Raw genomic sequence first — 72,089 nt, 5'->3', positions numbered from 1 at the left:
TTTAGTGCTCGCAAATGTTTACATAGATATATGTTAAATCAAGTGTTTTATGTTCAGTTAAACATTTATGTAAAGGTATGTTAAAAATTTCGATGTACCGCAAATAACTCACGATTTAATGATACTTCGGTACAGAAAGTAATTAAGTTATAACATGTGAGGAAAGGCTAAATTCGGGTGCAACCGCACATTTTATACTCTCGCAATTTATTGCTATAGTTTTATTAAGATATCACACAATTTGACACATAGATATATTCGGCCAAAATAATAACGAAAGTCATCATACAAGGTTTATGAGGGCTGAGGTAATTACTGAACCAATTTCACTAATTTTCACCACCAACATACATTATATTCAAGATCACTTCATTTAGCTCAGGTATTTCACACATTAACCGATATATGGGTGATTCTACGATAAGAGGTTTCAATTGCATAGACAATACGGCCAAAGAAAAACTTTGGACTTTTTCATAAAACCTCTATATTATGATTTTTGTCCCTTTTATTTATCTTCTCACGTAAGAGCAAGTCACTTAATACATATTTTATTATTACGACCAGGGTAAATACCAGACAGACTGCCTATCTCGCAATGTTGCGATCGACCGCAACACGAGCGGGATGGGAAAGATACCGAGAGCTGAAGAGGGAAACGAGACGCATTTGCAGACAAAAAAAGAAAGAGAATGAGAGCTTGACAAGCTTGACAAGCTTGCCGACAGGGGTAATGCTCGAAAATTTTACGAAAAGATCCGGCGACGAACTGAAGGTTTCAAGACCGGAGACCACTTTTGTAGGACCCCCAGAGGTGATCTAGTTATTGATGACCAGAGTATACTGAGTTTGTGGAGGGAACACTTCTCCAGCCTGCTGAATGGCAGTGAAAGTACAACACCAGGAGATGGCGAACCCGATTCCCCAATCGACGACGATGGAGCAGATATTCCATTGCTCGACCGTGAAGACATTCGAATAGCAATTACCCGCTTGAAGAACAATAAGGCGGCGGGGGCCGATGTATTACCGGCCGAGCTATTCAAATACGGCGGCGAAGAGCTGATAAGGTGCATGCATCAGCTTCTTTGCAGAATATGGTCGGAAGAAAACATGTCTGACGATTGGAATCTCAGTGTACTCTGCCCAATCCATAAAAAGGGAGACCCCACAATCTGCGCCAATTACCGTGGTATAAGCCTCCTCAACATCGCGTATAAGGTTCTGTCGAGCGTACTGTGTGAAAGGCTTTAGACCTGGAAAATCAACAACAGACCAGATATTCACCATGCGAAAAAATTTGGGGAAGACCCATGAAAATAGGGTCGACACACACCATCGCTTTGTCGACTTTAAAGCTGCTTTCGACAGGTATCCCCGCAAAACTACGGCTGTGTAAGCTGACGTTGAGCAACACCAAAAGCTCTTTCAGATAAGGTGACTCACTCTCGTGTGATTTCCTTAACCTGATGCTGGAGAAAATAATACGAGCTGCAGAGCTAAATAGAGAAGGTACAATCTTCTATAAGTTACTGGCGTACGCCGATGATATCGATATCATTGGAAACAACACCCGAGCCGTTAGTTCTGCTTTTTCCAGACTGGTTAAGGAAGCGAAGCGTATGGGTATGGTGGTGAATGAGGACAAGGCGAAATATCTCCTGTCGTCAAACAAACAGTCAGCGCATTCGCGTCTTGGCTCCCACGTCACTGTTGACAGTCATAACTTTGAAGTTGTAGATAATTTCGTCTACCTGGGAATCAGCATTAACAGCAATAACAATGTCAGTCTGGAAATCCAACGCAGAATCACTCTTGCCAACAGGTGCTACTATGGACTAAGTAGGCAATTGAAAAGTAAAGTCCTCTCTCGACGAACAAAAACCAAACTCTACAAGTCTCTCATCATTCCCGTCCTACTTTACGGTGAGAAGCGTGGACGATGTCAACATCCGATGAGACGGCACTAGGAGTTTTCGAGAGAAAGGTTTTGCGGAAGATTTATGGCCCCTTAAACATTGGTAACGGCGAATACCGCAGACGATGGAACGACATAGACATAGTGAAAGTATTCGATGCAGTACCCGCTGGTGGAAGCCGAGGAAGAGGGAGACCTCCGCTCCGATGGAAGGACCAAGTGGAGAGGGACCTGGCTTCGCTTGGTATAACCAATTGGCGCCAAACTGCCAGAAGGAGGGATACGTGCCGCGCTGTTTTGGACTCGGCTATAACCGCGTAAGCGGTGTCTACGCCAGTCAAGAAGAAGAAGAATATATCCTTTGCCCTTCCAAAAAAAGATTTGACATGGGGAGAGTCTGGCCAACCTGATCTATATATATATATATAGATATATATATATATATATCTATAGATATAGATCTATATATCTATATCCATATATATTTGACGTATGCAGCGTTTATGCGATTATAGGCGAATCTATTTGAGCGCGCTAGTCATCTCTCCTTTTTGCTGTTTGGCGCCAATTGGAGATACCAATATAAACTAGATTACTTTTTACCTAAATAAATCATAAATCTTCCACAAAACCTTTTTCTCTAAAACTCCTAGTGCCGTCTCTTCGGATGTCGACATCGTCCATGCTTCTGTACCATAAAGCAGAACGGGGATGATAAGGGACTTGTAGAGTTTGGTTTTGGTTCATCGAGAGAGGACTTTAACATTTAAATGTCCACTCAGTCCAAATTAGCATCTATTGGTAAGAGCGATTCTGCGTTGGATTGCGATGCTAATATTTTTGGTTTTGTTGATGCTGGTGATGGCTGGAAGTGGGCAAGGGGTCATCTTCAGAAGCTCACGCAAGAAAGTATCAAGACGCAAAGAGGCTCACGACTTCCGGTCCGGGTGTCATGATGAATAGTATCTCCCTTGGTCGCTAACTCTCTCCCCTGGCAGTTATTTTGCCAGGTTTAAGTGTGTTAATTTACTGAATTATTTTTTGGGTTAATTATTTATTTCACTTTAATTATCACAGTATTAGTAATTTAGGACAATTAAGACAAATAAATTAAATTTATAGTATACGTTATATGAATTGCCAGGGGAGAGACAAAATCAGTTTGGGAATCCAGTACACCACATGAACAAAACTACAGCGTTCAAACGGATTTCGCGATTAGTATTATTAACTTCAAGCTGATAATGTTTTAATTATGCAATAAATTGTAATGTTATTTAATACACTACATTAATATGATGGTGTTCATTAAAAAAATAGCAACATAAAGGACAAAAACAATACTTTAAGCTGATTTCCGCACAAGTTACCACTTATCGTAAAATCACCCATATACGGAGTAAAGCCCACCGCATTTTTGAAAAACCTATAATTGGGTATATGGGAGCTAGGAGAAGTTATGACCCGATTTCAATAATTTTTGGAACAAAGACATACTTTTAGAAGAAAAAAATTCCTCTGAATTATATTCAAATATCTAAGGGATTTACCGATATTTTCGGTGAAAAATTATCTTAGTCACTGAATTCTGCATGTTCTATATCAGGGCCTTGAAAAGTTATAGTCCGATTTCGGCAATCTTATCACAAGTAGTACCACAGATCATATACAGTATTTGTGTAAAGTTTTTTTTCTGCTATCTTAATCGGTTCCTTATTTATATATTATAAAGTGAAGGAATGAGATGGAATTCAAAATTTAGTTATGTGGGAAGTAGTCGTGGTTGTGAACCGATTTCGCCCATTTTTATCCGTGTTATTAGTGTGTCAAGCAAATATTATATACCGAATTTCATTGAAATTGGTCGAGTAGTTCCTGAGATATGGCGACGCCACGCCCATTTTCCATTTTGTAAAAAAATCTGAGTGTAACTTCTTTCTGCTATTTCTCCTGTAATATTTAGTGATTCTGATGTTTTCCTTTAGTGAGTTAGCGCACTTTTGAGAGGTGGATGTGGTTATTATCCGATTTCAACTATTTTCACCCTGGTGAGGTACGTAAGGACTGCATAAAGTTTGGTTTATATAACTTTATTGGTTTGCGAGAAACAAAAAACCTATTCTCTACTCTACTCTACTCTACTCTCTACTCTGCTCTCTACTCTACTCTCTACTCTCTACTCTCTACTCTAGTAAGTAGTAAGTCTTCTTGGAATTACAGAGCATTCTTTACTATCATATTGTAGGATATTAATTATTAGATTAAAAATATATATTCATTCAATTCTTCTGCGAAATTCTTTAAGTGCGCTACATAATTTAAGATTTCCTTTAATGTCAAACAAAAAATTTTAAACCGTCTGAACATAGCGACTGCTTCATTGTAAATATTCGCAGAAGGACGCTGCGGCGTAGCACCTTGTTTGCATGCTCACTCTGCTCACTGCCTCACTCACCGCCAATTGCGCAACGCCCCTGTCACCAGCGCACCGACATACGCACACCTGCTGCCAAGGCCCCACGCCCGTGGCAGTTTTCCATTTGCATATCGCATCTTCTGGCAGTGCTTACGTTACTTTCTTTGTTTCATTTCGATTGCAGCTGCGCCTCGTTTCTCAGCGTCACCATGCTGGACGCCTCTCCGCCATTGACTACTTAAACGGGGTCACTTGAAGAAACTCATTTCGCAAGTACTTGAACTGCAACGATTGGCTCATTGGCGTCGCTGATGACCATTGCGATAGCGAAACGCGGCGCGGCCAGCTGGGTAGGCTCAACGTCGTTACATTGTCGCAGTCACTTTGGAGAATTCAATATGCAGAAAGGGGTAATAAAGAAACAGGTGGACAGGAATTAGGGAAAAGTTGAAACAACATTAAATTAGCTTAAAGTTTTAAACGGTAAACTTGAGAGAGTTATTGCGCCTCTATTTTGTATTAGCTTCGCGCGCTTCGTTGGTTCTAAGACTTCTAACTGAGTAAATTACTTATTTCTTCCTTCCTTTATACTATTATAATATAATTAAATAATTACTTTCACAATATGTTGCAAAGAGAGTAGGTTTGTATAACGGTTGTTTGTAAGTCAGATAGTTTTATGAGTTAGATATAGGGTATATATGTATATCAGAAAGATCAGGATGCGGAGACGAGTTTTCCGTCTGACCTTGCAACGGATAAATTCAGTAAAATTTAAGATATCTTGATAAAACTTAGAACACATTTTCCTTTGTAAATTGCTATTGCAAATGAAATTGGAGTTTTGCCACGCCCATTAAATGGCGTTATCTGTAAAGCTATGAAGTGTTATAACTAAGCCACAAATGAAGCTATAAAAATTTTATAAAATTTTAAATTTTGTACAGGGGATTACAATAGCGAAGGGAATATTTTGATGTAAGTTCTTTTAAGCAAATCTCACATACTACTAAAGCTATATAAACAAAACTTTCTGCAGTGATTTCCATGAATAATTTTTTGCAAATGACCATGAATATGGGTGAAATCGGGTAATAGCTACGTCCACCTTACATACAAAACATATGTTGAAAATTACTAAAGTGCGTTAAGTCACTAATGATTCATTCATTGACTTTTGGGCTTTCCAAAGAGAATTTCCTTTGTTTAACTTTTTTTTGTTTTTTTTTTTTTGTAATTTGTTCAATATTTTGTAAATTTTTTTTTAATTTACAGGACACTGTTTTTAGCTTTCGTACAACGTATGTAGCTGAGTAGAAGGGAAGCGATTTAACTGCCATTCACGTCTAGCTCGCCTTTTTTCATTTACAAGCTTTTCTATTTCATTATTAGTGATTTTTGTGCGGATAATCGGTTTATTATTTATGTTTGCTGTTGCTATGACAGCTGCATTTGATATTACATCATTAAATTCTCTTATACCTTCATCAATATCTCTTTCTGTATCTATTTTTGCATCAATATTAATGTGGCTACTCACATATTTTTTGTATTTTAACCAGTTCGTTTTGTGAGAAGTTAGACCCACCTTTGGCTCAACGAATATGGGTTCTTCACACAACTTTATTAGTACAGGTGAATGATCAGAAGATAAGTCTGTACATGTATCAGCTGTCACAAGTGATCTATCTATATTTTTGGTTACAGCGAAATCAATTAAATCTAGGCTTACCAGGAGATATTATATCAAGGTTATTGTGGTTCATAATGGTTTGGTACAACTGGCGTCCTTTCGGATTATTAAGACGTGACCCCCAGTACATGTGTTTTGCATTATAATCTCCACCTGCTAGAAATCTATGACCAAGCTTTCCAAAAAAGTCTCTAAATTCGCTATCTGTAATTTTAAAACGAGATAGGCAGTATATAGCCGTTAGATTTAAATCACAACCCCGATTTTTTAACGATATTGTTGTAGAGTATAGAGGTTTAACCGATTTCTAATCAATACTGCCGTTCCGCCATGTGCTTTTCCATCCGGGTGATTTGTAACATACAGTCTAAATCCCGGTATTTTAAAATTGTTTTTGTTTGTCAGATGAGTCTCTGATATTAACATTACATCTATATTTTTTTCAGACAGAAATCTAATAATCTCTAGTTTATGTTGGTTAACACCGTTAGCGTTTGTGATTTTATTAAATCTTGGATCATGTTTTGCATTGTAGACATGAATTGTGTCATACATTGCGTAAGATTTATGATCATAGTTTCAATACCACTATTTGGAGGATTTTGCGAAGCACTTTTTCCACTCCGATTGAGACACCTCTAAAACATGGTTTTTGAATGCTTCAACATCATCTTCTGGCATCGAAAATCGTTGACCACGCATTATTTTCTTGATGTGTGGGACTAAAAAGAAATCATTGGGTGCCAAGTCAGGGCTGTACGGCGGATGACCCATCAATTCGACGTTTTGGCCGGTCAAAAAGGCGCTGGTTTAAGCCGATGTGGGAGAGCTCGCATTGCTGTTTTGTTTCGGGCTCATACGCATAGATCCATGATTCGTCACCTGTGTTTTTTCAGCATTTCTTTACACCAATCCACACGAGCCTTTTTTTGAGCGATTGTCAAATTGTGCGGGATCCAAAGAGAACAAACTTTTTTTACGGCCAGGTGTTCATGCAATATCGAATGTATGCTGGTGGGAGAAATGCATAGGCATGCCTCTATCTGAAGGTATGTTACATGACGGTCTTGCATTATCAGTTCACGTACGGCATCGATGTTTTCTGGCACAACGGCTGTTTTTGGGCGACCTTCACGGAATTCGTCTTTGAGCGAGCGTCGGCCACGATTGAATTCGTTGTACCAGTTTTTCACAGTGCTATAGGATAGTGCTTCATAGCCATACAAAGATTTTAGTTCATCGATGCACTCTTGTCGCGATAATCAACGTCGAAAGTTGTGAAAAATTATCGCACGAAAATGTTCACGAGTTAATTCCACGAATTTTGTAAATAAAACAATTCACGATTAAATGACAAATGACAAATGTCAAACTTTCCAATGGAAATGTCAGATTGCACCTGGCAACACTTAGTGTTGCCTAGGCCAGCAATATATATAGCAGCCCTCGTATTATAAAGAGGAAAACTACTGAACCGATTTGAAAAATTCTTTTACCATTGGAAAGCTATATTATCCCTGAGTGACATAGGTTATATTTAGTTTAAAAAAAGGGTTCCTTACCAAAACTCCGATAATGTAAAAAAAATACCAAAAAACTTTCTTTTATCACGAATGCTGCGAAAACGATTGAAGATATAACAAAGTGATGTACTACAATTTTGTAGAACTTATCATTATCTACAAAAAACGTCACGACATCATATCTTTAACTATTAAAGTTTTGTCACAATAACCTTAGTATTAATCCTTATCGAAATAAATGATTTATTATTTAAGATCGCTTCAAAACCTTTATATAACTTTTTGAATTATTAGATTCTGACATTCCATTCAAAAGATATCACGAGTTTTAAATTTTGAAATTTTTCGGCGGCTAACTATGCGTTGTAGAGTTGTAAGCGTCACTCATGCTCGGTGGTTCGGTAGGGGGGTTAAGATCACTCGCGCGGTCGATTCCCTACTGTGCGGAATTAAAAAAACAATTGTAATAATATAATACTATAATATAAAAAATGCTGTTCGTTTGTGCCGCAAAAAAACGAGAACGGCCAAATTGATCTGGCTAATTTTAGTCTTGAAATATTCGTGGAAGGTCAGAAAAAGTTTAGAAAGTGAGTAAATATGGAAAAATTGCGAGGAAGATAATAATAAGATCATTTTATTCGAGTTGAGAAGAAAAATTTTAAAGAGAAAACAAAAAAATAATATTTTGAAGGTTATCATTGTTGCTTTGTTAAAATATTTTTGTTATTGTTCAATTGAATAAGGTTGTATCGATAAACCAAAACAATTTGTAACAAATAACGAAAGGCTAAGTTCGGGTCCAACCGAACATTTTATACTCTCGCAATTTATTGATGTAATTTTATTAAGATAACACACAATTTGACCTATATATTCGGCATAAAGTCCAATAGAAAATCATCATATATAGTATATGAGGGTTGATGTAATTCCAGAACCACTTTCACTCATTTTCACCACCAAGGTTAACGGGAATAGGGGCAACTTGGCACCTGTTAGTAGGCAAACAAACGGCACATTCGGCCTTGAAATTATTGAAATTGCAAATGAACGAAACACCAGTCGGCTAAATCGCCAAAAATAGCGCTATAACGAAAAAAATAGCGCTATCCAAATATTCAAGAAGTCGTTGGAGGTACTGCACAGGACTTTAAAAGATCTTGATTGTCGATGAACGTTTTTGGTGGAGCCAGGATTCTGTTAGTAGGTGATTTACGCCAGACTCTTCCAATTATTCCTGGATCAACTGTTACTGACGGGCTAATCGCATGCCTAAATCATTTAATTTGTGGCGACACATAAAGAATCGCCAATTAACAACTAACATATGAGTGTTTTTGCAACAATATCAAATTGCGATTGTAGAAGCAATTGGCAGTTGACACCTCGATGGATTAATAGCATTTCCAACAGATTTCTGTCACTTCATTGACTCGAAAGAGAAGTTTTCCTGACATGAAACCTTAATATGATAACCATAAATGACTTATTGAATGACCTATATTGGTGGTAAAAAAAGGATATCGATGATCTTAATGCGACAATTTAGAATTTTGGTCCAGGAGAGTTGACACAGCTACAAACAAGGATGACGTAGTCAATTATCCCAAACTATTTAAAATTGCCTGTACTTTGCAATTAAAAGTAGTGTGAGTTGTAATCATGCTGCGTAACATAAATCAACCTCCAGTAATCAATATCGTCGCCGAAGCCAAGATTGGACCAACTTAATTTAATGTATACCTTAGCCACAAAAACGTGTGGCCGGGTCTGCTAGTGCATTATAAAACAGTTAATATTATATGGTGAAAAATCTATATTAAGTGATTGTATATAGTATTGGATGGGATCATGTGTAGAAGTTCACGTATGTGAGGAAAGTTTTTGATTACCATTCACTTGGAAGTGGCCAGAAACGATTCTTCTCCACATGATTCAAGCAGCTCACGACTTCCGGTTTTAGACCAAGTATCCTCTGGGTAGCCAACAAACAGCCGCATGGAGGCGAGCTAAAGTGAGAATACGACCCCGCTTCGGCGGTTGTACATAGGGTTTGGGACCCCCCACATAAAAGTGATGTACCAATGAAAAAGCGACGAAAGCCTCGGATGAGAAACCACCTTTTTGATGACGACCCCTACAAACGTTTTAAAGATCATGATTTAAGGGCATGCACCTGGAATGTCCGGGCCCTTAATTGGGAAGGGTCTCAGTCTAGCTGGTTGATGTCCTCATACGACTAAAGGCTGACGTCACCGCCATCCAAGAAGTACGATGGACGGGACAAGGATGGAAGAAGATGTCCTTGTGACATCTATTACAGCGGCGCTATAAAGGAACGCAAACTTGGAGTTGGCTTTGTGGTGGGAGAGAGACTCCGTTGCCGAGTCCTGGCATTCACCCTGGTGGATGAACGTCTAGCCACAATCCGCATCAAAGCGAGGTTCTTCAACATATCACTTATTTGCGCCCACGTCTGCGCCCGATGTGACCAAAGATACTTTCTATGAGCGCCTAGAACGCACCTACGAGCGCTGCCCCGCCTCGATGAAATTCAAAAAAATAAATTCAGAAAATTCAGCCTCCATGACGAAACATCGCCAAATGGGCTGAGGCTTATCGACTTCGCTGGGTCCCGAAATATGGTAGTCTGTATTGACAGATTCCAACACAAGAAAATTCATCAAGCATCATGGCTGAATCCTGATCGAAACACGCGTAACCAAATCGATCATGTTGTGATAGATGGAAGACATGTAGACGTGCGTACGCTCTGAGGACCAGATATAAACTCGGATCATTATTTGGTAGCAGCACCCGCCTCTGTGCAGCGAAGAACGCTCGTCAACAAACCAAAGGAAGGTTCGACGTCGAAAAGCTGCAATCATCAGCATCTCGCTATAAGGGAGCTGTGGAGCGGCATCTCAGACTCATTGCATACCGCTGCAGCCGAAACAATTGGTCTCCGGAACGCCAATAAACCAGTTGGTTCGATGAGAATTGTCGTGCCGCAGTGGTGAGAAAACAGAATGCCTTTCTCGCAACGTTGCGATCGTAATGCATGAGTGCGAAATTGCTTAAAAATATAGCCGACATGGGTTATGCTCGAAAATTTTACCATTGGAATCTCAGTGTGCTCTGTCCAATGCATAAAAAGGGAGACCCCACAATCTGTGTCAATTACAGTTGTAAAAGCTTCCTAAATATCGCCTATAAGGTTCTATCGAGCATACTGTGTGAAAGACTAAACGTTAAAAAACTAATTGGATCTTATCAGTGTGGCTTTAGATCTGGAAAATCCACAACTGACCAGATATTCGCCATGCGCCAAATCTTGGAGAAGACCCGCTATCGTGTGACTTCTTTAACATTATGCTGGAAAAAATAATACGAGCTGCAGAGCTAAATTGAGAGAGTACGATCTTCTATGAGAGTGTACAGCTGGAGGCGTATGCCGATGATATTGAAATCGTCGGAAGTAACAACCGCGAAGTTATTTTTGATTTCTTCCGCCTAGATGAATGAGGACAAGAGGAAATATCTCCTGTCATCAAACAAACAGTCAAACTTGTAATCCATGCAGAATCATTCTTATCAGCAGGCGCTACTTTGGACTGAGTAGGCAATTTAAAAGTAGAGTCCTCTCTCGACGAACCAAAATAAAACTCTACGAGTCACTTATTATTCCCATCCTGCTTGATGGTGCAGAAGCGTGGACGATATCAACTTCCGATGACGATGACACTAGGAGTTTTCGAGAGGAAAATTTTACGCAAGATTTATAGTCCTCAGATCATTGGCAACAGTGAATACCACAGACGATGGAACAATGAGCTGTACGAGTTATATGACGACATTGATATAGTTCAGCACATAATTTCCAAATGGCGCCAAACCGCAAAACGGAGGAATGAATGGCGCGCTCTGGTGGATTCGACTATAACCGGCTAAACGGTTTCTACGACAATTTCATACATACTATAAATTTTTTTGGATATAGTGTACTTTGGTGGTGAACATGAGTGGAACCGGTTCAGGAATTACCTCAGCCCTCATCAAATATGTCAAATTGTATGTTATTGTATGTTAACTTAGCCGGAATGGGTCAAAATATGTATTCATTTAATAAAATTGAAATTAAACAAGTTCTTGTGCATAGACTTTTGGTGGCTTGCAGATCCAATATACCCAATATAGTGAAAAAATGGGTATAGAATTTGGACTGGGCCCCAGACCCCTATTACAAAAAGTTCCATCAATACCTGCAAATATTTCTATGTATTGGAGTTTTAAAATTGGGAGATATTTCTGTTAAACCGGACTTAGCGCATCCTTACTTATTATAGTGACAGCTGGAACTGAGTAGGGTACAAATATATGTATACATGTGCAATACTCCTTCATCAACCTTTTAGCTTCGAGTTTAATTTTTGAGAAACGAATAAATAATAACAAGTCCACAAACACCAATACTGCAGCAAGCATTTTGTGTGTCAGGATACCACCTGACATTCGTAGACTCTCAAGGATGGGTGAACACCTGATATCGCAATTATACTATTTTCATCAAAACAATTTTGATTGAGTTGTAATTGCAATTAATTTTTTTGTGATAAAAATTTTGCTTTATTTCCTTTTTGCTTTGGTCAGAATGACTATTGCACGCGTTCATGAAGACAAGCCAAAGCGTGGCTCCTCTCGGCGTTAACTGCAGCGGTCATATTGGTTTGACGAAGCTACAATCAAAGACCACTCATGGCAGCTTGCAGATTACAGTAATCATTCGCACATACGCCCGCAGCTGCACATGAACTAACGGTACTATGCTGAAAATATGCGCACACAAACGCCGAAGCCATGGCTATTTTAGTCAAATGCGAGTGGCGACGCCGCATGCATTCTGAGCAACCCATTGACTTCATACACACACGCACACGCACCAACTCATGGCATTCGTCTGTGTGTGCGTGTGTTAATCACAAACGTGCGGCATGTGATTTGTCGTTGCCGCTCAACCGCATTATCCTGTCAGCAACGAGCGGTCAAATGAAATATGAATGCGCCAGTCATTTATTCAGTCGGACAGTCACTCAGTCATTCAGTTTATTGGGCCTATGCGCTTTGTACAGCGGCAACAACAACAACAGCGCGGCATCTCCACCCATTTGGTGTTGCCTCGCCGGACGGTGGCTACGGGTTTGACGAGACCGGCAGTCAACAATGGTGGGCACGAAGCATAAGGTACTTGAAAACAGCAGAGATGTGTGTGTCATGCCGCATGTGGCGTGTGCGGCGTGTTGTTGTACACCATCATAATGCTGTTGATTGCAGCGAAACGGGATAATTATGGGCTGTTGGAAACTTCCGGAATTTATTAAGAGCTCCAACCGCAGCAAATGTGTGTACATCGGTTAGCTGAGAATGAATCGGCGGTCTATTGGTTGCTATTGTTGTTATTGTTGCTGTTATAGTTGCCCCATTGTGGGCATTATTGCCATGTGTTTGACTGTGATGACGGTTGCGAATTAACGGTATGCGCATGCGAGAGCATCGTGGGTGACCGCAGGCAAATGATCAAATTCGTTTGTAGGGAAAGCGTCTACTTTTACGGCTAGCGTTTAGAAAATATGCATGCTTAGAAAAAATTGTGAAGATTAAATCAATCTTATTCGATAAGGGATACTACGAAAAAATCATCCAACAGATCTTTAAAGGTAAACTAGAAAGATCAAGTAAGCAAGGGCTAAGTTCGGATGTAACCGACAATTTTATACTCTCGCAATTTATTTATGTAATTCTATTATGTTAAAACACAATTTTATCTACAGTTCTCACTAATTTTCGTCACAAAGCTACATCATTTCCAAGAATATACGTTCACTTAATTTTACAATGATATCTCACATATTACCGATACAGGAAATTTAAAAATCCTACCTCATGTACGGATTTTAAAATTTCAATATTTACATATTGTAAAGTGAACGAATCAGATGGACTTTGGTAGAAGAAAAGTTGGCGTAGTTGTTAACCGATATCGTTTATATTCAAACTGTAATATTTGAGTGCTAAAAAATGTTATGAACGGAGTTTCGTTCAAATCTGTCAAGTACTTCCTGAGATATGGTTTTGGCCATATCGTTCCATTGTCTGCGGTAATCGCCGTTGCCAAGGGTCTTTCGCAAAACCTTTCTCTTCAAAACTCCTAGTGCCCTCTCATCGGATGTTGACATCGTCCACGCTTCTGCATCATAAAGTAGAACGGGAATGATGAGGGACTTGTAGAGTTTGATTTTAGTTCGTCGAGAGAGGACTTTACTTGGAAATTGAATACTCAGTCCAAAGTAGCACCTGTTGACAAGAGTGATTCTGCGGTGGATTTCGAGGCGGAAATTGTTGGTGTTGTTAACGCTGGTTACCAATTTGACGTAAGTATCTACGACTTCAAAGTTATGACTGTCAACATTAACGTGGGTGTCAAGACGCAAGTGCGCTGACTGTTTGTTTGATGACAGTCTTGTCCTTATTCACCACCAGACCCATTCGTCTGTCGCCTCCCTTATCCAGTCGGGAAAAAGCAGAACTAACGGCGTTGTTGTTGCTTCCGATGATATCAATATCATCAGCTCCTTTTCGTGCTATCGAAAGTAGCTATAAAATCGATGAAATGGTGATGTGTATCGCTTCTTCTCTCTCGGGTCTTTTCCAAGATTTAGCGCATGGTGAATATCAGTTGTGGATTTTCCAAGTCTAAAGCGTTGGATAGTACGCCTTTCGACTACAATTAAAACCTTAAAAATATGGCAAGTAGCATTCCTGCTGGTATACAAGTTTTCACAGCCTTAAATTTAAACTTTCAATCATGCCACTTCCGGCCGTTTGTTCTACCAAAACCAATTTATTATTAATATGCAGCTGAACAAAGACAGTTGTATATACATATGTATAAGCACACACACACACACACACGCTTGTTTACACTTTAATTATGCCTTCGGTCTGGCACATTAATCTAATTGTCCATTGTTGCTGCATTACTGCAGTCGGAAATGCAAATATCAAATCATTACAGCCCCGCAGGACTAACATTCCATGTGTGACATTGCATCGGCACAAGGGTGTGTGTGCACAATACTTTCGGTGCAGCATTTAGATATTGTGTAAATTGAATTGAAATGCACAAAATTAATTTATCTGCATCAAGCATTGACATTTGCGCCTATGTGAGTGCCTATTTAACTAGATATATGTATGTATATGCGAGTGGTATTTATGTGTATCGGTAGTTATGAGTGTCTCATTTATGTCCGAAACCTCTGGGATTAATTAATGTCACTTAATTTCAGGCCGCGCGAGTGCAGAATTTATGCTGTTATGTGCTTATTATTGGTGTGATTAAGTCATAACAAAGTGTCAGTTTGCCATTTAATGTGGGTACAGCAACAACTTATAACTGTTTATTATTGCGAATACATGTGTGAGCGGGGAAAATAAATTATAAAAAAATGAAATTATGGGTGCAATGGAACTTTAATAATAGTTACAGATATGTATGTATATAATCATCTAATGGTGGTTTTAACACCTAAAACTAATCGGAATATATATAGATTTATATATATCAAAATGGCAAGGATATTGAGACGATCTAGATTTGAAATGATATTCCCGATCTTCCTCTAATTTTAGTTCAACGCCACTAATATTTAAGACCGGTTCAACATAATGGATTTCGAGACTCTGGTTATAAGCTTTAGTCAACCAGTGCAAAACCTTATGAAATTTCAATGAATATAATGAGATTCAGTGCCAGAAAAGATTTTTTCAAGTAATCGTTTAAAGTGCTTTGAAGCAAATACCATATTTTTATTAATAACTTAAATATTGTCCTTATAGTAACAATGCTTAGAAAAAGTTTAAAATTAAATTTTATCGAAGCCAAGCAAGGTCCAAAAAATAGCTGTTTCGACGGGATATGTGGGGCAGTGAAACGGACTTTGCTAATGTTTCACTGAAATAAAGTTGGTTGGTTTCCATCGAGATAATTATGGGCAGTTAGTCTGATGTGAGGATAAGCGTCGGACCATTGCATCAGGATATCACTACTAATGATTATATGAGGAAATATTATAAGTGTCCATAATTTTGACGATCTTCTTCCAGTGCGCAAGTATTTTGAAAAAGGAAGGAAATATATTAATTCATACCGGAAATGTTGATTTCTGGAAATTTTTGATTACTGTATTTCCGTCCAGTAGAGTAAAATTGATAAGTTTGATAAGCACTGAACTTACTCCGTAATTAATATTCCTACCCACATAGCTTCAATTTTGGAACGAAACCTATTATTATACTCTCGCAACCTGTTGCACAGAGTATCATAGTTTTGTTCACATAACGGTTGTTTGTGTCACCAAGAAATATAAGAGTTAGATATGGGGTTATATACACATAAATGATCAGGATGACGAGTAGATTTGAAATCCGGATGTCTGTCCGTCCGTCTGTCCGTCTGTCCGACTGTCCGTCTGTCCGTGCAAGCGATAACTTGAGTAAAAATTAAGATATCTTAATGAAACTTGGAACACATGTTCCTTGGCACCCTGAGGAGGTTGCTTTCGAAAATGGGCAAAATCGGCCCACTGCCACGCCCACAAAATGGAGGAAACCGAAAACCTATACAGTGTCATAACTAAGCCATAAATAAAGTTATGAAAATGAAATTTGGAACATAGGATCCCATTAGGGAGGGGCACATTTGGATGTAATTTTTTTGGAAAAGTGGGCGTGACCCCGCCCTCAAATAAGTTTTTTTGTATATAACTCGCAAACCAATAAAGCTATATAAGCCAAACTTTCTGCAGTCGTTTCTTTTAGCCATTTCCTTATACAGTCCAAAAATGAAAGAAATCGGATAATAACCACGCCCACCTCCCATACAAAAGTTAGGTTGAAAATTACGAAAAGTGGGTTAACTCCCTAACGAAAAACGCCAGAAACACCAAATTTTACATAAGAAATGGCAGAAGAAAGCTGCACTGAGATTTTTTTACAAAATGGAAAATGGGCGTGGCGTCGCCCACTTATGGGTCAAAAACCATATCTCAAGAACTATTCGACCGATTTCAATGAAATTCGGTATATAACACTTTCTTGACACCCTGATGACACGGGTGGAATATGGGCGAAATCGGTTCAGAACTACGTCTACTTCCCATATAACCCAATTTTGAATTCCATCTGATTCGTTCACTTTATAATGTATTCATAAGGAACCAATGAAGCTAGCGGAATAAAACTTTACACAAATACTGTATTTGAGCTGTGACATCACTTGTGGAAAAATTGTCAAAATCGGACCATGACTTTTTAAGGCCCCTGATATCAAACATGAAGAACTCAGTGCCTAAGGTTAATTTTTCACCGAAAATATAGGTAAATCCCTCAGATATTTTAATGTAATTCATTCCCTCTGAATTTTTTTCTTATAACAGTTTCTCTCTGTACCTGAAATGGTAAAAATCGGGTCATAACTTCCCCCAGATCTTATATACCTAATTATAAGTAATATTAAATTAAGTGATCGTATAGTCTTCGATACATTGTATCTTGGTGGTGAAAACGAGTGAAATCGGTTTAGGAATTACCTCAGTCCCCATATACTATTTATGATGATTTTCGTTATTCTATTGAACTTTATGCCGAATATATGGGTCGAATTGTATTGTCTTTATAAAATTACATCAATAAATTGCGAGAGTATAAAATGTTCGGTTACACCCGAACTTAGCCCTTCCTTACTTGTTAAAAATAGTTTCAAACACAAAAAACGCAACTGATTGAAAAGTCGAACTGTACATCGTATAATATATGATATATTATATATAATTTATTGAGAATGATATAGTTTTTAATAACAATTAAATCATTACTCTGCCCTCTGCCCTGGTCTTAGCAATGTACTGCCAAATTTAAATAAATAAAAATAAAAAAATGTATTGTGAGCTTTTTACTTAGCTGCCATGAGAGCTACGGTTAATATAACACATTTGATGCTTTATCCTGTTTGTACGAGGGCTGCTATATATATTTCCGGCCTAGGCAATACTAAGTGTTGCCAGGTGCAATCTGACATTTTCATTGGAAAGTTTGACATTTTTTAGCATAACATCACTCAGATCACCCTCGTACCACTTTAATATTGTTTATGGCATAAATCAATTCTTTATCATATACACTTTAGAAAGCTTTATATATCCGGTTCTGGTAAATGGTTGGACAAACGGCGAGCTTTACTATAGAAACAAGCTTTTGCAATTGTAAACAGTATTAACTTTGAAGCGTCCTTGGTTGCATAGAAATGAATACAAGCTTTTTGTGCTTTCTGCAATGGAGGTTAGGAATAACAAAAGCTCAGGATGTAAATAAGAACATCATACAGGAAGTATATTTAATTTATGGACCATATGCTTAAGCTTATGGAATTCTAAAATTATTTTACATTGTTGTATGATTAGATGGAAACAAATCTGCTAATACTAATATACACCAACACTATTCTTGAGGAAATAATATATTTCTAACGAAAAGATTCGCGTTATAAGCTTGATAATAAAGCGAAGGGGAAATAACACCACTTCACAGCCTATTCACAACTATTACCTAATTACTCACCAAACAAGCTGATTGTACATTTACATTGCTTATTGAGTGCTGTCTTTCAAATTGAGTATTTCAGAGGTGTTCAAAATAAAAAAATGTTGAAATTTTAAGCTACTGCCAGTTACTTAAAGTCGTAAGGATGACTTCTGTTCTATAAGCGAGTTAGTCGAAAATTTGACAACTCGGTTGATCTGCTTTCCAACGCAGACAATTTACACACTGTGTTAATTAAAATGCTTCTTTTGCGCTTCATTATCATAATAGTATACCTACACTGGACAACAAAAGAGTGAAAAAAAAATATTTTACGCGGGTCTCAAATTCTCAAATGCTCTCAACAACAATATCAATACAAAAACAAATGCTAGTTTTCGGTGTTTAAAAATCTGTGATTTTACAAAAAAATTAAAAATTTAAAAATATGTATTTATTATTCAATCAGCTGGTACTTTTCTGTGGCAATGAAATTGCCAACAAAAATAGCATTTAACTCGAGTTTGTAAATATATCATTAATCCCATTAGGTTCCTCCATAGAAAAGTATATTTCCTTTCCTCTTTGCTAAATTGAAATTATGTTAACCAGTGTTGTCACCAGCAAACTGACAAAATTCACAACGAAGCAGTAGTTTTCTTTCTTTTTTCAATGGATAGACAATTACTTTTCTCATTTATGCTAATGCATTTGACTTCGTACTTTCTTTGTTTGTGTATTTATACAAGTAAATGTATTTGTAATCTACACTTTCATTTATTTATGCGAGTGAAGGAATTTTCAATTAGCAAACATATTCACATAAATTTCACTCGTACTCTCTCTCACTCCTTCTCTATGTGTATAGCAATACTCAATGAGTGAGATTACAAGCGTAAATAATTACTCTGTTAGCAGGCAGATGCTGATAATAGAGAAAGCAAATTTTAGATGTCAAGATAATCACATAATTATAAAAGTTCAAAACTTACGGGTTGGAGGTTAGAATATATGAGTTTAACTTTCAAATTAATAACTGTGTTTTATGGAAAAAATTAATGAATTTAATTAAAGTTTTGTGCAATTTGGTATTTATAAAAGCGACAATAGGAAAAAACCTTTTGTTTTGTAAACAATAAACCAAGGTTTATTCCGGATAAACTTGTGGTAATAAAAATATTTCAAATGCTTTGAAGGGATGAGAGTGGTTCGCTGTACCCTTTTAAGTGGGTTAAATTACTATTACCACCACAAGTTGAGGATGTTGACCGAAGACAAGACTACCCAGTATGTTTATATATGGTGGTACTGCCTTTTGTTAGAGTCAAACAAAAATAACTAACATTATACTTTGGTTGGTCCAAATCAACACAGATATACCAGTGTTCTTGTTTAGACCAACCAAATAGCAGTCTCACACATGTTTCACAATATTTATGTGGAACCCAAAATTTATCTTGACTCTTCACATGATGTAGTCTTGATTCCTTGATTGATAATTATTGGATATGGAGGTTAAACGAAGATTTAGACCGATCTCATCACTATATATATACTCGAAAACATGTTTCCACTACATTACACTACACTACAGTATATTAAGGATTAACCGTTCACTACATATCGCTGAGTTTTCTTAGCAATTGAACGATAATTTAATTGGATAATTATTATATCAGGTATATGATGGCTCAAACAAGTATTGAACCGCTTTTATGTACCAGGTCACATTATTATCAGAAAAAGAAGCCATCCCAGATAAGATATCTTGGTGAGGTTAGAGCTGAGGTCCACATGTTCGCTAATGAGGCCTTGAAAAGATGTAGTTCGATGATTGCATACAAAGTTTTGTTCGGATATCTACTAGTTCTTGATGTAAGTATATATTGTAAAGTGAAAGAATCACATGCAGTTCAAAACAATGTTAAGAATACGTGACTGTTAGCCGATATCGCCCATTTTCAAATTTGAAGATAAGGATGTAACTTAACTACTGGTATGTACCAAATTTGTACGGATCTGAGATTTCAATGAAGTTTTCCGTCGTGCTGACCACTTTGAGATATGTAACTGAATATCGAACTCTATTTTATGGTGAAATAGTATAAAATCAACCGAATCCAGTATGAAAGTTTTAATTTGAGGAAGAAATCGATTTTAAATCGACAGATAAGCTCTGTTATGGATTGGTTTTTATGCAGAACATACTTATAGATTAATAAGATTTCAGATCTTTATGATGACCATATAGTTTAGTAAACTCTGGTAGCAACGATTCTCAAATAACGTCATTTAAAAGCAATTTAAAACTTTTGAAATGCTCCGTTTGTCGAATAACAATCAAAATCACAATATAAATGAGAGCAACACTTACAACTCACGTCGGTATGTACGGGATATATGATAATATGAGAATCATTTAAGTGCTCTAATGAATCTTAGCGCTGACTTACAGCTGATGAAAAGCATTGCTCACTACACACATCACCTTTTCTGCCACAAATGAGTGGAATTAAGTTGTAGAGCCTATCATTTAATTCCGTTATATGCCAGCAAACATATGTATATAAGGTTGGCGGCAGCAGCTGTGGTGGTTTTACCTGTGGCGTAGAGGAAAAAGTCCCCACACTGCCAACGCACCTTGTGTTGCGCCAACAAAAAAATGGCGAGAAAAAGTGTGATTATGTCGGCAACAGTTCAGCAACAACTCTAATGGCGTGTAATTAATGTGTTTTGGGCAGCAGATGTCGGTGTTTTTGTAAGTTTCCACTTTTTAAACGTTTTTGGGTCGAACTCAGTGTCGAGTTACTTTTCATCAACCTGTTGTTTTAGCACTGGCTGTTTTATTGTTGTTATGTTTTGTCGGCCGTATCGGCACAATTAAATTTTGTTATAAAATATGAGTGTAATAAAACTTAACAGAAATCATTTATGTATAAGCCTCGAGCAACAAACACCAGTGAGCTGATTGCAAGTAAATTATGCAGAAAGAAAGAGTTTGAGATAAAAACAACAAAAGCGAAGGTGAACCCAGGTAGTGATGAATATTTTGGTACCAGGTGCTTAATTGAAAAGTACTTTTGCTTGTATTGTGGGTATTTTTGTAAATCTAAAAGACTCATTTATCATATGTGGAGGCCATTAAATTGAAGCAATTAAAGCCGTGACTGGGCGCAGGCTGCTCACTTTCGTTAGTTTTGTGCTAATGATGCAATGTTTGTCGTAACGGTGAAAGCAGCTCGTTAATTTTAGGAAATAGGCAGCTCAAGTAACGGGTGATTTTTTTGAGGTTAGGATTTTCATGCATTAGTATTTGACAGATCACGTGGGATTTCAGACATGGTGTCAAAGAGAAAGATGCTCAGTATGCTTTGACATTTCATCATGAATAGACTTACTAACGAGCAACGCTTGCAAATCAGTGAATGGGCCCTAGAAAAGTTGGCAGAAAATCCGCTTTTTTATCGACAAATTTTGTTCAGCGATGAGGCTCATTTCTGGTTGAATGGCTACGTAAATAAGCAAAATTGCCGCATTTGGGGTGAAGAGCAACCAGAAGCCGTTCAAGAACTGCCCATGCATCCCGAAAAATGCACTGTTTGGTGTGGTTTGTACGCTGGTGGAATCATTGGACCGTATTTTTTCAAAGATGCTGTTGGACGCAACGTTACGGTGAATGGCGATCGCTATCGTTCGATGCTAACAAACTTTTTGTTGCCAAAAATGGAAGAACTGAACTTGGTTGACATGTGGTTTCAACAAGATGGCGCTACATGCCACACAGCTCGCGATTCTATGGCCATTTTGAGGGAAAACTTCGGAGAACAATTCATCTCAAGAAATGGACCCGTAAGTTGGCCACCAAGATCATGCGATTTAACGCCTTTAGACTATTTTTTGTGGGGCTACGTCAAGTCTAAAGTCTACAGAAATAAGCCAGCAACTATTCCAGCTTTGGAAGACAACATTTCCGAAGAAATTCGGGCTATTCCGGCCGAAATGCTCGAAAAAGTTGCCCAAAATTGGACTTTCCGAATGGACCACCTAAGACGCAGCCGCGGTCAACATTTAAATGAAATTATCTTCAAAAAGTAAATGTCATGAACCAATCTAACGTTTCAAATAAAGAACCGATGAGATTTTGCAAATTTTATGCGTTTTTTTTTTTTTAAAAAGTTATCAAGCTCTTAAAAAATCACCCTTTAGTATTTAGAGGGTGCTGAGGTTGTTCAAATATATTAATTTTGCTGCAGCCGTTAGAAATACCTTGTACTCGGAAATCAATCGGAGTATCACTTTTGCTAACAGGTGTTACCTTCTGTGAGCAATTGAACCTACTAAATTCTCGCAAAACCAAACTAACGGCCTATGTGTGATTTATAATACCCGCTCCACTGTATAGTGTGGAAATATAGATGATTACGAACAGCATTTTTATGAGCGTTCGAGTGAAGAGTTCTGCCAAAGATTTTTAGTTCCCTAATTTAAGCCATACGACTTTTTATGTATGTGTATATGTGTAGAGAGCGCATATCCCTCATCATCTTACATTTGAGCACAACTCAGTTATTACGCATAAACAGAAGTGAATAAAGTGAACACATAGAATAACAACATATTACAATCAAATGAGGTTATACATATATACTCGATGGTAATACATAAAAATTACGTTGCATGAATTATGGTATCTACACATATTCAAATACATAAAACTCCACATCACACACGAAAATCATGAGGAAAAAAAATCGCTCAAAAAGTTCATTAAAATTTCCACGCATTACACAACAGTTTCACCTTTCCGAGCAGACACACACGCTGTATGGCTCTAATGAAGTCGCAAATTCGGCTTAATAAATGGCTAAGCATTAAATTTCGCAAGCAAAAAAAAACATGTGGTCGAAAAAAATATTCGAAATGTTTGGAAATGGTTGGGAAATTCGAAAACATACGCCAGTAATTTGTTTGCACATTCATTATCCGCATCCAAATGCCAAAGAAATGCCAATAAAAGAAAACCAAATTTCACGCTTGTTTTACAAACTGCGCTAACAAATGTGCACATATGAGCACATAACATACACGTAACATACCCATAACATACATTCATATGTACACTTGTGACTGCATATGCTGATAAGTGCTTGTATTTAAGCTCAAAAGCATAAATATACAAAATATACTCATTCATACTCAGTGCCACAATACCGTTAACATGCACATACACACACTTCCTCATACATAGAAACATGTGAGTTGCATATGTTGAATGCGTGTAGTCCATAAATCTTGTTGGCAATTTCCAATGACACTTCGCCTCAACATTCATCAAATGAGCAAATTTATTGGAAAACAAAATCCTGCCACAATTGGAAATACACACACACACATACAAACATACAACAAATGAGTGCTTGCAAAAACAAAGCGAGCGAGTACAATGGTGGAATTCAATTTTTACATGCGGTGCGAGGAGTGGGCACGCATGTGCTTCTGGAATTTGTGAAGCAGAATTTAGTGTTCCAACGGTTAATTTGGCGGTGGTTACTAAATTTATTAGCAATTATTGTAGTAGCATGAGTGCCACGCATAGCAGAAAATTTGAAAAAGAAAGGCATTGAGATTCTGCATTTGAAAAAGAGATTGATGAGTCCACATATTTATAGCAACATATTATATGTTGGAATAAAAATACGGATCTTTCAGACTAAATGGAATCGAATCTCTTTCCAAATTATCAAGAATTGTGTCTGAAACGAAATTCCACCCAAAAGCCGACTTACCTCATCGATATTTAGAAAATAGTTGTGACTTGGAAACTTGTAGATAAAACTTTGAAATACAGACAACTCCTAAAGCTGGTTCTAATGTATCGACAGAGCGGCTTTGATTAATTCCTTCGATTCAAGCTGGTTATTCCAGAAGGCTGTATGTGTGGTGTCCCAGCACTAGTCTCTCGAGACAGTCAAGAACACAGTTGTGAATTTATGGCATGTTGAGAATGATGATCTCATTAGATATTTTACGATTTATTTCAAAAAAGAAAGACGTTACGTGTTCCAACGTGTCCACTAATAGGCTAAGTGCGCTCGCCAAGTTATCGGTTTCACAACCATCCAGTGATAACTCGCAAGAAGACATGTTAGATTAGGTTAGGTTTGATGGACGTTCCCCAAAAGGAAACTTAGGCTATTAAGGACAGTCCTTTGTAATGCCAAACCATTTACCTCTTCAATGAAATTTACTAATCGAAAAAGAGCCTAGAACCTACCACAAATCTGCAGAGGTATTTTACTTCTATATCCGCTAATTCGCGAAGATGCCAAAAAAAGTGAGTTCGAAGAAATTTTTGCCCAGATCTCGCAAAGGCGGAGCATTCCAAAAGGAAATGTTGGAAAGATTTTACTTTATCCTCCTCTATGCAGCTTCATCCGGTAAAGGAAGGATCTAGCGATAGAACAGGTGATAGTGACTGTCTAGCGCAGTCAGGCAGTTCAGCTGAGACCCATTCACCCAAAAGCAAATTGCTTATCGAAAATTGGCTTTCCTTCACCAGCCTGGAGTGCTGCTCTGCTATCAGAGTGGATCGTCACTTCTCTGAAAGATGCTGCGATTAGGAGGATATCTTAATATTAACTACCTCTGCTATCAGAAAGTTGGAATTGGATTATAGTTAGATATATAGTAAGTGAATTAAAGCATCTCCTCTCATTTATTGACAAAATATAAGTAAGGATTAAAGTTACAAAAGTTGAAGGAATGGAAATTATACTTAGTCTGTTTGAAAAAGTTAATGTAAATATGTTTTGGTATGACCGGCAATAATAGATCATGACGGATAATGAGTAAACGCCCATTTCATATGATGAGTGCCAATTTGTGGGCTTTGTAATTATAAACAAATAACGTCACAAAGACTCCAATTAATTCTTCATATTTCCTAAAAACAAAATGTACGCAATCGTCGAGACAGTCTGCACAAACCATATTTAAAACTTTTTCTTTGCGTAAGCTGTGTGCGACACACGTGTTTCCAATTCAACGAAAGGGTTTAATCGATGAACCGAAACTGATTCCTACGTCGTTTATTTTGAAAGCAACAACACACATTGCTAAAATCCCACAAACTAATGAAACCTACATACACACATATAAATATTTTCAACAACACGCTTGACACTCTCACACTTGCGTACGTAGAACTTTTGTCAAATGACACGTAAAAGCAAATTTAAAAGCCATTCGAACGCATTTCCATAAGTTTTTACCCAGCACCCTTAGTCACTTACACAACGTGACCCACACACCCACACAGCTTGTGCTTCGATGATTTCTAAACTGTTTATGAAATTCTGGCAAAACTTTTGTTTAGTGAGTTTGTCAGTGTTTTCACTTTCCCTCGGTCATCGGTGTAAATGGAATTTAAAAATCAACACTTTGTGGGCTAAAGTAATAGCTAACGGTATTTTAACTTATGCTTGGGTGTTTGTGCGGTTTTATTATTTTTTTTTTTTAAATATGTTTTTGTAGGGGGCAACATATTGTTGTGGTGCTTCTGAAGTGGAAAAATTATGAAAATTTTGAAGTTTTGCCATAAAAAAATATGAAAAGTTGTTTTTTCACTAAAGTTTTGATGCGTGCATGAATGTCCATTCGCAAGTAGACTGTGAACACGGGTTTAATTGCCGGAAAATATTTAAATATTAACACCATTTTGCAATACTCTGATTATAATTAGGGCGTAGGTTACTTTTTTCATTCCAGAGCTGGAAATGAACCTGGGTTATTGAGAAACGGCATTCAAAGCTAAAAATTTGTGCATAATAGCTCTTAAGCTGAAAATCCGCATTCAAAGGACCCAGAGATTGATACACGGCTCCGTACTTGGATTGTTCCTACTCTTTCTCACTTTATTGAAATCAAGCGCTTTTCAGAACATTGTCCGAAAGGTCATTGTTATAATGAAAGCTTATAAACTTGGTGGACATTAACTCTTTAATCTTAGAATATGTAATTAAAGGGTGATTTTTTAAGAGCTTGATAACTTTTTAAAAAAAAAAAACGCATAAAATTTGCAAAATCTCATCGGTTCTTTATTTGAAACGTTAGATTGGTTCATGACATTTACTTTTTGAAGATAATTTCATTTAAATGTTGACCGCGGCTGCGTCTTAGGTGGTCCATTCGGAAAGTCCAATTTTGGGCAACTTTTTCGAGCATTTCGGCCGGAATAGCCCGAATTTCTTCGGAAATGTTGTCTTCCAAAGCTGGAATAGTTGCTGGCTTATTTCTGTAGACTTTAGACTTGACGTAGCCCCACAAAAAATAGTCTAAAGGCGTTAAATCGCATGATCTTGGTGGCCAACTTACGGGTCCATTTCTTGAGATGAATTGTTCTCCGAAGTTTTCCCTCAAAATGGCCATAGAATCGCGAGCTGTGTGGCATGTAGCGCCATCTTGTTGAAACCACATGTCAACCAAGTTCAGTTCTTCCATTTTTGGCAACAAAAAGTTTGTTAGCATCGAACGATAGCGATCGCCATTCACCGTAACGTTGCGTCCAACAGCATCTTTGAAAAAATACGGTCCAATGATTCCACCAGCGTACAAACCACACCAAACAGTGCATTTTTCGGGATGCATGGGCAGTTCTTGAACGGCTTCTGGTTGCTCTTCACCCCAAATGCGGCAATTTTGCTTATTTACGTAGCCATTCAACCAGAAATGAGCCTCATCGCTGAACAAAATTTGTCGATAAAAAAGCGGATTTTCTGCCAACTTTTCTAGGGCCCATTCACTGAAAATTCGACGTTGTGGCAGATCGTTCGGCTTCAGTTCTTGCACGAGCTGTATTTTATACGGTTTTACACCAAGATCTTTGCGTAAAATCTTCCATGTGGTCGAATAACACAAACCCAATTGCTGCGAACGGCGACGAATCGACATTTCACGGTCTTCAGCCACACTCTCAGAAACAGACGCAATATTCTCTTCTGTACGCACTGTACGCATTCGTGTGGTTGGTTTAATGTCCAATAAAGTAAACTGAGTGCGAAACTTGGTCACAATCGCATTAATTGTTTGCTCACTTGGTCGATTATGTAGACCATAAATCGGACGTAAAGCGCGAAACACATTTCGAACCGAACACTGATTTTGGTAATAAAATTCAATGATTTGCAAGCGTTGCTCGTTAGTAAGTCTATTCATGATGAAATGTCAAAGCATACTGAGCATCTTTCTCTTTGACACCATGTCTGAAATCCCACGTGATCTGTCAAATACTAATGCATGAAAATCCTAACCTCAAAAAAATCACCCGTTATATTTATTCAATTCGTAAGCTTCAGTAGCTGATTTGGAACGCAATATAAATCCCTTACACAGGTTCTCAATCAAAGCGTTGTCAAGTGTATGCCAACTAGCCATCGTTCAACCATCCACTGTATTCTATAAAATTACTTAGATATCTTCCACTGTAGCTTTCTACTTCTTCAAAAATGGAATATGGGATTGCAGAAGATATTTCGTCTTGATAGACTGAGATCTGGTCATTCGCAAATATATTGTGTTAAAGATTCATCATCCTCAACACATGCTCTGAATTTTGTAAATTCTGCTTTACCAACTTTTTTAAAATGAGATCTCAGGAGCTTCTTTTGACCGCTTCCATATTACTTAAATCTTAATATTAATTTTAGGAGAGAGGCTAAAGGTAGGAGTCTCCTGTTATTATTCTCCACACTATCAAAGAATAAAGAATTATTGTTGTGTATCCTAGCGTGGTCATGTCCCAAGGATTAAGGTCTTCTTCTAATGCAGAATTAAAGTACTGTCTATAACAATAAATTTTTTCGGCCATTAAATATTTGAACAATTTGGAAAACTGTTTTTCATTGATGTATACTTGCCTTAACTATCCCACCTCCCATTCCATTAAATTGTCTGCATTTTAACCTTTACATTTAAATAGGACGAAATGACTCCCTAACATTGTCAACCTAACTTCAAAATTCGCCGTGCATTTAAAGATTATTAATAATCCTGAGTACACCGCATGCATTTATAGTACTCCATAGCTTATTGGCATTCTAAACTTACCACGCATAACCAAATAAATCGTTTCCGAATATTTATCGTTCAACTATTATGTGCTCCACACACACTGAAATAACAGCACAATGAAGAGTTGACATAAATAATTTTTATTCTCACACAATTGCCTCGACGTGCTCTGCACAATTGCTCGCAAACAGTAACAAAAAATAGTAGCAATGGTGAAAATAGATTTTTTACAACAAATAAATGCACTTGTAGTCGTACAGAGAACAATAAACGGAAACATATTTCACGGCATTCGTCAGCGAAGTGTACGGTGGCGTTGCAAAGTGAAGAAAAAGTCACACCCCCTCGGTATTATTTATCCCGTTGGCTTCCGCAAACGCAATAAATTTTTATTTTATTTTATTTACGTGTCTGCTGTGCACGTGACTTTTGGTTTGCGGTGCAAAAGGAAAAAACTATTTCATAGCTGACAAACACGCCAGCAAGCCGTTACATACTATTATTATTTGCGATTGTGGGTAAGTTGTTATGGCTGCAAAAATGTCCAATCAAGCAAATATCAGTTACTTTTTTAGTGTTCAAGCATAAGCAGAAAGCGCAACAAGTTGCACTTGGCGGTTCGAAAGGAGTAACAGACTACCAATTTATACTCAATAAATAAGCGAACAAATACATCAGCATATTCAGCTAAAGGCCTGCTCAGGTTTTCTGTGGTCCATCTGCCTGCCATTGATTTTTCTCACAATAAGAGTCTTCGTCTATTACTATAATTAAGGAATATTCTAGATATATCCTTAGATTGCAAAGTTGGTTTAAAAAGAGGACCTAATCGAACACTGGTTAAGCAAAATGAAGTTTACAAGAAAACAAGAAAGTTTCTGGGAGAGAAAGTATTTTGTTAATTTTTGCTTTGGAAAGTGTCGCCATTACCAATCGTGGTGTCCGAGAGATAATTTTGTACACAGGGTTTTAACGATTTCAGATTCATATTTTTCCTCAAATCAAGAGAATGGTTCGAAGCCAAATTTAATTTATTTGTAAGATCGCATCTTGCTGAAACCTCATTCACTACTCATTCGAATGGACGACGTTTTTTTGTTCTTCACACGTGTTGAAAAATAGGCGGTATTGATGTCGACGAAAATTATTCAGTATTAACTATGCCAGCATCAATTGTGAAATATCGTTGTAAAAAGTCTGGTTTTTTACAATTGAATTAACTCAAGTGCTGCTTAAGGTCATCAACTCGTTGATGGTTTTAGTCGATTGTGAGATCTCCTGACGCCTATTTTGCATAAAGCTAATCCAAATATTAATCAATAAAAAAGTGTTGCTGGCGATATCGGACTATATGGAAATGGCCGTCTTGGTAAACGTAATTTTTCGATCTTTAAATCATTTAGTGAATTCTTTGCCTCTTATAATTTAAACGTTGGGTGTAAACATATGCATTAAATTTATCTCTCTTTGACCATACGAACATATCAGCCCGTCTGCTACCTATCTGATTATCTGTTGCTCTGTAATATGTCTCCAATGTTAGACGAGAGACAGCTGGTCAGTCAGCTAAAATAATAACAGAAATTCACGTAAGATACATACAATTTTTGATTTTTTCTTTAATAGTATTAAATCAATTAGTCACAAGCACTTACGTATATCTAATTGATCAGAAATATTTTACATCCCTTAAGTAAATATGTATTTTCAAGCATTCTCTTCTCTCATAAATATTTACTGCATTTGCAAAATTATGCAGGCCTGCTTAATCCTTCACAATTACTTAAGCAAGTACTTAATTAATAAAGTTCAATTAAAAGCTCTTATAAACTAGTTAATGCCGCAAACAAATTATGCTGAAAGCTGAAAAGGTAAAATGTCACTCTGAAACCAAAGTACTTATGCGCTCATCTATGTACATATATATATTTGATTGCTTCGTAGATACGTTTTTATGCTGCACTTGCAGTTCTATATGTGGGAGTTTGTATAGCTCGGAAGCGTTGTTACACTACTCACACACTCCGATCCTTCTACATATTGCATGTGACGAGATTTGTGCGCATAATATTATAATTGAATTTCCATTCTACAAAGTCTTTGATATTAATTAATTCCAGCTGAGCTCAGGCAAGTCAGACAGACAACGCAGTATGAAATCAGCAGATGCGAAGTTATGTGACACAAACTTATCCACAAATTGCGGATTATCCAATTTTAGGTGTGTACTTGTTGTGCGTTGTTGCAACTCCGCTTCGGTTGCTTTGCTTAGCGAGGTAGAAATCAGCAGATAACAGACTTATTTCTGATGCAATTCATTAAATAATTTTGATGGACGAAATAATTGTGTCATATAAATTATGAAAATGCCGAGAATAATGTAGACTACATTTAGTCAATGTGCCTTATTTTTAAAACGTATTAAAAACAAGTAAGGAAAGGCTAAGTTCGGGAGCAAACGAACATTTTATACTCTCGCAATTTATTGCTATATTTTTATTAAAATAACACACAATTTGACCCTTATATGCGGTATAAAGTCCAATAGAAAAACGGAAATCATCATAAATGGTATATAGGCTGAGGTAATTCCTGAGCCGATTAAACTCATTTTGACCACCACCAATACCAACATACATTATATCTAAGATTGTATGCTCATTTAATTTGGCTAAGACATTTCATATATTAGCCGATTTATAAGCTATTAAGCCCGTCGTATTTTTGAAAATCCTATAATTAGCTATATGAGAGCTCGGGGAAGTTATGCCCCGATTTTAACCATTTCTGCTACAGAGACACAATATTAGAAGAAAAAGATTTCCTCTGAATTAAATTAAGATATCAGAGAGATTTACCAATATTTTCGGTGAGTTCTTCAAATTCGATATCCGGGGCCTTGAAAAGTTATAGTCCGATTTCGACAATTTTTTCACAAGTGATGTCACGGATCATATACAGTATTTATGTAAACTTTTATTTCGCTATCTTCATTGGTTCCTAATGTATATCTTATAAAGTGAAGGAATCAGATGGAATTCAAAATAGAATTATATGGGAAGTTGTCGTAGTTGTAAACCGATTTCATCCATTTTCCACACATGTCATCAGGTTGTCAAGAAAATATTATATACCGAATTTCATTGAAATCTGTCGAGTAGTTCCTGAGATATGGTTTTTGACCCATAAGTGGGCGATGCCACGCCTATTTTCCATTTTGTAAAAAAATCTGAGTGCAGCTTCCATCTGACATTTCTTATGTAAAATTTAGTGTTTCTGACGTTAGTGAGATAACGCACTTTCAGTAATTTTCAACTTAACCTTTGTATGGGAGATGGGCGTGGTTACTATACGAATTATTTCATTTTTGGACTATATTAAGAAGTATCTAAAAAATACGATTGCAGAAAGTTTGGTTTATATAGTTTTATGGGTTTGCGAGATATGTACAAAACACCTATTTGAAGGCGAGGCCACGTCCACTTCTTCAAAAAAATTACTTCCAAATGTGCCTCTCCCTAATGCGATCCTGTGTTCCAAATTTTATTTTAATAACTTTATTTATGGCTTAGTTATGACACTGTATAGGTTTTCAGTTTTCGACATTTTGTGGGCGTGGCAGTGGTCCGATTTTGCCCATGTGTGCCAAGTTTCATCAAGATATCTTAATTTTTACTCAAGTTACAGCTTGCACAGACGGACGGACAGACAGAAATACGGATTTTGACTCGCCTCGTCGCCCTGATCACTTTGGTATATATAAGCCTATCTCATTTAGTTTTGGGTATTACAAACAACCGTTATGTGAACAAAACTATAACACTCTCTTAGCAACTTTGTTGATAGCAACTTTGTTGCGAGAGTATAAAAATATTATATATGATGATTTCATATTATATCTCATGATTTTTGATTTTCTTGTATCGTAGGGCTCGAATAAAGCTCAATTATATCGAGGCTGATTTCGATAACTAACGTAGCAATTAACAGAATATGGTTTTGAAACGGAATTCAGTGGATTATCCTGAAAGAAAAAGATATCGTCAGCTAGTACTTAATTAATATAAGCTTTATTCTTGTAAAGGTCTTAATATTTATAACCAGTTCTACCAGTTCTTAAACTGCCTTTAATTACTGATTGCATTTTTGTTAGAGACACTTTTATAACTTAAATACAATTAAAGATTTTTGATTGATGAAAGGGAAGAAGCTGATGTACAAATTATCTGATTCTACATGACTGGTATTGTTATCAACTTCATATAACTTGCGGTTCAGGAAACGTGGTGTTTCGGCTTTGTCCGCCAATAACAGTATCTAACTATTGTTTACTCTTATAAAATATGGAATATATAATTGTTCTTTAAGGTAATCCGAACTCTTCTGTTGCAATAGGTGTTAGTTTGACTTCCAGAATATTATACACGTGAAGAAACTGAAATAATGATCGATTGATGAGTTTCCGGATATCATTAGTGTGTGTAAAGTACATGAGGATAATATCTTTACTTTAAAGATCCGTATTTTTCAATTTGGTCATCTTGTGTTTACTGTGATGATGCGATTTGAAGGCACACTATTGAATAGCCATAAATATAAGCCTTTTACTAATCTCTTTTTGTAACCATATATACTATCCCAATATCATTTTTGTCGATCTTATTGGTGATTTGCATTTTGATACTGGACAAGTTTAAAACTAGATACTCCGCGAATATATTCCCATTTGAATCATTGTTTATCGACGATAGTACAACTGTGATACTTTTTTCTTCCAAAAAGTGACTTTGTTTTACGTACAAATAATACAAATAATTTCTTACGATAAAAATCGATTTATATTTTAATCTTGCAAATTATTTCTCTTTCTCGTATAAGCTAGACATTTAAGTAAATATAGTCAATTGTATATTCTTCACAAATTTTACTAAATAAATCAAAAAAATCCCCTTCACTTTCACCTAAACGGACTTACGTACATAATTACTTCCTTTACTTGCCATCGCTGTAACCTTCGAACCTTGAGGTTTGCATATCCACGATGCCATTCCTTATCTTCAGAGTACACTCAAAGTGTGCGCGACTATTCATTCATGAGCCTGCAACGTAGTTTTGCATACATAACAAATGTATATACACTCAAACATACACACTTACAGGCATGCATATGTGCCGCATGACAAGTAGTTAATGAAAGATGATGCGCAATAAATTACCAACCAAATGCTGACAACTGACATGCGAGATTGATTTATGTGCCACAACAAATGTTTAAACATCACAATAATAGCACACAAACACATATGTATGTTGGCAGCTAGCTTTTAGGCGACTGTGTGGATTATCTACCGTCTAAACAAAGGCGTTAGCACTTGTTGCAAACATGGTGGCAAATGAGATTAAAGCGAAAAATGCAAAGTCTAGGTTTTGTAGTTTATTATTTTAACACTTCTATTACCTATTGAAGCTATTATTATGTAAACCTATGGAGCTTTGAAAGTTTGTTTGTCTTTAATATTACAAAACTATATTATTTTATACTGTGTTGCATTTAAAGGACCAATAGGGAGCACATGACATAAATATTACTCATACGCCCTGTATTGCCACTTAATATAATATTACAATAACTTCTTCGGGCCAATAAATATTAACAGCGCTATTGTGAAACTGGATAAATGCGAAATATAGTTGATTTTGGCATCAAACTCCAACTTCCTATTCATTAATAAATCAATTATCAGTTCGTTTTGCACATCGCACTCATCAAAAGAGCCAAAATTGTTGTTCCTATTTTTGTAACTTGAGCAAGCAATTCGTTTGTGTATTTATTATTTCTTGCAATTTCCCTTAAATTCTTGGGAATAAGTCAATACACACGCACACACAAATACAAACGAACCCACCGATATTCTACAAGCAAAATATGCATAACACCAGTGTGTCAGTCCGTTGAATTGTCTGTTTGCTGCTGTCAGCTGCACTACTTTGTCAAAATATCAATTTAATAGAGCAATACGACAATTCTAATTTCCCCAGACAGTCGTAATAGTCAAAAGGCAACGATAGTAAGCAGAGCTGAAGAACTATATCTGTATGCCGTACAGCACAATTGGGAGTGAGCCATAAGATGTAAAAACAATTTGTTGCATTTTTTACGGTTATGATATTTTAAGACTTGTTTGCTTGTCCTTGCATAGTTCTCCTTTGTCTATGGCTAAAGTATATATGTACATAACTATATTTATGCAAATATTTTTTGACTTAAAGAAGTGAGCTGATAGCTTTTTAATAATCTCATATTTGTTGTTGTTGTATTTTCCTTGCTTCGGTAATTGCTCAAACATATTTTCTCAATCTATTCATTTTAAGTCAGTCTTGTCAAATTCTTTACTGATTGGAGGTGAAGGTCGAATCAATTTTTTTTTTTTTTGTTAGTTGTTTAAGAACAGCATTTACAAAATGATATTTGCTGCACTAGTGATAATTAAAATGCTTCTTTCTTCCTCAGTACAACATAATAATTTTTGACTAATTTATAAGTACTTAAAACATTATTAAAGCCGAACCGAACCTTAGACATCATCAGTAAATTATATAAAAAAATCCAGAAGGGAAATTGGAATCAAATTATTCAAGCGTATTATGTAAGAGATTAAAGTTCACAGTAAACGAACTAATTGGACGTTATCAGTGTGGCTTTAGACATGGAAAATCCACAATGGACCAGATAATCACCATACGCCTTTGAACAGAGCCGAGAAAAAAAGATGTCGTTATGTTTGGTAACCCTGCAATACTAATACATTTGTATAAACTGTCGTTGAGCAATACCAAAAGCCCTTTCATCATCGGGAAGGACCTCTCCGAGCCGTTCGATACCTATCGAGATTTCAGACAGGCTGACTTCTTCAATCTATTGCTGGAAAAATTAATACAAGCTGCAGAGCTAAATAAAGAAGGTACAATGATAATATGCCGATAATATTGATATCATCGGAAGCAACAACCGCGCCGTTAGTTCTGCTTTCTTCAGGCTTGACAAAGAAGCGAAGCAAATGGGTCTGTTGGTGAATGCGAACAAGACGAAATATCCTCCTGTCATCAAACAAACAGTCAGCGCATTCGCGACTTGACTCCACTGTTGACAGTTATTTCTTTGAAGTTGTTGCAATTTTCGTTAACCTTGGAATCAGCATCAACAACTCCAATAATATTAGCTTAGGAAGCAAACGCAGAATCACTCTTGCCAAAGGGGCTACTTTTGACTGAATAGGCAACTGAAAAGTAAAGTCCTCGTTCGACAAATAAAAACCAAACTCTTTGATAGAAATGTGCTACGGAAGATTAAACATTTGAACACTGGCAACGGCGAATCCTATAGACGATTGGGTGATAAGCTGTATAACTATGGGTGTCTGAGTGGTTGTGCATTTTGTGGATGCGCTGAGCGTCTGATTTATAATTATCAACGGTTTACCAATCTTTCACCTAACCTTCGCCAGAAATAGGTTAAGAAACTTTCGTTTTGCATAAACTGTTGAAAGAAAGGTCATCAGATGCGAGATTGCAAGTCCAGTTTTTGTCGATAATGTCATTCGAAACATAACATTCTTTTACATTTTTATCGGTTACTAGCACTAGCAAACAGTCAAGGGATTTCCTTACAACCAACTGTGGTTCAAGCTAATACAATGACAACAGCGCAGCCCAACCCGATCTTCTTCTGATGTTGAAGTTTTAGCCACTGCTATCATTTTAGTTAAAAATCGTGCCGGATTTTTCATACCTTGGACTCTCTTGGACTCTGGCTCACAGATTAATTTGGACACAAGTCGTTTCGCAAATCAACTTCAACTTCATAAATCGAAATTGTACGCTTCAGTGTCAGGAATGGGAGATGCAAGCTTTCCAACGGAAGGATATTCAGTCGATATTGTTCTGAAGTCCCGGACTTCAGATTACTCAATAACCATTACTGTCTTTGTGGCTCAAACTATTACTGATAATCAGCCTGGAGTTTCAGTCACCACCTGTGGATTCAATAGATGATCCTACATTCAACATACCACAACGTATCGATATGCTCATCGGATCAGGACTTTTTTTTGACCTCATTTATGTAAGATGGATTAAATCTCACACTTCTAAACTACAATCGTTTACATCGTTGGCAGCGTGCTACCTACATAGAACAAATATTTTGGAGGCGATAGAGTGAAGAATATCTCTCTAATCTAAAACAGCGCACCAAGTGGAAGACACCTCGCTTTAATATTGAGATCAATGAAATCATGTACATTAAGGACGAGAACTCAGCACCTCTCAAGTGGCCCTTAGCTCGTGTTATAGAAATCGTTACTAGAGCAGACAGTGTTGCAAGAGTAGCTATACTGCGCACACTTTTCGGCATTACGCGCCGAGCTGTCAACAAATTGTGCATTCTTTCTGTTAAAGACTCTCTTGAAAATGAGACCATTCAACGGGAGGAGGATGTTCGGAGCAGCTCCTTCCAAAGTAGAACGAACTAACTAATTTATTTTTTAGCATCATATCATCCTATGCACGTAGAATGTTAAGATAAGTGCCCCGTGATGATACCTATATGACCGGGTTCATTTATGATATTAACCGAGTTTCTAACAGCTAGTCATTGACTGCCTTCTTAGAATTAAATTGATTTTTCATGACGTTGTTGAACATGGGATGGCCAATTTCGTCTGGAAATTAAACATTATTTACAATGGGGCCCATAGAGATTTCATGAAAAATAAGCAAACAAGGTTCTATTTCCAACGTTGAGTCACCTTTATATTTTGTAGTGATGACCAGTATGCATCGATGTTTATTTAATATGATACATCGCTTAATTTCGATGCATCGAATGGTGGTTGATATTTTCGAAGCATCGATGTTTTTTCCTAGGAATCACTGAGAAATACAAAAAATTATAAACCGTTTTACCAAAAATTCAAGTCGTTGTTAGTTTGATGTGGTTTAAAAGCCTGTTCTTAAGGTTTTTAAACTATATTTATTTTTAACTTTTTAGTTTGATGTTACGCTGTAAACAGTCCTGCTAAAAGGGGGAAATCTCAAAATCGAAAATTAGGCAGTACATATTCAGTTTTTACGCAGAACCTTCCTGTTACTAATTGGCCTTGTTTTGATGACCACCAAAAGTTCTTCCTATTATAAGCCTAGCTTTGTAATTACAAAACTAAATTTTATTACCTGAAAGTCAATGGTTTTGCATAATTTCATATTATTTCTCTATCGGTGTGCTTTTATTTTTATATTTATGTTATCACAAATTTTTCTTGTGTGCGCTTTGAATTTTAAATTCCCCGCTATATAAGTATGCACAGCTTTTCTATAAAAAGTATACATACTTTTATTAGGGATATTTATTTATAGGGTTAATCCTATTGCAGAAGCCAATCCATCCTACATGGACTCTTCGGATAGTTTTGATAAAGCTGAAAACTCGTTTAGTATTTGGACTGGTTAGTAAGTCCAAATAAATCGGAAATTTATAGAATATGTTAGACGATGTATCCGTATACTTTCCTAAATTATATAAAGTAGCTTTTAAATACTTAACAATTTTGGATACATCAGTTTCATCCGAAAGTTTATTTTTGAAAGCTGGTCAAAAAGTGAGCAATCAAAGAAATAAAATAAAATCTAAAAAGTTAAATAAAATTTTATTTTTGCAAAGCCTAGAAAAAGAGTGTTGGGGTTTGTAAAAACTAACTAAAATTTATAATTTTTTTAATAACGCAATTTTGAATTTCTTTAACAAAAACTGTTATACTAGAAATTTATTTAGTTTTCTTTAATAGTATTATTTGAGAACTTAATTTTCAGTTTTACTGCTGTAAAAACAATTTTTAATAACTTTCGGTAAAAGTGATACTATTTCGATGCATCGCATAACATCGATGTCAAGTTTCGATGCCTCAAATCGAATCGATGTTTTTTTTAATGGCCATCCATAATATTTTGTATGCAAAACCGTTTAGTTTTCAAAGAAACTCATTCTGTTATCAATCCGCCTTGATAAATAAGAGATGAATAAAAACAACAACCACACTGGCCTCCACAGATATAACCATCATGCTAAAGTAAGATAACGGAATCCAAAAATTTATATTTTTTCTAAAGAAATCGTAAAGTGATAAAGAAAGTACGCATAAATCAAAATTCTCCGGGTTATATTCATACATATATTTATATACATACATAAAGTAAGAAACGGAATCTACAAATGTATATTTTTTAAAAGGAATCGTAAAGTGATAAAGAAAGTACTCATAAATCGAAATTCACGGGGTTAGGGTAAGACACAAATTCTCTTTCTCTATAATGGGACAGTTACATGTTGCCTCTTATTTTTATCTGAACTTGCACCACGAGCTGTGCATGTTTCCTGACAAAGATCATAAGTAAATCAGCAATACCTAAACAATTTAAGGGAAAAAATAAAATATTACAATATGTTTAAAAGATTCCGTAAGAATGTAAAACTTTACAGCGTTTATCTCAAAACTCAATTTTCAAGCCGGTGGACACGATAACTCAAAAAGTTATAACGGGATTTTGTTCAAATTTTGCACACATCTTTGAAAATACATTATCTAGTTAATGAACGAAGGATTTTTTATATTTTTATTATAACTATTTTGTTTAGCCAATATATGCTGAAAATTTGATAAAAAAGTGAATTGTTTTCTCTCAAAAATTCATGGGAGATGAGGTGCCAACGGCTGAGTTCTCGGAATTTCAACATCGGAAATCCACCTAACCCCTTAAGAGAAGATCTAATAACAGGCATTCACAGAGAACCCATTGCAAGTGAAAATCTCGATTTAGATGGAAAAATTACAGTGATTTTAAAAGATGTGTTTTGCGTTTTGAATAAGTAGCAGTTTGTTGAACTTCTAAGCGTATTTGCTTTCGACATACCTAACATACACCCCTAACCCATTATCGATGTTCCGATTATAGAGCAATGAACTAGGTGTGTTTATTTGCAATGTGAAAACAGAATTTGATAAAGACTTTCGATATCGAAAGCGGAAGTCCGCTCTTGGAATCGCAACAACAGTAAACACTTTTATTATTGTTTGTATTTCATATCTCTGGACTTCACTACCTTTGTCGCACAACGTCGCGATATCTCCGATTGCAGTTTCAATAATTTGTCAAGAGATCGTATAAATAGCACTCTTGAATGTGCCAGAAACGTTAGTCTTTAAAGTAAATTTGCGAAGATGAGTAAACTACAAAACATTTATTGGCTTTCAGTTTCACTGGTAATTTGCTGTGCTCTCGGCAAGAGCACAGCGAGCGATGCGGGCAACGATGTCTTCAGTACGACACATTTACCGGCTAATTGCAACGAAGCTACCCTTTTAGCAGGGCGCAAAGCTAAAAGTGACATATATAAAATACAATTGCCTCCACAATACGGCGATGGTGCAGAGTTCTATGTTAAGTGTTTGCTAGATCCATCGGGCCGAGAAGCCTGGACGATTATTCAGTTCCGACAGGACGATACTACAGAGTTTTTTCGCGGTTGGCAGGAGTACAAAAATGGCTTCGGCAACTTGAATAGAAATTTTTTCATCGGTCTCGATAAACTGCATGCACTAACGGCTTCACAATTGCACGAATTATGGATCGAGTTGAAGGATTTTGATAACGTGACGAAATATGCCAAGTACGACAGTTTCGCCATTGCTGACGAATACCAAAAATATGCGTTGAATATTTTGGGAGAATATTCTGGCACAGCAGGTGATGCTATGTTGGGCGTACACGATGGTGCCAAATTCAGCACACCGGATCAGGATAATAGCGGTAATATCGATAATTGTGCAAAGAATTTTAAAGGCAGTTGGTGGTATGGCAATCGTGCTTGCCACATAAGGTAAATCTACTTATTTCATAATAACCCACATAATAACTCATATATGAATAAAAAATTAATTGACATTTCTCTTAATTTACAGCAATTTAAATGGATCTATCTTAAGGGTGTCACTAAAACCTTTGCTGATGGTATAGTTTGGAAGCCTTGGCATGAATATTATTATTCGCTGAAATATGTGCATATGGCAATTAGACCAAAAGAACTACGCATCAAGAACAGATCAGTAATTTAGTAATGGCTTAGAAAAGAAGAGTGACGTGGTAAGAAAATGTTTACCAAACGAAAGTACATTAGAACTTCTTGAAATTTTAACTGTTATTATGATTTTGTTATTACTGGACCTGGTAATTTCCTCGGTAACAAATACAACACATAGTGTAAAATCCTGTTTTTCTGTTTGTTTCAGATGGCAAGGCTACATAAAATAATTTTCTCCCGCAGAGGCTCTTTTGAAGAGGGTGAATCAGAAGATTTGTCTAGTAGACACCATTTTGTATCAATCTACCTAAAACATTTTATTATATTCAATTATATATTTAAAAAAGCCTAAAAGTAACAAAAAACGATTTATTATTCTCTACGTCTGAACATATTAACATACCTAAGTTAAGAAATTATATGTGCACGACTTCAAACTTAAAAAATTAAAATAAAAGGCCGAAAAATAGATAAAATAGACTTAAATCAGCATGACCACGCTAAAATGTTTATTTGATTCAATGCCATCAAGTCAAAATTCATAAAGAAATACTTATTAATAACTGACAACTTTAATTCATCAAAATATTTTAAAAACTAACTATTTTTTTAACATATACATATAAATATTTTCTATGAACCATATTTTTACTTCTCATTTTTTTTCGCATATTCTAAAGAAATTTCAATGTATTTTTGCTATGTGATCTAACTATGAATACAAAGAATTAAAAACAAAACTTCGCTAGGGCTTTTATTTTATTTTTTTTTTAATAGTTTGAAGTCGTGCTCATTCATTTTAAAAAATACTTAACAATATTTGGCTAAAACACATATAATACTATATTGGGACTGACATTGAAAACATGTTTTCATAGAAAAAATTGGTTTTCGTTCTAAAACTTGTGTTTTCATGCATGCAAAATCTGTCAAACGGAATCACAACTTTCGCTGAAAACTACTTGAAAACTAACGATCCACTCATAATAATCAATGTCTGCTCTCGTTTATTCGATATATGTAATTGGAAGACATACTATGCCATCCTCAAATTGTCAGATAATATTTGTTCACATTTTCAAAAGAATGGAGAAAAAACAAAAGTACAAAAAAAGAAATTCGTGTGGTGAGAGGGTGGAAGCGCTCTTATCTGAATTGTGGCAAAATAAAGTGTGCAATACGCGGGCCCCGAAAAAACAGCCATTAAACGTTGTTTGTTCAACTCTTCTATCTTTTTTGCAAGGCCAAGAAGCTGGGCAGTAAGAGTCTCTATAAATTCTTTTGAAGAATCATCGTTGCGCAAGATATGTATCTGACTTTTCAAAGCCAATTCCTTCATTATTAAAATTTTCTTGTCGTGATTCTATAAAACCCGATCATTAATAATATTTTTGCAAATATTAAAGATTTTAAAACTTACCATTCTCGTTTCTCAAATGTAAACAAATAAATAAATTTGTGAACTGTCAATGAAAATGTATCGAATACACATGATGTCGGTCTGAATTACTTTGTTTTTACAATCCACAAATTGTGTTTTCAAGATGTTTCCAATGTCGGTCCGAACGTAGTATAAACCGAATATTGTTTTCAATTTTGTTTCTTTGAACGACAAACCACCTCTTAAACGGTCTGGTCAGCGAGACTCGTGCAGCTTATTAAAACGCGAGAGTTCCTGCCACCACATAGAAATCTTCCCGAGACCGAGGCCTTACCGAATCTTCATAGACAGGGCCATTTGCTAGGCGAGACTGCAATGCAGAAAATGAATAATACTACTTTCCATGTATGCTTGCCTCAGGACAGTGCTGTTCCCAAAAGTAAAACACCCTATATTACGGCATTCAATATTATTTTACCAAAACTTTACCTTAAAGCATTTAATTGACAATTTAGCGCTTACTCACAATTTGGTAAAATAAACAACGTTTATATTTACATCTAATAGTACTTATGTGTGTAAATACGTGCGCCTGAAGTTACCGCCAAGTTTGTTTACACTCAAAACAACGTTACACTGCAAATGAGTAAAGTCTTGATTTAATAAGTAAATCGTAAAGTACACATGTGGATAAACGCTTGAACAGTTTACGAGCGAGACACTCAATTTTTTATATAATAACTCACAGTAATATTTGCTTTATGATTTTTTCAGGCGTCTTTCGTTGGAGTTACTTAAGATTGCCTCACCTGTCTCCGCTTATAATTTGGCACTGTTCGGCAGCATATTGAGCTATAATGAATACTAAGTCTTTGAGCTAAGTCAGCCGCCTTGAAATATAAACTGACGACGCAGACATATTTAAGCAAATAAAAGTGCGTATGGGTGCGATAAAATAATTTAATATAATTATATGCGCCCACATATAAGAGGTGTGTACTGATTAAGCTGATAAAAAAGTGACTTACAGTCATTTCGACAGCGAAATGAGTTTCTCGCATCTGTTAAATAGTCTCGCAAAATCTACCAAAGTGAAGGTGATTCCATCCTTAATTTGGATTTTTTGGTTCATCGATATTTGCGATTCTGCTTTTAAAGTTTCTTGAAACTCTTAGCGATAGGGTGCCATCGTGTAATATAATCTCGTCGCTCAAAAATTTGGCATGCAAAAACTTACGACCAAATTTGTTCCTCGTTTGTTCACTTCGGACAACCTGTGTAACCGTTTAACGCTGTTAAAAGGCAAAAGCACTCTCCAGAAACCAAATTTTTTTAAAATTCGAAGTAGTTTAGTTTAGTCGAAATATATATTAATAAATGATAATAAACTTAACTAATAAATGGTCGTAGAAAAAAATTCTAAAAAATCGCTAAAACCCAGACCGTCACAGGATGATCCCGATAAATAAAAGACTATTTGATTCATTTTAATTTTTATTTTAATATTAATTTACTAACACGTTCCTGATGAGCAAATCTTTTGGCCTAACTGCTATATGAGCATATTTCAGCGAATAGTGGTATCCGTGCCATGGCTCCCAAACTATACTATCAGCAAAGGATTTAGTGATACCCTTAAGATATAGTCCATTTAAGTTGCTGTAAATTAAGTGAAATTCCAATTTTATGGAAGTTCAACTGTATAAATCGCTCATTTACATGGATAGTGTCATAACTCAAAAAACACGATTTTTGAGTTGAGTATGCAGAAATATGCGCAATTTCATGGTCCAAATTGTATGAAAATTCCGATGCGTAGAAAAATAAACCGTGAAATAAGAATGTGCCGTTATTAAACTGGTTATGTTGCATTATTTTTTAACCACAACAATGACACATCTCAGTTGTGCCAGATTTAGGCATGGTTTTTTTCAGAAAGAAAGACGTATTTTTTGTTACATCACATATTGTCATATTTGACTTTCATTTCAGAAGGAACGACATATTTTGTGTTAGAACGATCTTGGTGAAAAGGGAATTAAATTTTTCATGTTGTTGTTTTTCACAAATATCCACGTTTATGACTACGATAAAGCTTTACTACACTCTTTTTAGTCCAATAATGCTCATCATTTTATTTAATATATTACATGCCACTAGTTCATTTAATATAGTTATGGCATCGCTCTTCTGAAAAATCGACTTTTTTGAATTGTGACACTATTCATGTAAATTAGCGATATGTGTGTTATGTTGTAATAAGTAGATTTACCTTTTGTGGCAAATACGTTTGCCATACCACCAACCGCCTTTATATTTTGCAGCACAGTTAAAATCACGTTCACTATTGTCCTGATCGTGTGTGCTGAATTTGGCGCCATCATTTACACCCCACATGGCTTCAACTGCTGTGCCAGAATATTTTCCCAAAATACTCAATGCATATTTTTGGCTTTCGTCAGCAATGGCAAAACTGTCGTACTTGGCATATTTCGTCACGTTGTCGAAATCCCTCAACTCGATCCATAATTCGTGCAATTGTGAAGCCGTTAGTGCATGCAATTTATCGAGACCGATGAAGAAATTTCTATTCAAGTTCCCAAAGCCGTTTTTGTACTCCTCCCAGCCTCGAAAAAAGTCCATAAATTCGTCTTGTCGTAATTGTATTAGCGTCTACCCAAAGGATCCATGAAACAGTTAACATAGAACGCTTTACCATCGCCGTATGGTGGAGGCAATTGTATTTTATATATGCCACTTTTAGCTTTACTACCTCCCAAATGAACAGCTTCATTGCAATTTGTCTGTAAATAATTCGCACAGAAGACACCAGAATCGCTCGCTGTACTCGCGCCGAGACTACCGAAAATTACTACGAAAACTGAAAGTAATGCGAAATGTTGTAGGCTACTCATCTTCGCAAATAATTTTTACAAACTAACTTTCATGAGACATTCAAGACTGCTATTTATACAATGACAAATTATTGCAAGCACGAGAGGAACTGTGACTGTGTAGGTGAACATGAAAGTAAAGATACCCTGAGAGAACTCAGTAATCTTATAACTTGACGCTCTTTCATTCATTAAACAGTCGTCTGGGTACTTTTTTTATTGACTTTAGTTGTTTTATACTCGATCTATCCATAATAGCTCGAAAGAAGAAAACAAAAAAAATAAATAAATATATAAACAAAAACTAAACATATTGAGGAGTTTCTTTGTGGCCTCTCAATGCAACAAAAGCACTTGATTTAGAGAATGAAGTAGAATGGCAGACTGTATCTACACGTACTTTTTCTACCAGCAATCGCTGCTCTCCCAAATTAATAAATGAACAAGAAAGGAAAGGCTAAATTTGAGTGCAACCGAACAAAGATAATACTCCACAAAAATAAGGAAAATTGCAGATTACGGACAGATGGACGGACAGACATCCGGATTTCAAATCTACTCGTCGCTATGATCATTTACCCTGAGTTCGATCACTGGATTGTCAAATAAAAGTCACACTTAAATGGCTATACACTAATCTTTATTTCTAAATCCTTATAACTTAACACTTATTACTCAATACTCTCTCTCTCTCTTTAGAAATGTCAGTACTCGACAACTCTCTTATTAGAACTGTGCCAGTCCGGCAGTCTTTATATAGTCGATTGTTGGCAATACATCGCCACTCGAACATTCTGGCTACTACGAATATCGATGTCTGGATAAGTCTGGCAAGTTATCGATTTCGATTGTCAATTCTAGTTTGTTCTGGTACTATTTTCGTTATAATATATATCCTATATATCCTATATCTAACTCTTTATTTGTGGGTGACACAAACAACTGTTATGTGTACAAAACTATAATACCCTGTGCAACATGTTGCGAGAGTAAACAAGTAAGGAAAGGCTAAGTTCGGGTGCAACCGAACATTTTATACTCTCCCAATTTATTTAGAGATTTACCTATATTTTCGGTGAAAAATTACCCTTAGGCACTGAGTTCTTCATGGTCGAAATCGGTCCACTGCCACGCCCACAAAATGGCGATAAATTTGGTACAAAGGATCGTCCCAGTAAGGGCCATATTTGGACGTAATTTTTTTGGGGAAGTGGGCGTGCCCCCCCAAATAGGTTACGCAAACCAATAAAGCTATGTAAACCAAACTTTCTGCAGTCGGTTCCCTTACGTACCCCACCGTACACTATGAAAACAGTTGAAATCGGATAATAACCACGCCCACCTCCTATACAAAGGTTATGTTGAAAATTATTAAAAGAGCGTTAACTCACTAAGGAATAACATCAGAAACCCAAAATTTTGCAGAAGGAAGCTGTACTCAGATTTTTTTGAAAAAATGGAAAATGGGCGTAGCGTCGCACACTTATGGGTCAAAAACCATAGCTCAGGAACTACTCGACCGATTTCAATGAAATTCGGTATATGGCATTTTCTTGACACCCTGATGACACGTGTGGAAATCGGTTCACAACCACGACTACTTTCCATATAACTCAATTTTGAATTCCATCTCACTCCTTCACTTTACAATATATACATAACGAACCAATGAAGACAGTTAGAGTATTCACTGTCATATTGTGTCATATCGTCATATGGTCATATTTTGTTATGGCTGTCATACCAACACTGTTGTTGTTTCATATGCAAAATTAAAATATGACTGATACAACACTGCGTGGTATGTTTCTTGAGTTCGCTATTCTATACCCCTACCCACTTGCTGCCGAATTTTTTCGGTTTTTTTGCGGCATATGCCTAGTACTGCAGTAACCGATTACTTTTTGGAACCGGTTTTTTTATGGGACACACTCCGTCATGATTGGGAAGGACCTCTCTGAGCCGTTCGATACCAAACGAGGTTTCAGACAAGGTGACTCACTATCGTGCGACTTCTTTAACCTGATGCTGGAAAAAATTTTAAGAGCTGCAGAGCTAAACCGAGAAGGTACAATCTTCTACAAGAGTGTACAGCTCCTGGCGTACGCCGATAATATTGATATCATCGGAAGCAACAACCGCGCCGTTTGTTCTCCTTTTTCCCGCTTGGATAAGGAGGCGAAGCGAATGGGTCTGGAGATGAATGAGGACAAGACGAAATATCTCCTGTCATCAAACAAACAGTCGGCGCATTCGCGTCTTGGCTCCTACGTCACTGTTGACAGTCATAACTTCGAGGTCGTAGATAATTTCGTATGCCTGGGAACCAGCATCAACAACACGAACAATGTCAGCCTCGAAATCCAGCGCAGAATCACTCTTGCCAACAGGTGCTACTTTGGACTGAGTAGGCAATTGAACAGTAAAGTCCTCTCTCGACGAACCAAAATCAAGCTCTACAAGTCGCTTATCATTCCTGTCCTGCTTTACGGTGCAGAAACTTGGACGATGTCAACATCAGATGAGACGACACTAGGAGTTTTCGAGAGGAAAATTTTGCGTAAGATTTATGGTCCTCAGAACATTGGCAACGGCGAATACCGCAGACGATGGAACGATGAGCTCTACGAGTTATACGACGACATTGACATAGTTCAGCGAATAAAAAGACAGCGACTACGCTGGCTAGGTCATGTTGTCCTAATGGACGAAAACACTCCAGCCCTGAAAGTGTTCGATGCAGTACCCGCCGGAGGAAGCCGAGGAAGGGGAAGGCCTCCACTCCGTTGGAGGGACCTGGTGGAAAGCGACCTGGTTTCACTTGGGATCTCCAACTGGCGCCGATTTGCGAAGGAGTGAGAGAGGTGGCGCACTATCGTCGATTCGGCTATAACCGGCTAAACGGTTGCAACGCCAATCACATACATACATACTCCTGGCAGTGTGGGGCGTTTTGGGTCAAAACTTCAACGAGTGGGTAGTCGGTTTTCTGTGAAGAACCGCTTTTTTTGGGTCGGTCAGTGGTCGGTTTTGCTCGTGCCCTTCTGCCCGAACACTTCTCAACCGATTTATACCGCACATTGTATATATCTGGAAAATACGGACATATATCTGGTTTTGGCCTCAGCAAAAATCGCATGTTTTTTTTTTGCTGAGGCCAAAATCGGATGATGGCATATATATATTGATGATTTTTTATCGAGGATCGCGTATATATAGTATTTCTGTCTTCTTAATTTTTCACTATCAGCTGATTAACAGGCGGTTTCACGAAAGTTTGTAATTGAAAATTAAGTTCCATTTAATTTTAATTTTAAGTTTTATTTAACTTTGCATTTAAATTTTCTGCGTTTCACCATTATTGACATTTGGCATCCAAAAAATTAAAAGGCAGGGATGTTAGTAAGAATAACAGCTGTTAATGTAAACAAATAAATTGTATTTCTTTGTCAAAATGGTAAACAAATGGGAATTCAGCTGATAGAAAAGTGTAACCATGGTTACATATGACACTATTTAAATAATATTTAAATGGCAAAGCGTGACCGTTTAAATAAAAATTAAATCAAATGGTGAAACTGAAATTTATTATTTTTCACTTAAATTTGTTTCGTGAAACCGGCTGTAAGTGTAGAAATATGACAAAATATGACATACAACAGTTAAGGGTGCTCACAAGTGTGGAATTTTTTAAGATTATTAAAATATGACATAAGACATACAAAAAAGCTTGTGAATTGCCTAAGTGTAATAAAACTTTACACTACTACTGTATGTGATCAGTATCAGATCATAACTTGTGAAAAACAATTTTAAATCGGACTATTACTTTTCGATGCCCGGATATCGAATATGAAGAATTCAGTGCCTTAGGGTAATATTTCATCGAAAATATCGGTAAATCTCTCAGATATCTTTATTTAATTCAGAGGGAATCTTTTTCTTCTAATAGTGTGTCTCTGTACCAAAAATGGTTAAAATCAGTTCATAACTTCTCCTAGCTCGTATATACCTAAGTATAGGTTTTTCAAAAATACGATTGGCTTAATAGTGAAATCGGTTCAGGAATTACCTCAGCCCTCATATACTATATATAATGATTTTAATTATTCTTGTGGACTTTATGCCGAATATATGGGTCAAATTATGTGTTATCTTAAAATAAACTATATCAATAAATTGCGAGAGTATAAAATGTTCGGTTGCACCCGAACTTAGCCTTTCCTTACTTGTCTGACTTACTTTTGTTAGGATATCTGACATGCTAACCGATATATACAGTATAAAGACCACCAGAAGTTTCATAATATTTTCAATAAAAAAATAGCCGTAAACTTCGAGATCCTGATGTTCGATGTCTGGCCACGCCAAATTTTCAAAAAAATATATCCAATATATATATATATCCAAATATACCGCTTCTTAGTGCGATCATATTGACCCAATTTTACTTTCATAACTTTTTTATAGCGTAGTGGTAGCTCTTTATAGGTTTTCGTGGGCTTGGCAATTTGCCGATTACGCCCATATGCAACACCAACCTCGTATACTCAAACTAAATTTATTTATTTAGAAGCTATTCAGGACTGCGTGAAAAGCATAAGAAATTTATTAAGATTCAGTGGCATATCATTTCTATCACACCATGTAACTAAATTGTTTTCTCTGTTTGCAGTTAACATACATGAGATAAATGTTCTACATAGTCGGTTTATAATATAGTTTTTGAATACTTAATTATCACTTGTAGTATCCTATTACAAACATTAGAAGAGACCCATTGAACAAATTTTGTATTAAGTTAGATTATCTTTATACTTTATTTAATTTAAATTCCTTATTATAAAATGAAATAATATTAGGATAGAAGTCAATAATTCGGTTATATATTTCATACCTACAAAATCTTAGTTGTTTGTATGTATATGTGGTTAAATATGTAGTTGTTCAAATCTCCTCTCGCGGCGAACATTTCCAATATTTAATAATTAAATTTTTCAATGATTTTGGTCTAATTGCCATATGCACATATTCCAGCGAATATTGATAGCCATGCCAAGGCTCCCAAATTATACCATCAGCAAATGATTTAGTGACACCCTTAAGATAGAGTCCATTTAAGTTGCTGGAAATTAAGATAAATGCCAATTAATTTGTAATGTTTAATATATATATTTAAGTACATGTGTGTTGAATTAAATGTACCTTCTGTGGCACGAATGTTTGCTATACCACCATCCGCTTTTATATAATTGTGCGCAATTATAACCACGTCCACTATTATCCTGATCGCGTGTGCTGAATTTGGCGCCATCGTGTACGCCCAACATGGCATCTCCTGCTGTGCCCGAATATTCTCCCAAAATACTCAATGCATATTTTTGGCTTTCGTCAGTAATGGCAAAACTGTCATATTTGGCATATTTCGTCACATTGTCGAAATCCTTCAACTCGATCCATAATTCGTGCAATTGTGAAGCCGTTAGTGCATGCAATTTATCAAGACCGATGAAGAAATTTCTATTCAAGTTGCCGAAGCCGTTCTTGTACTCCTCCCAGCCTCGAAAAAAGTCCATAAATTCGTCTTGTCGTAATTGTATTAGCGTCCAGGCTGTTCCACCCGATGGATCCAGCAAACAGTTAACATAGAACGCTTTACTATCGCCGTATGGTGGGGGCAATCGTATTTTATATATGCCACTTTTAGCTTTGCTCTCTGCCAAATGAATTGCTTCATTGCAATTCGCCGGTAAGTCTTCCGTATTGAACACACCATTGTCCAAAACGATTGCTGTACTGGTGCCGAGACCAACAATAATTACCAGTGAAACTAAAAGCACTGAGAAACACCGTCGGCTACCCATCTTCAAAAATTTACTTTACAAAATAACCTTTCGGGGACAATAGAGAGTGCTATTTATACGATATCTTGTCAAACTATTGAATTGTATTCGGAGGCTTCGTAATGTGTGAGCTTTCCCAGCAGATGTTTTAAGAAGCCGGGCGTATAATCCGCTGCACACAGGCAATATAAACTATAACAAATATTTCTAATGTAACATTAGCTTTCAATATGAAAATGCTTAACATTGCAAATAAGCACAAGAGGCATTGCGCTGTATTGTCCTAACTACGCTAGTAAATTAGGGATGTCCATTTGGTACTACCGACATACCAAATGGACATCCCAAGTATGCATAATTTGGTAATGCTAAAATTAGTTGATAATGCTTCTTGATAATACGTCTTTCTCTGTGAATGTTTATCATTGGATCTTTGATCTTGCCTTGGGCTGGATAGTTGAGATGAAAAGATATCACATCTCACTTGCCTTTATTGCTTTGTCCATTATGAAATGGATATATTTGTTCCAAGTATCAGCAATCGTCAGTGACAACATAGATTTTATCAGTCTATATGTACTTCGAATTAATGGACTGTGCGCCAAACGACCTTAACGTGGCATCTTAAGACTTACACATATATATATATTTGTTTTCTCACATCAAGAGTGATAAAAAGTATTTTAGAGCAGAACAATTTGTTGATCACGCATATTCTGCTATACAAGTACAGTAGTACCTCGATTCTTGCACGTAATGAAAACCGAGCTCGGTGCAAGTATTGAGGATGTCGCAAGTATCGAACATATTATATATCTAAAAAATAAATTAAACTTACTTACATGCTTTTGTTTCAAATATATATTTAATACGTATTTCAATTCAAAAACCTTTAAGTTCAATATGTTAGTTTATATTTTATGTGGTATTAAAAAACTTTGAAAATATTGTTTGCTTTGGACAAGCGAACTTGTTCAGTACTACGTTGCTTCTGAGTGTCTGGAGCGTCGTAACATCGTCTAAAGAGACATTGTTTTGCTCCGTCCATTCTAGGCAATTATTGAATGCCAATATAGTATCCTTCGACATGACTTTCTTCGATTTAAGATCACGTTATTGTACGAAAGACTCCAAAGTAGATTCCTCAATTCATTGTTCAATGGATCTGTCTACTTCTTAAAACTTGAAATGTTATGAATGTTTAATTTATGTTCAGCTGGCTGTAAACGTATTTAACTCTGAAATAGGAATGTTATCTTCATTATCCCATGGACGGTTTCACAGCAGTACAGTTTGGAGGAAGGCACATTACCAAGATTTGACCATCAGTACTCTCCTTCTTGGAGTGACAGGGATCATTATCAATAACTAAAATAGCCTTTTCGTGAAGATTATCGCCACGGATAATCTTGCAATTTTAATTGATATTCGACTGATTCTCCCAAAAAGCACGTGCGTAAGAGTCACAACAATTCGTTATAGAAATATTAGTGGACTTCTCCGAAATTTATTCAAACTAAGGAACTATTATCAAAAACAAGAAGATATTGCTGCAAGTACTAAATACATAATATAAAATATTTCTTTGTTGCAAGAATCGGGGTGTTGTAAGTATCGAGGTGTGCAAGAATCGAGGTACTACTGTATTACATGTATATAAGACTGAAGCATCGACTCTTATTTTTATACACTCGCAAGATGTTGCACAGAGTATAATAGTTTTGTTCTTATAACGCTTGATTATAACGAATTGAAAACTTTAAACAATGAAGTTGAAGTTACATGCATACATACTTATATTAAAATGATCAGGGTGATGTCAGTCTTAATGGAACTAGGTAAATGCATATATTCCTTGGCACCATGAGAGAGTGCCGAACCACTGCGATGCCCACACAAGGGCGTTTACCAAACATTTTTTAAGTGTTATTATTTGTAGCTCCGCCTACAACTAAGTTTTAATTTACTACAGACATTTCTCTTTCCTATCCCATTATACAGCTTGAAAACATATACGTTATGTTGAGAAGAAAAGTCGAGTCAGAAAATAACGGTATATCCCTCAGATATCACTGGTCGACAAAAAGAAACTTTTTCTCTGCATCAAAGATCAGACAATGATATTCTTATGGGATTTTCATCGCTGAACACGAATATGACCTCCAAAAGTGCCCATCACGTCGAAGTTTTGAGCAAAATGGACTCAAAGTCCCAAAAAACCCTGTTTTTGGCCTTTTTTGATCACGAGTAGAGAATTATGCTGACGTGCTAGAAGTCTCTAATTAGGCTTAAATTGAAGCTTAAGCTGTCAACTATAAGAATCAAATCGAAAAAGTTCTGAATTAGTCAAAAATTTTCATATAGCACAACTTTTCATTAATATGTGAGAGTGCCCTAGTGCTAGCTCTATGAGTGCAAGTAGAGCGCGCGCGCACATGAAAAAGTTGTGCTATATAGTTGACAGTTTTAGCTTCAATTTAAGCCTAATTAGAGACTTCTAGCACGTCAGCATAATTCTCTACACGTGATCAAAAAAGGCCAAAAACAGGGTCTTTTGAGACTTTGAGTCCATTTTGCTCAAAACTTCGACGTGATGGGCACTTTTGGAGGTCATATTCGTGTTCAGCGATGAAAATCCCATAAGAATATCATTGTCTGACCTTTGATGCATTTTTTGTGTCGACCAGTGTATTCTGAAGAAATGCAGAGGATATGTTTTCCTTATAATAGTGTCCCTCTGTGCCAAAAGTGTGTAAAATCGGGTAATTACTTCTTCTATCTATCTATCTCTCTAACTTACTGCTTGTGAGATATCTTAGCAAAATTAACTGAATGTATAATATTGGATATAATAATCGTAATAATAGTTACAACCGGCTCAGAAATTACTACAACCCCATATACTATATATACAGATTTTCGTTATTCTAATGAGGGTTTATGTCGAATATATGGGATGATTTGTGCATTATCTTAATAACGATAACTGAAGAGATTGCAAGCATACAAAATGTTCGGATTTAGTCCTTTCTTGTTGAAGTGTGCTGTTTCCAACAACAACAATCTAGATACTTAAAATTGGAAGTAAACGACATTTTTCAGTACGAGTAGAATTACTTATTGATGATTTGTGTGACTCGAGTTGTGTGCTTCCAATAAAAACCTGAAGAAGTCCCAAAAACCGAAGAAATGTGTGTCAATATTTCCCAAACCCCCCATATACATAAACTACCGTTTGATCTTATATGGTATACATCATTCATTGTGTGAGATATTTTAACACAATTATGTGGAATTGAACATCTGGTTGATTATTGGTGAGTTATGACTGTTGCTGGATATACTGATAAAGAACTAAACCTATTCTTGTAAAAATTGCATCAAAACAATTTTCTGACAGCAATTGTCATATACTTGCGAACTAATAAATTTCAGTTATCGCCTTATGCATTGAGACAACAGCACCCTTTACTTCGTCTAGTCTTTCTAACAGAATTTGCTCTTAAAGCATTTGGCAATTCAGCACTTATTCACGTTTTAGAGAAATAAACTATGTAAACAAAGAGCTTCCGAAAAGTTAGTTTACAATCGTTATGAGCGCCACGTTTCAAATGATTAAAGTCTTGATTCAATAAGCAAATCGTGAAGTCCACATGACGATATATCACGCTTGAATATTTACGAGCGAGACACTCAAATTTATTTAAACTTTTCTTACCCACCTCCTCCCAGACCTTTGCTGTTTTTGCTCCAGGTCGGTATCAGAATAACCGCCGCGAAATATTTATAAAACATTCGACGCAGACCTGCTTATGTATAGAAGCATGTGTGTGTGATTAAATATTATAATAACAAGTAAGGAAAGGCTATGTTTGGGTGAAACCGAACATTTTATACCCCTTCGTGTATAAAGGTACACTATATCCAAGACTATATGCTCACATAATTTTGCTATGATGTATCACATATTAACTAATATATTCGGAATAAAGCCCACCGGATGTTTGATAAACCGAATATAAGGTACATGAGAGCTAAGGGAAGTTATGACCTGATTGTAATAATTTTTGGAACAGAGACGTATTATCAGAAAAAAATTCCTCTGAATTACATTAAAATATCTGACAGATTTACCGATATTTTCGGTGAAAAATTACCCTTAGGCACTTCTTCTGTTCGATATCAGCGACCATGAAAAGTTATAGTCCGATCTCGCCAATTTTTCCACAAGTGATGTCACAGCTCAAATACAGTATTTGTGTAAAGTTGTATTCCGCTATCTTCATCGGTTCCTTATGTATACATTATAAAGTGAAGGAATCAGATGTTTTTCAAAATTGAGTTGTATGGAAAGTAGTCGTAATATATAACCCTATCTATATCTAACTCGTTTAGTTTTATGACGTTATGTGAAGAAAACTAAAAAACTCTCTTAGCAACTTTTGTTGCGAGAGTATAAAAATTATGTGCAGACACATGTAAGAGTGTGAACTGATGAAGTTGTAGTTGTCAGTAAGCTGATGTGGTGAATAGTCTCTCAAATTTTCAAATATCATAAATTATATACATATATTCGGGAAAGGAATGAATTTTCAATATGTATATACAAGGGCAGTTCAATAAGTAATGAGTTTCACCACACGTTGGCGTACTCATCGCCGAAGGTGTTTACTTTCGTGTAATACAATCGCGTCGTTCAATTTATTCCTCATTTGACTCTCTTCTGACAACACTAGTAACAGTGTGCAGCTTTTTAAAGGCAATCAGGAGTTTTTTATTTATTTATTTAACTTTATTAATATTATATAATACACAATTTGACCCACATATTCGTCATATATATGGTATAAAGTCCATTGAAAGTTGGAAACCCTAGAAGCACCGATGTCCTCATGTTCGATATATGGGGTCTTGAAAACCTATGGTCCGATTTCGGAGCGTTTTTAGAAAGGGGCTGCCACACTATAAATACTGTATTTATTCAAAGTTCTATTCCAATATCTTCACTAGTGCTTACTTTAATATTGTAAAGTAAACTATTCAGGTCGACTTCAAAGTTCTGGTATATAGGAAGTAGGCGTGGTTGTAAACCGATTTGGCCTATTTTCAAAACATATCATTGGGATGAAAGAAAAATATTACAAACTAAATTCCATTGAAATTGATCGAGTAGTTTCGGAGATATGGTTTTTGAACCATAAGTAGGCGGAACCGCGCCCATAGGTTTCTGTTGGTTTTCCTTACTGAATTAAAGCATTTTTAGTAGTTTTTAACGTAACCTTTGTATGTCAGGTGGGCGTGGTTATAATCCGATTTCCTCCTATTTTGGACTATATAAGGAAATGCCTGAAAAAACGACTCCTGAGTGTTTATATTAACATAGCAATAGTAGTTTGCCAGGGTAGGGCCCCCTTAGTAGGGGGCGGGGTGACGCCCACTTTCCCAAAAAAATTACATCCAAATATCCCCCTTCATAGTGCGGTCCTTTGTATAAAATTTTATTTCCATAGCTTTATTTATGGCTTACTTATGGCACTTTATGTGTTTCCCTATATCTAACTCGTTTAGTTTTGGGTGTTACAAACAACCGTGATGTGAACAAAACTATGATACTCTCTTAGCAACTTTGTTGCGAGAGTATAAAAACAGTCACTGAGTGTTATGACTATGTATGCATAATAATTGACCGATTTAATGTTAAATAATATAAATTATTACCTCAATTTATGAAAAATTCTTCACATTTGGACCTGATATTTTTTAAGTGTCAAAACCAGAAATATTAACTCGACAGTCCGAAATATATGTGAGGTAATAAATTCGGCATAAAGTTTAATAGAATAACGAAAATCGTCATATATAGTATAAGAGGGCTGAGGTAATTCTGGAACCGATTTCATTCCTTTTCACCAGCAAGGTGCACTACATCCAAGACTATACGCTCACTTAATTTTGCTTAGATATCTCACATATTACCCAATACATATATGCGGAATAAAGCCCACCATATTTTTGAAAAACCTATAATTAGGTATATGGGAGCTAGGGGATGTTATGGCCCGATTTTAATAATTTTTGGAACAGAACACTATCAGAAGAAAACAATTTCCTCTGAATTATATTAAATTATCTGAGAGATTTACCCATTTTTTCAGTTAAAATTTACCCTTAGGCGCTGAGTTCAACATGTTCGATATCTGGGGCTTTGAAAAGTTATAGTCAGTTTTCGACAATTTTTTCACAAGTGAAGCCAGAGATGATATGCACTATTTGTGTAAAGTTTTATTCCGCTATCTTCATTGGTTCCTTATGTATATATTATAAAGTGAAGGAATAAGATGGAAAATTGAGTTATAAGGAAAGTAGTCGTGGTTGTGAACCGATTTCGCCCATTTTTTGTCCGTGTTTTCAGGGTGTCAAGAAAATATTATATACCGAATTTCATTGAAATCTGTAGAGTAGTTCTTGAGATATGGTTTTTGACCCATAAGTGGGCGATGCCACGCCCATTTTCCATTTTGTGAAAAAATCTGAGTGCAGCTTCCATCTGCTATTTTTCATGTAAAATTTAGTGTTTATGACGTTTTTCGTTAGTGAGTTAACTCACTTTTAGTAATTTTCAACCTAACCTTTGTATGGGAGGTGGGCGTGGTTATTATCCGATTTCAACTATGATTCATGGTGTGTGGTGGTGTATGTAAGAGAATCGACTGCAGAAACTGGTTTATATAGCTTCATTGGTTTGCGAGATATATACAAATAACCGTTTTGGGGGCGGGACCACGCCCACTTTCCCACAAAATTACATCCAAATATGCCCCTTCCTAGTGCGATCCTCTATTCCAAATTTTTTTCTTTTATAACTTCATTTATGGCTTAGTTATGACACTTTATGTGTTTTTGGTTTTCGCCATTTTGTGGGCGTGGCAGTGGTCCGATTTTGCCCATTTTCGAAAGCAACCCTCTCACGGTCCCAAGGAACATGTGTTCCAAGTTTCATTAAGATATCTCAATTTTTACTCAAGTAATCGCTTGCACGGATGGACGGACGGACAGACATCCGGATTTCAACTCCACTCGTCACCCTGTTATTATTGGTGATACAAACAACTGTTATGTGAACAAAACTATAATACTCTTTTTAGCAACTTTTGTTGCGAGAGTATAATAAGAAAGGAAGGGTTAAGTTCGCGTGTGACCGAACATTTTATACTCTCGCAATTTATTTGATTAATGTTATTAAGCGCGTTTTCTTTTCTTTTCTCGAATGTGGTGACTTTTTATACTTCAACAATATACAAATGCTGCATTACTTTTTTGAATGTGCTCCATTTTTTACATGATTACAAAAAAAATGTTGGTCATCTCTCACTGACAATTTGATAACTAGAGTACAGGGCAGAATAAATTCAAAAAATTTTTGCGAAAAAAACGCTTTAAAATTACATGCAACTCGACTCATGTGTTGGGCACAAGGTCCACTAGAAAACAAAAATCATTATATGAAAGATGGTGTAATTCCCGAAGTTTCATTAATATATCAGAAGTTTTACTCAAGTAAACGCTTGTACGGACAGACGGATTTTAACACGTCTCGTCATCCTGATCATTTTGATATTTATAACCCTATATCGTTTAGTTTTATGACTTACAAACAACATGACAACAAAACTTTGATACTTTCTTAGCAACACGTTGCGGGAGTATAAAAATGCTCAAATGTAAACAAACAAATAAATTTGTGAATTGTCAATGAAAACGCATCGAAAACACAAATCAAAAAATCTGTTGTCGGTCAGAATGACTTTGGTTCCACAATCCACAAATTGTGTGTTCAAGAGGTTTTCAATGTCGGTCCGACCGTAGTATAAGTTGTTTTCAACTTATTGTCTACGGACTGCACACACCTGGGTGTTAAAAAAATAATGTGATTGTTAAATTTAAGATTTCACGTTTAGAGAGTCCAAATTCAATAACTTTTATATTTTCATCTAACAGTTGTCGAAATCGGATTATAATTATTCAAGGCTTCAGATACCTACCATGAGTACCACAGAGTTAATGGTAGTTTTTTACAGAAAATATCCAGAAATATCTCACATATTTTGAATTGGGCCTGTTTTCCTAATAAAAGAGTTTCCCGGTTCCAAACATTAACAAAATCGCAGTAATACTTCTTTTAATGATTTTAAAATTTCCAGCGATGAGTTACATAAGGTAACCAAATAATTATTTTGTGTACTTTTTGATATAAATTTATATTAATGAGTTAAAAATGTTTCCAAAGTATGTATTTTATTTCGTTTATTCAAAAATAAAATATTTCTTTGAATTAAAAAACGTGATATTAATTTGATAGTTGAAAGTAAATACATATATTATTATATAAATAGATATATATGCATAAATATTATAAATACATTTAATAGTATAAAAAACTACAAACAATTAAAATTCTCATAGAAAAATCGAAATTGGAAAACGAATTGTTTTATTTGATTTCAATTAATTATGTATTTTTCCCTTTATTTTATTGTATTCTATAATGTTATATTATATTTTATTTTAATTTATTTCTCAATCCAATATTAACTTACTAATCTATTCTTGATGTGCAAATTTTTTGGTCTAATTGCCATATGCACATATTTCAGCGAATGTTGATGTCCAAGCCAAGTCACCCAAACTATACCATCACCATTGTAGTTAGTGACACCCAAGTTAAGGTAGAGTCCATTTAAGTTGCTACAAATTGACAAAAATGCCACATTCATTATTATCTTCATATTTCCTTGTAGTTTAATATAAACTTACCTGTTGTAGCAAACACGTTTGTCATACCACCATCCGCCTTTATATAATTTCGAGCAATTAGCACCAAATTCGCTATTATCTTGATCGAATGTGGAGAATTTGGCGCCATCGTGTATGGTTAACATGGCATCACCTGCTGTGCCCGAATATTCTCCCAATATACTCAACGCATACTTTTTGCTTTCGTCAGCAATGGCAAAACTGTCATACATGGCACGTTTCGTCACATTGTCGAAATCCCTCAACTCGATCCATAATTCGTGCAATTGTGAAGCCGTTAATGTATGCAATTCATCGAGACCAATGAAGAAATTTCTATTCAAGTTGCCGAAACCGTTCTTGTACTCCTCCCAGCCACGATAAAAGTTCATGTATTCGTCTTTTCTTAGTTGTATTAGCGTCCAAGCTTCTCCACCCGACGGATCCAGCAAACAGTTAACATAGAACGCTTTACCATCGCCGTATGGTAGAGGCAATTGTATTTTATATATGCCACTTTTAGCTTTGCTCCCTGCCAATTGTATCGCCTCATTGCAATTCACCGGTAAGTCTTCCGTATCGAAAACATCATTCCCCGAAACAGTTGCTGTACTCGCACCGAGAGCACAGAGAATTACCAGTAAAACTGAAAGCACTTAGAAATGTTGTTGGCTACACATCTTCGCAAATTTGCTTTAAATACTAAATTTTCTGGGACATTGAGAGCCCTATTTATACGTTCTCTTGACAAATTATTGTAATTGTATTCGAGCATTGGTCGACACGAAAGAAGCTGTGATTGTGTAGATGAACACAATGATCTTTTATTAAACAAATGTTTTCGTGCTTTATTTATTATTATATGGTGTTTTCAAGTATAGTACTAATGGTGAGACAATACTCAACCTATAACGGATAATTCAATAAGAAAAAAAAAAATATAAAAAACGTAAACATACCGACAAAAACTAATCATAATAAACATTAACAGAAGAACAAAGCATTGAAAGATGCTTCTTGATTGCCGCTCAATGTACTTGAGAATCAATTGGCAATGGAATCGACTGTGCAAACAACAGCAGAAGCTATGAGTAATGATCGAGTAAGGGATATTTCTAATAGTCGAAGTCTTCATACAAAAACGCCACTATCATATAAGCTTTACAGAAAAGTTTTATACATCATTGAAATAAGACGGAAATGCAGATAATATATGTATATAGTTTGTATTTTTAGGAGCGATATCTTGAAATAAATAATAACAAATATTTCGATTTTGGAGGCTAACTTCGAAAAATGGAGAATACAATCTTTTTACTTATGTCTAATCTCTTAGAATATTGTATGGTGTAATGTATACATACATTCAATATCCAAAAATTTGGAATCACCGAAGCCATTTAAAGGGTTATGTTTATTAAGCGCTTAGATTAGTGTAAACAAAATTTTATATTAATATCGTGAGCAAAACGGCGGCATTTAGGCAAATCTTCTGGATCACACTTTTCAGAAGGGTGTCTACGGCAAAAATGATAAAATTTAAAATTTTACTATTGATGCAGAATTTGAAAGGATTTAATTTTGTAGTTGCGCACTTGAAATACTGTTAATATTTTCCAACACAGTACAAGCGTTACTTTTTATAAGGAGAATAAAGTGAGACAGCTAATTAGAAACAATTGATCGAAGCTCAAATATTCGACACATTATGGTATTTGTGTATAATGTTACCGCTTTTTTGTAGGTATATACTTTGTATGCTAAAAATAATAGTATTTTATGTCTTAAAGGATATGAAAAATTTTAAACAAGTAAGGAAGGGCTAAGTTCGGGTTTAACCGAACATTTTACACTCTCGCAATTTATTTATTTAATTTTATTAATATAATACACAATTTTACTCACACATTCCACATAAAGTCCATTAGGAAACAAAATCAGTATATATAGTATATGAGGCTGGGTAATTCATGGACCGATTTCAACTATTTTTCCACATAACTACATTCTATCCAGATTATATGCTCACTAAATTTTGTTGAAATATCTCACATGCTAACCGATATATATGGTAAAAAGTCCAATGAAAGTTTGAAACCCCAAATATTAGGTATATGGGTTATGTCCCGATTTCACCCATTTTTGGCAGGGAAACATATTATTAGAATAGAAGAAAACTGTTCTCTCTCAATTTGTTAAAAATATCTAAGAGACTTGCTTATATTTTCGCTAAAAAATATATTAGAAGGACTGAGGACCTCATGTTCGATACATGGGGCCTTGAAAACTTATGGTCTGGTTTCGACGGTTTCTAGAAGGACGTTGCCCTACCATAAATGTAGTATTTGTGCAAAGGTTTGTTCCGATGTCTGCACTAGTGCTTACTTCATATATTGTAAAGTAAACGATTCAGATCGATTTCAAAGTTCTGGTATATAGAAAGTAGGCGTGATTGTCAACATATTTTCACAACGTATCATTGGGATGCAAGGAAAATATTACAAACTGAATTTCATTGAAATTGGTCGAGCATATGGAGATATGGTTTTTGTCCCATAAGTCGGAGGAGCCACGCCAATATAAAAATTTGTATACCATTTTGAGTGCATCTCTTCTGTACCATTTTTACCATGTAATTTAAGGTTTCTACAGTTTTTATACTTTCGCAACAAAGTTGCTAGGAGAGTATAATAGTTTTGTCCACATAACGGTTGGTTGTAAGTCCTAAAACTAAACGAGTTAGATATAGGGTTATATACATATATCAAAATGATCAGGGTGACGAGTAAAGTTGAAATCCGGATGTCTGTCTGTCCGTCCGTGCAAGCTGTAACTGGAGTAAAAATTGAGATATCTTGATGTAACTTGGAAGACGTATTTCTTAGCACCATATGAAGGTTAAGTTCGAAAATGGGCGTAATCGGACCACGCCCACAAAATGACAATAACCGAAAACATATAAAAAGCTATTACTCAGCCATAAATTAAGCTATTGAAGTAAAACTTGGTATGAAGGATCACACTATGAAGGGGCATATGTAGATGAAATTTTTTTGTGGAAGTGGCGTTGCCCCGCCCACTATATCAAGGAAACTTTCTAGATTAGTTTCTTTTAGGTACTACATTAACAGTCCAAACATGGAGCAAATCGGATTATAACCTCGCCCACCTCCCATTCAAAGGTTATGTCGAAATCTACTAATTCAATAAGGAAAACCACCAGAAGCCTTAAATTGCATTATAAAGATGGTACACAAGGACCACGCTCAAAATGGTACACAAAATTTTAAACGAGCGTGGTTTCGCCCACTTATGGGTCAAAAACCATATCTCCGAAACTATTCGACAAATTTCAATGAAATTCCGTTCATAATATCTTCTTAGCTTCCCAATGATATGTTGCGAAGATAGTCCAAATCGGTTCACAACCACGCCTACTTTCCATATACCAGAACTCTGTAGTCGGTATGAACAGTTTACTTTACAATATATAAAGTTAGTACTAGTGAAGATATCGGTCATAACTTCATCTATCTCCCATATATTTAATATTAGGGTATTCAAACTTTCAATGGACTTTATACCATATATATGCCGGATATGTGAGTCAAATTGTTTGTTATATTAATAAATTTAAATAAATAAATTGCGAGAGTATAAAATGTTCAGTGACACCCGAGCTTAGCCCTTCTTTACTTGTTTCTTAGTGAATTAAAGCATTTTTAGTAGTTTTCAACATAGCCTTTGAATGGGCGGTAGGCGTGGTTATAATGCGATTTCTTCCATTTTCCGTTCAAAATGTGACAACTTGTTACAAGGAGGGGGAGGGGTTAAAAAGTCCTTAAATTCATGTGACGTAATTTATGGATGGGCCCCAAATTGTTTTTCGATGCCTTCCCACTTCTTCTGCAATTTTATGCAAAAACAGTACATATTCATGAACCGTTTCGATTTTGGATTTTTCCTCCACACCACCACACCATAAAAAATTTGGTGCTTGTGGTTTTCAAGTTATGTGAGATAATTAACATTGCATTTGGGGGTGATATCCTGATGACGAAATTTTCGTTTGCAAATTTTTGTACTGTTTTGGTTTTTAATATGTTAAAATATTATAATTCATGGTATTGTGTCCTTATCTAGCTTATTTTGAGGCAAATTGTTTAAAGCATGTTAGAAAAAAATTACTATGGAAAATAGTTGGAATCAACCAATCATGCTTGGGGCCATGTATCTTTGTTTCTAATTAGTTGTCTCACCCAAATCGTGGATTTCACCATACCTATGACCACCATTCTAGAGAACGATACATATCGCTCATTTACATGAAGTGTCATAACTTAAACAACACAATTTTGGAGTTGAGTACGCAGAAATGTGCGCAATTTCATCGTCCATATTGTGTAAAAATTTCATTCCGATACGTAGAAAAATAAACTATTAAGTAAGAATGTGCCGTTATTAAAATTGTTATGCTGCAATATTTTTTAACCACATTCTAAGTTATTCCAAAATTCAGCATGATTTTTTTCAGAAAAAAAAGACATATTTTATGTTAGAACGATCTTAGTGAAAAGGGAATTAAATTTTTAATGTTGCTTTTTTCAGCAATAATTAACTTATGAGAGCGAAATTGATTAATATTTTTCACAAATAACGACAGAATTCAAAATGGGTCACGTTTATACCTACGACGCACTTAAGCTCATCATTTTAATAAATACATATATATTATTTGTCATATATACATCTGCTAAATAAGAGACAATTCAAAACTTTAAACCGCTTTCCTGAAAAATCGTTTTTTTAGTTGTGACACTATTCATGTAAATGAGCGATATATGCTATCTGGAGTGAAATAGCGATAATGAAATTAATGTTTACAAATACATACATCGAAAATCTTAGGGTGAGGCAAAACTAAAATGGCTCAACAAATTTCGGTTCTCTTCCTCATGTGGTCGATAGTCACTGGCAGTCTATCGAGATCAAACTTCTAAACCGGAAATTACCAAACATGTTGACACACACGATTCCTGACCAAGATCGTAGTGAACTCTCAGCAATACCTAAACAATTTAAGACAAGTTCTAAAGTCCAATGAAGAGGCATTCACAGAGAAACCATCGCAAATGAAAAGCTCTATATACCCCGAAAAAGTAGAGTTTATTTCCCCTAACATATTGTTGAAGTTCCGATAAAAGCATAATACCAGGTGTGTTTAATTGCAATGTTTATGCAGAATTAAATAATGGCTTTCCATATCTAAAGCTAAAGTTCCCCTCTTGAGGGCACAATAACAATAAAACCCTTTATATTCTTTATATTTCAAACTCATTCAACCTCTCTCTCTATTTGTACGCGTTTGTAATTTATCAAGAGAACATATAAATAGCGCTGTTGAATGTCTCTGAAAGGTTATTTTGGAAAGTAAATTTGCGAGGGTGAGTAGACTGGAACGTTTCAAGATGTTTGCAGTTGCACTGGTGCTTTGCGGTGCTTTCGGCACCAATACGGCTAGCGATATGGTCAACACCTTCGATACAAAATATTTACCGGCGAATTGCAATGAAGCGATTTATTTGGCTGGGAGCAAAGCTAAAAGTGGAATATATAAAATACGACTGCCTCCACAATACTCCGATAGTAAAGAGTTCTATGTTAAGTGTTTATCGGATCCATTGGGTTGAGAAGCTTGGACGCTAATACAATTACGACAAGACGAATATATGAACTTTTATCGTGGTTGGGAGGAGTATAAGAACGGCTTTGGCAACTTGAATAAAAATTTTTTCATCGGTCTGGATAAATTACATGCACTAACGGCTTCACAAATGCACGAATTATGGATCGAGTTGAGGGATTTCGACAATGTGACGAAACATGCCAAGTACGACACTTTTGCCATTGCTGAGGAAAGCCAAAAATATGCGCTGAGTATATTAGGCGCTTATTCTGGTACAGCAGGCGATGCTATGTTGGGCGTACACGACCAGGATAATAGTGAACGAGGTTCTAATTGTGCCAAAGATTGTAAAGGCGGTTGGTGGTATGGCAAACGTGTTTGCCACAAAAGGTAAATTAATTTCAAAATGAGTGAATATGGAAATATGGAAATAGTAAATTGTAATTGGCGTTTCACTCAATACAGCAACTTAAATGGAGTCTATCTCAAGCGTGTCACTAAAACCGTTGCTGATGGTATAGTTTGGGAGCCTTGGCATTCGCTGAAATATGTTCATATGGCAATTAGACCAAAAGAACTACGCATCAAGAATAGACCAGAAAATTAGTTCCGTGTTAAGAAAATGTTTACTGAAGAAAATTCTCTTGAAATAATCATTGTTATTATTATTTTATTACTGCAACTATTTTTTTAAAACTAGGCCCTTTAATAAGACATTTTCTTCTTTTATTTTGCTTCATATTCTTCTTCTAGGTACCCTAGAATCAACGTCGCTTGTAGAGGCCCTCTTGAAAGGGGTGATGCAGAAGATTTCTCTAGTAAATGTCATTTTGTCAAAAATATTTTATTACAGTCAATTATATCTTTAATAAAGCTTGATAGGAAAAAAACTATTTATTGTTTTTATGCCTGAATATTTTGTTAAAGTTCGGCCCTATTTAAGGGTCTGCTTAGGCCTTATAGTATTGTATAGTATATTTAAGCATGCGTAAGTCAAAGTAAACGGGGTTTCTGAGGAACATGTGTTGGGTCTACTTCTGCTACGATGTTCAAAAGATACAAAAAGATAATTTTTACCATTTTACCGACTACAAACAGTCGTTTCTGGAGATAACTGAATAAATTAATTAACAGAGGGTCATTAAATTACTTTACAGCCACAGCCAAATCCAGGAAATACAAGTTACAATATAATATCGATGAAATCTGTAATACTGTATGCGGTAGGCCTAGGCGGTAGACATAAAAGCGCATGCCAGACTGATAAACACAGTGTATATAATAGCAGTAGCAAATGCCAAACTATATCCAGCAAATCATCTGAAATACTTCTTAGCATGTATGCTGCCCATAATCATCCTGGGAGTATAATTCACGAGACTACATAAGTTTTCAGTATCAAGGAAACAAGAAAGAAGAAAATTACAATAAGGCAAAAGTGTTAAACCTAATCCAAATGAAAGTGTTCCCACATAACTGATATCCATTCATCGATAAATAGACAACGTGGAGATCTGGATTTCCTAGAAGTAATACCTGAACCGAAGGTTCCATGGGGGTGTCTTGTGTTGGCAGTATGTTATGTTTAGCGGATTAAAGTTCCGCACTCCAGCTTTCGATATTTGATGCACCATTGATGAGAGTTGATATTAATGTCAACCTGTCTCCAGCTAACACAAGTATTTCCTACACGTAGACATGCGACATATAGTTGCCAATGAGAAAAACCTGTATGCTCTGAATTAAACCGCAAACAGACAGCATTTGTCTTCGGAATTTCATTATAGGTGGATGAAATTTTGCTGAAGATTAAAACAAAAAGCTCTAGCGAAGTTTTTGTTTGATTATTTGTATTCAGAGTTAGATCACATAGTAACAATAAACTTAAATTCCTTTAGTGCATGCGAAAGAAATAAGAAGTAACAAGTAAGGAAAGGCTAAGTTCGGGTGCAACCGAACATTTTATACTCTCGCAATTTATTGATATAGTTTTATTCAGATCACACACAATTCGACCCATATATTCGGCATAAAGTCCAATAGAATAACGAAAATCATCATATATAGTATATGAGTGCTGAGGTAATTCCTGAACCGATTTCACTCATTTCCACCTGCAAGGTACACTATATCCAAGACTATACGCTCACTTAATTTTGCATATTTAATATTAATATTAATTATTAACCAATACATCCGAGGCTCTGTTCGGTCTTTCATTGGGGATGTTTTTTTTTAAGTGGTGGATCCCAAACCCTACGCAGAACCGCAGAAGCGGGCTTCGCCTTCTCACTTTAGCTCGCCTTCAAACGGATGTCTGTTGGCTACCCAGAGGATACTTGGTCTAAAACCGGAAGTCGTGAGCACCTTGAGTCATATGCAAAAGAATCGTGAATGGCAATCAGAAACTTTCCTCACTTGTGTGAACTTCTATTTATGACCAAATCCCCCAAAATACTTATTAATAACAGTAAATATGAAAAAACAAACATTACAAAACTATGTATGTATATATTTCCCTTTTCACAATACTCAACGCTTTCAATGTCAAAAATATGAAAAGGCACTTAAAAGAGGAAAATTGCAAACAATTTTGTTTTTGTGGCTTAAATATTACAGGCATTCAAGTGGGAAAGGCACTTAAGCGGGGATCACTGTATTTTCAACCGCAACTCTGCCTTTATGTGTAAAGATCTAAATATTTCTAAATAAATTGAAATTACTTTCTCGCGGTTTTCTTGAACTTTGGAGACCGTTTTCGTCCGAAAATGAAATATTCCTTAAAATATTTACTTCATATTTTGAATGCGCAGCCGTTTACTTCTCAAAGGAACTCAATGTGTTCCAATACTCAAACCCAAAATTTGCATAATAATTTGATAAATAATTTCCTTGTATGAAATGTCCAAATATTGTTGTTGTTTAGTTATCCCCCGTAAGTGATTAAAAACTACAGGCACTTATCATTGATTACGATCACTTTGAAGTAAGATAACGTAATCTACAAATATATATAATATATATGTTTTCAGGGTTTCGGTTGCTGTTATCACCCTGGTTAGAGCACCAGGTGCGATATATTAATTTGCTTTGTATATGCAAAAATTGTTTTCATATTCCTTTTAAAACTGCAATAACAATAAAATCCTTTGTTATTAATAGTTGATATTTCATAGACATCTCATTTTTTTGTACGTGGTTTGCGAGCACATGTGCAATCACAAAAAAAAATTGTCTAGAGATCGTATAAATAGCACTCTTGAGTGCCTCGGTAAAGTTAGTCTGTAAAGAACATTTGCGAAGATGAATAGACAACAGCGCTTCTCGTTGTTTTCAGTTTCACTGGTAATTCTCTGTGCGCTCGGCGCCAGCACAGCCATCGATTCGTACAACAATGCTTCGATAGAGGGTATTTTCTTTCCAATTTATATATATATATATATTTGGCGTAGGAACCGCTTTAAGCGATTATAGCCGAATCCACCAGAGCGCGCCACTCATTCCTCCTTTTTGCTTTTTGGCGCCAACTGGAAACACCAAGTGAAGCCAGGTCACTTTGCACTTGGTCTTTCCACCGGAGTGGAGGTCGTCCTCTTCCGCGGCTTCCTCCAGCGGGTACTGCATCGAATACTTTCAGAGCTGGAGTGTTTTCTTCCATCCGTACAACATGACCTAGCCAGCGTAGCCGCTGTCTTTTTATTCGCTGAACTATGTCAATGTCGTCGTATAAATCGTACAGCTCATCGTTCCATCGTCTGCGGTATTCGCCGTTGCCAATGTTTAGAGGACCATAAATCTTGCGCAAAACCTTTCTCTCGAAAACCCCAAGAGTCGTCTCATCGGATGTTGTCATCGTCCACGCTTCAGCGCCATACATCAGGACGGGAATAATGAGCGACTTATAGAGTTTGATTTTGGTTCGTCGAGAGAGGACTTTGCTTTTCAATTGCCTACTCAGTCCAAAGTAGCACCTGTTGGCAAGAGTGATTCTGCGTTGGATTTCAAGGCTGACATTGTTGGTGTTGTTAATGCTGGTTCCCAGATAAACGAAATTATCTACAACTTCAAAGTTATGACTGGCAACAGTGACGTGGGAGCCAAGACGCGAGTGCGCTGACTGTTTGTTTGATGACAGGAGATATTTCGTCTTGTCCTCATTCACCACCAGACCCATACGCTTCGCTTCTTTATCTAGTCTGGAAAACGCAGAACAAACGGCGCGGTTGTTGCTTCCGATGATATCAATATCATCGGCATACGCCAGGAGCTGTACACTCTTGTAGAAGATTGTACCCTCTCTATTTAGTTCTGCAGCTCGTATTATTTTTTCCAGCAATAGATTGAAGAAGTCGCACGATAGTGAGTCACCCTGTCTGAAGCCTCGTTTGGTATCGAACGGCTCGGAGAGGTCCTTCCCGATCCTGACGGAGCTTTTGGTGTTGCTCAACGTCAGCTTACATAGCCGTATTAGTTTTGCAGGGATACCAAATTCAGACATCGCGGCATAAAGGCAGCTCCTTTTCGTGCTATCGAAGGCAGCTTTAAAATCGATAAAAAGATGGTGGGTATCGATTCTTCTCTCTCGGGTCTTTTCCAAGATTTGGCGCATGGTGAATATCTGGTCCATTGTAGATTTTCCAGGTCTAAAGCCACACTGATAAGGTCCAATCAGTTCGTTGACGGTGGGCTTTAGTCTTTCACACAATACGCTCGACAAAACCTTATATGCGATATTGAGGAGACTTATACCACGGTAGTTGGCGCAGATTGTGGGGTCTCCCTTCTTATGGATTGGGCAGAGCACACTAAGATTCCAATCGTCAGGCATGCTTTCTTCCGACCATATTCTACAAAGAAGCTGATGCATGCACCTTATCAGTTCTTCGCCGCCGTATTTGAATAGCTCGGCCGGTAATCCATCGGCCCCCGCCGCTTTGTTGTTCTTCAAGCGGGTAATTGCTATTCGAATTTCTTCATGGTCGGGTAATGGAACATCTATTCCATCGTCATCGATTGGGGAATCGGGTTCGCCATCTCCTGGTGTTGTACTTTCACTGCCATTGAGCAGGTCGGAGAAGTGTTCCCTCCATAATCCCAGTGTGCTCTGGACATCCGTTACCAGATTACCTTCGCGGTCCCTACATGATAATGCTCCGGTCTTGAAACCTTCTGTTAATCGCCTCATCTTTTCATAAAATTTTCGAGCATTACCCATGTCGGCCAGCTTTTCAAGCTTTTCATACTCACGCATTTCGGCCTCTTTCTTTTTACGTCTGCAAATGCGTCTCGCTTCCCTCTTCAGTTCTCGATATCTATCCCACCCCGAACGTGTTGTGGTCGATCGCAACGTTGCGAGGTAGGCAGTCTGTTTTCTCTCCACTGCGGAACGACAATTCTCATCGTACCAACTGGTTTTTTGGCGTTGCCGGAGACCAATTGTTTCGGCTGCAGCGGTATGCAATGAGTTTGAGATGCCGTTCCACAGCTCCCTTATATCGAGATGCTGATGAGTGCTCTCCGAGAGCAGGAGTGCAAGTCGAGTAGAGAATCGTTCGGCTGTCGGTTGTGATTGCAGCTTTTCGACGTCGAACCTTCCTTGTGTTTGTTGACGGGCGTTCTTTGCTGCACAGAGGCGAGTGCGTATCTTTGCTGCTACTAGATAATGGTCCGAGTCAATGTTTGGTCCTCGGAGCGTACGCACGTCTAAAACACTGGAGACATGTCTTCCGTCTATCACAACGTGATCGATTTGATTGCGCGTGTTTCGATCAGGGGACAGCCACGTTGCTTGATGAATTTTTTTTATGCTGGAATCTGGTACTACAGACAACCATATTTCGGGCCCCAGCGAAGTCGATCAGCCTCAGGCCGTTTGGCGATGTTTCGTCATGGAGGCTGAATTTTCCGACTGTTGTGCCAAAGACACCTTCTTTACCCACCCTGGCGTTAAAATCGCCAAGCACGATTTTGACATCGTGGCGGGGGCAGCGCTCATAGATGCGTTCTAGGCGCTCATAGAAAGCATCTTTGGTCGCATCGTCCTTCTCTTCCGTTGGGGCGTGGGCGCAAATCAGCGATATGTTGAAGAACCTCGCTTTGATGCGGATTGTGGCAAGACGTTCATCCACCGGGGTGAATGCCAGGACTCGGCGACGTAGTCTCTCTCCCACCACAAATCCAACACCGAATTTGCGCTCCTTTATATGGCCGCTGTAGTAGATGTCACAAGGACCCACCTTCTTCCGTCCTTGTCCCGTCCATCGCACTTCTTGGACGGCGGTGATGTCAGCCTTTAGTTGTATGAGGGCACCTTCCCAATTAAGAGTCCGGACATTCCAGGTGCATGCCCTCAAATCATAGTCCTTTATACGTTTGCCGTGGTCGTCATCAAAAGGGGGGTTTCTCATCCGAGGCCTGTGTTTCTTATTCACTGGTTATTCGTTTTTATGTGGTGGGTCCCAAGCCCTACGCACAACCGCACAAGCGGGCTTCGCCTTCTCACTTTAGCTCGCCTCCAAACGGATGTCTGTTAGCTACCCAGGGGATACTTGGTCTAAAACCGGAAGTCGTGAGCTGCTTGAGTCATATGCAAAAGAATCGTTCCTGGCCACTCCCAAGTGAATGGCAATCAGAAACTTTCCTCACTTGCGTGAACTTCTACATATGACCCCATCCCCCATCTTTCCAATTTACAGCAACTTAAATGGACTCTATCTTAATGGTATCACTAAATCATTTGCTGATGGTATAGTTTGGGCGACTTGGCGAGGATATAAATACTCGCTGAAATACGTTCATATGGCAATTAGACCCAAAGAGCTACGCATCCAGAACAGATCAGCAAATTAGTATTGGATTAATGAAATGAGAGAGTTATGTGGCAAGAAAATGTTTACCGAAAGACAGTACTCTAAACCTCTTGAAATTTTAACTGTTGTGCTTTATTTTGTCATAACTGAACCAACATCCCCGTAGATGTCATCTTTAATAAATCTAAAAAAATTGAAACATACGGTTGTGTGTACTATATTTTTATTTTTGAAAATTGTGCGTTAGCTCCTCATAGTGCGTTGTGATATCGTTCAAAACTACTAAAAGGTAGA

The 72,089-nt window shown here is 36.5% G+C and overlaps 2 protein-coding genes across 4 annotated transcripts; one reads left to right on the top strand and one right to left on the bottom strand.

Annotated features, from left to right (window-relative positions):
* Positions 1 to 39,494: 39,494 nt before the first annotated feature.
* LOC105220189 (fibrinogen C domain-containing protein 1-like) lies at positions 39,495 to 71,850 on the top strand. Of its 3 annotated transcripts, XR_852289.3 has the most exons (3): positions 39,495 to 40,188; positions 40,271 to 40,451; positions 40,598 to 41,143. XR_852289.3 is itself a non-coding variant. In XM_054233893.1 (2 exons), exons 1-2 carry the CDS (start codon positions 39,530 to 39,532, stop codon positions 71,833 to 71,835), a joined length of 813 nt encoding a protein of 270 aa, XP_054089868.1. In that variant the 5' UTR covers positions 39,495 to 39,529; the 3' UTR covers positions 71,836 to 71,850. The 3 variants fall into 3 exon arrangements, 2 of the variants coding, with proteins under 2 accessions (XP_054089868.1, XP_054089869.1); XM_054233893.1 differs by lacking the exons at positions 40,271 to 40,451; positions 40,598 to 41,143 and adding an exon at positions 71,682 to 71,850; XM_054233894.1 differs by lacking the exons at positions 40,271 to 40,451; positions 40,598 to 41,143 and adding an exon at positions 65,452 to 65,608.
* LOC105220192 (fibrinogen C domain-containing protein 1-like) lies at positions 49,243 to 50,652 on the bottom strand. Its single transcript, XM_011196604.3, has 2 exons — positions 49,870 to 50,652; positions 49,243 to 49,789 (listed from the first exon to the last, which is right to left on the bottom strand). The coding sequence occupies exons 1-2, from the start codon at positions 50,526 to 50,528 to the stop codon at positions 49,612 to 49,614; spliced, it is 837 nt and encodes a 278-aa protein (XP_011194906.2). The 5' UTR covers positions 50,529 to 50,652; the 3' UTR covers positions 49,243 to 49,611.
* Positions 71,851 to 72,089: the final 239 nt, after the last annotated feature.

Source organism: Zeugodacus cucurbitae, chromosome 6, assembly GCF_028554725.1.
Source record: "Zeugodacus cucurbitae isolate PBARC_wt_2022May chromosome 6, idZeuCucr1.2, whole genome shotgun sequence".
NCBI lineage: Eukaryota > Metazoa > Arthropoda > Insecta > Diptera > Tephritidae > Zeugodacus > Zeugodacus cucurbitae.
Note: the sequence above shows the minus strand (reverse complement) of the source record. Positions and strands in the feature narration are given on the sequence as shown.

Excerpts from the sequence above, each read along its gene's own strand:
- LOC105220192 (XM_011196604.3), bottom strand. The coding sequence starts at position 50,528 with ATGGGTAGCCGACGGTGTTTCTCAGTGCTTTTAGTTTCACTGGTAATT. Across the intron at positions 49,790-49,869 it reads AAACATTCGTGCCACAGAAG|CAACTTAAATGGACTCTATC; the intron begins GTACATTTAATT and ends CTTAATTTCCAG.
- LOC105220189 (XM_054233893.1), top strand. The coding sequence starts at position 39,530 with ATGAGTAAACTACAAAACATTTATTGGCTTTCAGTTTCACTGGTAATT. Across the intron at positions 40,189-71,681 it reads AATCGTGCTTGCCACATAAG|CAACTTAAATGGACTCTATC; the intron begins GTAAATCTACTT and ends TCCAATTTACAG.